General features: G+C 42.9%; 2 protein-coding genes across 5 annotated transcripts; both read left to right on the forward strand.

Annotated features, from left to right (window-relative positions):
• The first annotated feature begins 7,944 nt into the window (after positions 1–7,944).
• On the forward strand, positions 7,945–26,548 carry dnm3b (dynamin 3b). Its single transcript, XM_053437913.1, has 20 exons — positions 7,945–8,105; positions 10,116–10,189; positions 10,401–10,550; positions 11,975–12,178; positions 13,214–13,312; positions 13,514–13,674; positions 14,019–14,161; positions 14,338–14,473; positions 15,198–15,265; positions 15,987–16,125; positions 16,306–16,392; positions 17,918–17,988; positions 18,203–18,257; positions 19,829–19,942; positions 23,557–23,666; positions 24,585–24,699; positions 24,968–25,132; positions 25,297–25,532; positions 25,684–25,857; positions 26,506–26,548. Exons 1-20 carry the CDS (start codon positions 7,945–7,947, stop codon positions 26,546–26,548), a joined length of 2,505 nt encoding a protein of 834 aa, XP_053293888.1.
• Positions 26,549–34,770: 8,222 nt separating this feature from the next.
• LOC128454404 (SUN domain-containing ossification factor) lies at positions 34,771–49,436 on the forward strand. Of its 4 annotated transcripts, none has more exons than XM_053437805.1 (24): positions 34,771–35,062; positions 37,797–37,911; positions 38,069–38,191; positions 38,526–38,758; positions 38,924–39,025; positions 39,163–39,304; positions 39,400–39,517; positions 39,621–39,745; positions 39,849–39,916; positions 40,025–40,132; positions 40,320–40,425; positions 40,898–40,918; positions 41,398–41,453; positions 42,318–42,400; positions 42,592–42,657; positions 42,754–42,819; positions 43,001–43,091; positions 44,617–45,957; positions 46,044–46,131; positions 47,161–47,265; positions 47,916–48,073; positions 48,349–48,440; positions 48,547–48,596; positions 48,701–49,436. In XM_053437805.1, the coding sequence occupies exons 1-24, from the start codon at positions 34,998–35,000 to the stop codon at positions 49,166–49,168; spliced, it is 3,990 nt and encodes a 1,329-aa protein (XP_053293780.1). In that variant the 5' UTR covers positions 34,771–34,997; the 3' UTR covers positions 49,169–49,436. The 4 variants fall into 4 exon arrangements, with proteins under 4 accessions (XP_053293780.1, XP_053293783.1, XP_053293781.1 ...); XM_053437808.1 differs by having other exon boundaries at positions 39,163–39,292; XM_053437806.1 differs by having other exon boundaries at positions 39,166–39,304.
• Positions 49,437–72,089: the final 22,653 nt, after the last annotated feature.

A 72,089-nucleotide genomic window follows, 5' to 3' on the forward strand; every position in this document is an offset into this window, starting at 1 on the left:
AAGAAGCCTCAGTGCTCGGACTGAAAGTGCAAATCATGACCCTGAACTGTTTTCTCTGAAGGTCTCTGTGTATTCGCTCAGAGACACACAGTCAGTCTGGAATCTTTGTACAGGTTGTGATGTAAGATGCTGATGCTCAGATGAGTCACTGCAATTCGTTCACAGAGAGTAGCTGTATTTAGGAGATATTAAGCATTTATTAATACTAGTACAGTGGCCATTCTAAACCTGCCTACTTCAGAATTATTACTTCTCATTGGTGACAGACGGACAGAGGGACAGACAGACATACATACATACATACATATAGAAAGACAGACAGACGGACAGACGGACAGACAGACGGACAGACGGACAGATGGACAGATGTACAGACAGACAGACAGACAGACAGACAGTAAGACAGACAGACAGACACACACACACACACAGACAGACAGACAGACAGACAGACAGACAGACAGACAGACAGACAGACAGACAGACAGACAGACAGACAGACAGATGGACGTTTTTGGAATTAGGAGGAAGATAGTTCCATAGCTAAGTGATTACTGAATGGGCCCAGAGTGGATTAGCCCAAAGTGTTTTTGAGTAAAGCATTAAAAATGTCTGCTGAGACAGTGAGGCTATAATCACAGGATAACATGCCCACACAGACGCACACACACAAAACCTCAGCCTTGAAGCAGGGCCGTAGGTGTTGTGAGGTATTCAACAGGTCAGTACAGGTGCTAAACACCAGAGGTTCTCATTACTGATACAGACAGACTGACACGGCTCCACAGTGTCCCTTTGTGAAAAACACAAACAGAGATCAGGTCTGAAATAAACACTGACACAACATACTTAACAGTCTGTGTCTGGTACTGTACATATTTTCTAGAAGTCCTCAGCCTCGTATGAAGTGACGTAAATCTCCGATAACATGGAATCATTACAGACAGAGTCTGAAACAGAAATGAGCCAGGGGAAAAGTTGTGGAGGAAAACGTTTTGAAAATGCTGAGCATGTATATTTATACATATATATATATATATATATATATATATATATATATATTATACCTTTTGAACATGCCTAGCTCAATATTTTGGGATATATGCTTTTTCCCTTTCTTGTTGAAAGTGAGAAGAGAAGATCGATTCCACAATACTCATATATGGAGCAAAGCTTGTGAGCTAGCTCAGGCGGCCAACTCAAGCTGCTCTGCGCCAATCATGTGATATGTCTCATTCTTCATAATTCGGCTGTTTGTCTATTTAAGCTCCTGAAACGTCCCATCTCCTTTGCTCGCGCCCTTTGCCGCTGCCGCAGTATTGCTGCCCGTTGACTCAGGCCCTCCACCACCCCAGCATCCACCTGAAGGCTCCGACAGGGGGTTATAAATATTTGCCTCGGACTCCAGAGCCCAAACATTCATTTGTTCTGCTCCAATAAACATTTCAACCGTGAATTGTCTGACTGAAATGTTTTTTAGACTGCTTGCCTATAGCTAAGCTTAGCATAAGATTGGAAACAGGAGAATCAGTTGGTTGAACACAATCCACAGACATTATAGCAGCTATGTACCAAGTTCAGACATCTTCAGAATAAGTTTCTAGAGATAAAGGGGTTTGCAACAATGTTGTTGTTGCAGTTTCCTGTACATAGCTGATCATAGAATTTAATGTGGATTTAACATAATCAGCCATTCAAGGGGGGGGGGGGGGGGGGGGGGGGGCTCTCTCAGCTGGGGTGCCCCAGGTGATTACTGCCACCCTTTTGCAACGCCCCTGTCCATGTCTCAGATTGTTCTGACATTATGTCATCTAAACACAATGCGTCCTCCCGGATCATCACCCTGCAGGCACATTATTTTCTATAACTATGGGTTGTGCAATTCCAGCGCCTCTAATATGTACATTTAACAGTCTCAGTAAATTCCTCTTGTCATACCTGAGAAACTGCTATTTGTTGTTCATGATGTGTGCGTGTGCATGTGTGTGTTGTAGAGGCCCTGCCTATTGTGATCCCAAATCTCCACACCTCTCCTGGTGACCATTGTCCTAAAATTATTTAATACATTTTCATTCATTTGTTTTATTATCATTTTTCAAAGAACGCACATAATCATCATCCATGATAGTAAGTTGTCACGTCATGAATATTGCGTTTCAAAACTACAGGATGAAGAAAAAGATCGATGCACTTGGGGTTCACTCCTGGAGGTTTTCAGAGACTGTGAACTGTATTTCTGAATTCATCATGACTATTTTAGTAGTTTTTATTTTTGTCCATTGTAAATATTCTCTTTGTTATTATCTACATAAAATTTGATTGTATCATCCCACCAAATTCAAACTTCATCCATCTCTGGGATCCATTCCTACGCAGCCTTATTAGCAAGCCTCTCTCAACCCCCCTTAATGCTATATGTAATCAGTTGATATGAAAAGCATGTTGTGTTTCAAATTTTTTGTGGTTTTGCTAAAGGTTGGATCATGCATTGATGTGTGATTACGGTGAAGTATAGGTTCATAGGTTGTTGAGCTCACCCATTATAAGTCCAGTAAGGGTATTTCTCAAAACTCATATTAAGGTGCTGCCAACTCTCAAACACCTAAACTGTACACACACACTTTCTATTGACATCATCAGATGAACAAACAGGCCCTGAAAGAAGTGATGCAACACCGGCTTCAACTCATTAGGTTTCCATTAGCAGACTGCGGTGGTCAAACAGCCGCCACTTGTTACGATGAATGTGGAATAATAAATAGCGATAATGATAGAGACGCATTATGTTCTTTCTTGGTAATATTGTTTGTAACCGCATCAAGAGAGAGTATAGATCCTAACATCGCAGCACCTCTTACAGTGCGTGTTGTGAAGTATGCATGTTAGGTAATGGGGCCTCTGTTTTCCTTCCATTTATGAAAATTTAACGACAGGGCCTTTTCCCTGTTGGGCCAAACCAGGCAAAGATTTAACAACTACGCCATCATATCATGGCCCTCTCACATTCTATTGGAACTGCTAAGTCTATCCCTGTTGACATATGGGTTAAGAATTAAAATATGACTTTAACACAGCTTATTTTCCTGGTTTTAAACCTGTAGATGTCTTAAACAAGTTACCAGAGCCATAACGCAACACTTTGGAATGTCCCAAAAGAAGTAAGAAAGTGTGGGCTACTGAGGAAACTGAGCAGGTCGAGGAAAACAGGCTCAGTTGATGACAGAGAACTTGTGAGAGCTCTGAAGAAAAAAGCCAAAGAAACCCACAGTCAGTGACATCATCACTAACCTCCACAGAGCAGGAGTGGAGGTATCACAGTGCACTGACAGACCAAAAACGCACATGAAAGGACTTTTACAACACCAAAACAAAGGAATTGACCTTGCAGTATAATAAAATTCTGGAGGTGACCGCTGCTCAAATGGAGAAATATGCATCAATTCATTTTATTTTTCATCTCAAACACTGGAGCTCTGAATAGTGTGTACAACCTTGAAAATGTCACTGATCTGTTTTCCTCTTTAAATGGCAGGAGCTCATTTCTCACCGCCTCGTCTCAGTGGCCTTGTAATCTTGTTTAGAGAGAAAGGACAGGACAATAAGGTCAACTGAGCTCCTTCCCCGGAGACAGATTAACATCTCAAGCTGTATCAAATTCAGCAGATGCATCTGCAGTTCAGCGACTTGTTGTGGTATGCAGGAAAGAAAACAGTGCGTTCTGGTATACCACTCAACCTGGACACAGTATTGACGTTGTGTGAGCTCATGGTGAGCACGTAGCACCATCCTGTCCAATCACAGTGCTGCAAGGGATCATGGGTAACGGATGATTCATCGGGAGGATGGAGGGGTGCATGGAGACAGGCATGTTGATGAAGACTCTCCCTGGTCTCCCTTTGACCTGAAGCCAATAATCTGTTCTCCAGCAGCACAGCACCATCTGCCTTTTATTCAATATACAAAAAGAGATCGAACAGATATCGATAAGCGAAGAAGGAGAAAGCCCGGTTCTTGCGATTATATCCGAAATTACAGAGGCTAAAGAGAGGCCCAGAAGACACAGAGGAACTGATGCATGACTAGGAAACATGCAGGATGGAGAAAAAGTATATCACGGGTAAGTTAGAGGCCATGGAGGCCAAATATGACCTACAAGTTCAGAGAGACAGAGCTCACTCTCGGCAGAATGAAGAACTCCTGGCACAGAAAGACGATGTCCTCTTGAAGAATCAAGCCATTAAGCTCCAATATATAGTCGATGAGCTCAGGATACAATAGTCAGAGAGCAAGATGAAACAGGCCCAGCTCGAAGACACCCTACGTCAGGAGCAGATACAAAGGGCCGTCTTGGAGGAGAGAATTAGTAACAGTGCCTCTCTTGAAAAACAAAAGATGAAAACCGTTGATTTTGCCTATGCTCTTAAAACAAAAAGGGCCAAAAGTAAGAGATGCAGTTTGGAGCTCACGGAAGCCAAGATCAATCAAGTAAAATTGTAGGAGCGGCAGCATTTGAGTCCATCCCTCCACAACCTCTGACAACCTGCACAAGAAACATGGAGACTTTCATTCTACTTCCCGTGAGATGCTTCAAAATCTCGGGACCCAACCGCACAGCAGGCGCAGCCGGGGACGGCCAGAAGTCTGTTGATCTCATTGTCCCCATCCACATCAGAACACCAGAAAGTCTACACATCTTCTGCCGCAGGCTGTAAACACATCTCTTCCGACTACAATTTGGTTTGGCCTAATCTCAATTCAATCCTTGGCCCTGTGGTGGTTGGAATCTTCCCCTACGAATTGGGACTGCCCTTCAAGAAACCTGCCACGTCAGTAGTGGTCGTTGTAAACAGACGAGTCAAAACTTTTGCCGGGGATGTCATTGTAATAAAAATGTGTTAGATCTTATATAAACCAATGATATATGGTTTGATGTTACTAAAGTGACAAATTAAAAAAAATCCTAATAAAATCGTTGCAAATGCAGGTGAATCAACGACATTTGAAACTGAAAAGCTTGGCTGCTCTGCCTTATTTCACGTATGAATCAACAGCTCAGAGCTTCAGGCTGCTAACAGAGTTCTGTAAACATCATGCTTTGTTATTAGTGGAGCAGTTAGGTTCAGTTCCTTGACTCAATGTTTGATTCTAAAGCTTTTAAGTTCTTCATGGTTATGATGAAAGTGTTCAGTTACACATAAACTTTATTTTAAATAAATATTCATGAAATACAACTCACATACACGCAAAGACATTTAAGTTAAATCAACAATATAAATAAATACAAATTCAATTGATAAAAATATATAATTAAACAAGTTAATGATTACTTTTAAAATAACTCACTTGTTAAAATAGAAAACTTCTCACATCATTACGTCAAACATATCATCTTATATAAATCCTTTTGTTAAAACAACACATTAACAACGAGAATTATCATGTTTTAATGTGAAAAGTCTATGAAGTTTTTCACGTGGCAACAACATGCTATCGTACAGAAGAAAGCAAGAAAAAAAATACACCTGTGTATCGATTTTTGTGAAGATCGGTCAAAGTGAACACGTTCCAGGGGTCTCGGGGGGCACCATTGAGCCATTTTGCGACCCCCATTGAAAATACCTCCAAAATACGTACATTTTCACCACTTTCTAACTTTCTGCAAATTTTGGTAAGAATTTGAACGTGTTACAGCCTTCAAAAAGCCAATTCATTTGCCTGAATAATAATAATAATAATAATCATTACAATTTCAATAGGGCCTCCTATAGTCAGTGCTCGGGCCCTAATAATATATTTACAGTCAAAAATACTAAAAACATTTTTTATTTTTCTAGTTGAACTATATATATCTTCGAATAGTCTTTGTGTTTATTATCTGAATGAACAGATTTAGTTACAGAGGTAATGTCAAGACCACCATGACAAAGCAAGATTTAGATTTCAACACGTGGCCTTCCTTTCCCCACATTATTATTTATTTATTCCAACTAATTATTATTCATCGAATATTCCCCCTGATCTAATTGTACTTATATCACCTGAAACTTTTGATTATTTCATATTAAAACAATTCTGGTGTAATATTTGTTCTCAAATCCGTCCCCAACCAGGACATGCCTACTTGACCAAAACACACGGCTACGGTGTCCATGTCGCTACTGCCACCTAGTGACGTGTGAGCTCACTACAATATTAGGTTTATCCTTGAAGGCCTGGTCATAATGAAAAGGGCAAATACCGACTAAATCGATATGAGTTGACTGTCTTAAGCGAGAGGAGGAGGGTGCAAGGAGCCCTGGCTTTTATGTCGCCCTGTGTTGCATATCAGATTTATTTTCAGCCTCTCTGCAAAAGAACTGAGGAGAAGAAAATGAGATCTGTCCTCATACTATATCATGATATAAAGGTTATATAAATGGCATCCAGTGGAGGAGAGACACGTGTTACTACGTGGTACAGATGTTGTCCTACAGAGAGATTAAAACAGAATGACAGCGTCCTTTCCGCATGAAAGCTTCTACCAGCCCCGGCCTGCAAGGACCAAGACTTCAGTGTCCACATAGAGCCAATCATTCTCGGTTTAATGTTTAATGCTTAATCCGGTCAGTGTCATAAAGGATGCAGCCATTTTTTTAATATGCACGAAGCAGTGGCGACACATGATGACTTGGTATGTGCCATGTAGCAAATGGCATCGAAGGGAAATTTACGACAGCTGGTTTCTGCTCCTCTACTGCGGGGACCTGGAGGAGCGCATCCATCTATGAGCGCATCCATATCCTCCGTTGCAGCGATGCGCAGCCGTGCTGCATGACTCACAGCGGCGCAAATGGCACGGATGTAAACAGGGGGCGGGCGTAGGTAGGCCTAACCTGCACCTGTTCGTCCAATGGAAGGCAGCGTTCCTTCACTACCCCTCCCTTCCTCTCTCCAGCCCTCGGCATCCCATTGGTCCACCGTCGCGTCAGTAAAGGGCGAGGGGAGCCAGTAGGCGCAGCTTCGTGGAAAAGAAGAAGCTGAGGGGGGTGTAGGGGGAGATAAAAAAATGATTAATCTGTCAAAGGCGAATTTGTTTTGGAGATGAGAGCGCACTGACATCCAACCGAGCGAAACGTTAGACGCCCCCACCACCAGGCACAGCGTCAATTGATGCGCAGGGTTTTTCTGGGAGACGGGGGTCACGCCGATGCTCCGCCATAGCAGGTGGTTCTTGTGTAATCGTCCCGGTTCTCGTCGCTCGTCTCCGCTGCCTGATCCGTCGTTTCAGCACTGGACAGCGACCAGGACCGAGGGCCGCTGAGAACACCGAGGGAATCCTGAGGCGGGGTAAGAGCGACGGCCGCGACACAATGACACGACCTGCGTGGGATTATGGGCATTTACACCGGGCCACTGTACTTATGTGCGCTGTTAGCGTGTGTGCAGTGGAAGATGCTTTTGTGGATCATTTATTCTGCGTAATTCCGTGATAGGCGCAGCCTGGAGCGCACCGGTTTGACCGCTGCGTACACGGAGCCGATGGATGGAGCTGCACTCACCGAATGCCCTTGAAACTCTACGGGCTTCGTGTTGCTAGCTGCGTGCGTGTGCGTGCGTGTGTGTTTGTGTTCGAGACGGATAGAGAGAGATGGGTCATGGTGGTGCTGGTGGCAACTGCGCAATGGTGTGTTCATATCTCTCTTGTGTGCATCTCTTTCTCTCCGTCCCTCTCTCTCTGTTACTCCCTGTGCCTCTCGTCCTCTCCCTCTCCTCTGCCTCCACAGTCGGTGCGACCCTCGCTTGGCTCGGGGCAATGCGCGGCTAGATGACTTCACTACATCAACAAGCACCGCGGTATCCCGGACTAATATAGCAGAGGCGCACACCCCCACCCCTCTCTCTCTCCTCTGTCCTCTTCTCTCTCTCGCCATTCGCTGATTCCGAGTCCCTCCGTCCAGAGGCACCATGGGAAACCGTGGCATGGAGGACCTGATCCCGCTGGTCAACAAGCTGCAGGATGCCTTCAGCTCCATCGGCCAGGCCTGCAACCTGGACCTGCCGCAGATCGCGGTGGTCGGCGGCCAGAGCGCGGGGAAGAGCTCCGTGCTGGAGAACTTTGTCGGCAGGTAAAATTGACCACCAGAAATAGGATAATCCCTTCTCCTGTTAACCCTGAGCGTGACATAAGAGGCCTATGAGTTGCCAATCTGTGTGCAGAGTTCAGACCATCTCCCCTCACTGCTGCTGCTCCTTGATATGAGCAGAGACCTCCAGTTTTGTGTAGATTTTCAAATGCACAACACATTTTCTTGTGGCTACTAAGCGAGGAGATATGAGGTATTTGGGTTACATGCAGCACCTCAGGGATTTCAGTCCAATCATTGCCACCCAGGCTCCTTCACAGTCCTAGAAATATCTTCACAGCTTACAGGCATCCTTTCTACTTTGTGTTGTAAATGCAAACTGCAAAGACCCATCTCTGCATGGAGCCATTTTAAAAGCCACATCATGCATGCAGCAGCGTTACCTCCCACTCCTGAAAACACACATGAATATTCATCTCACCCTGGTTTTTGGACACTTAAGACAAATACATTATGAGCAGTTACATTTGAGGTGATCTTTTTTCTTTACAGATAAGGACCCATGCCAACTTTAAAACAGGATTTATATTGGCTGCATCAGTTCTAGTGTCTATAGATTTTTAGATTTATAGATTTATCCAGGTTCTACGGTAACTACGCAAGTGTTACTGTCTCTATGTCGTGCATTTTTCTGCAAATTAGTTTCCCGTCTGGACGATGACCTTTTTAAATGATGCATTACTATAATTATGACCTTCATTTCTCAGGATTCACTGAACAGGTGATTACTTTCCTGCAGCATTTTGTTTGGCCTGAACAGTAAAAGGGGTTATAGGGTTAAAAGGTACATGGACTGCATTTATATAGAACTTTTCTGGTTTTAATGACCATCAAAAGCACTTCATTTCACGTTTACCCTTTCAGACACACACACACACAAATGCACACACTCATCCTTCGTCTCTATTAAATGTGCAGCTCTGTCAGTCGCCCATTCACACACTGATGGGGCATTTTGGGGTTCAGTGTCTTGGCCAAGGACACTTTAATATGCAGACTGAGCCGGGGATCAAAGCACCGACCTTCTGATATAATAAAAAATTAAACAACTTGTTACAAATTGAAGCGCCACAACACTACATTATATTAAATATCAACTTTCTCCTCCTACAGACTACTGCTCACCAAGCAGCTGTACATTGTTTCTGTGGCACAGGAGGGATCTGTCTAACATCTGTGATAATAACCCTAGATGATGTCATCAGGGTTAGGTGGATTTAGGCTTAAATGATTGACAGAATTGTTGCTGTAGTTTAAAAGATGAGGCCATTTAATATTGAAGGTTTTCATTTGATTCTTGTTAGCTGCTTTGTGAGGACCAAATAGTGCATTTCTTGGGCACTTCTGACGTACACATGTCTGGTTCCAGATGGATGCATTGATTTTGGCCTGATCAGCCGTCACTGAGAGTCGTAATGCTGAGTAATGGTCCATCTGTCCAACACTGACTCTGCATACTAGTGTGCTGAATGGACAAATGGCAGACTTGTCTTTTACTCATCCCACTTGAGGGAGCAGTGAGGGTCGATATGTCTCAATAAGGCTTCTTTGAACAGACCTGTAGCAGAGGAGGCAATAGTGACGGCATGCTTGGTGTGCATGGACACACACACACACACACACTGAGTCTGTGTGTGTGTGCAAGCCCCAGGAAACAGTGAGGTCATCGTTTTTTAAATGAGAGAGCTCCCTGTCAAAGATGCCGCTCTTCATTTTGACCTGTTGTTTATCAGGTCACATTGTGCTGGGATGCAGCAGCAGCTGAACGCTACGGGAGAAGCTGTGTTTTAAAATGGCCCCTATTCCTCTCAGAGTGGATTGAACTGGCATACAGCAAAACAGATGAATGACACTGAGGACGTTGGCATGCCATTGATTAGAATATAATTATAAGACATTTGCTCTTCAAGAGGATCAGGATGTCAGGATTGATAAATGTTTATATTGGCTGGGGTTTGACGTAAAGCATTATGATGGGCTCTCTTTCCTCAGGGACTTTCTACCCCGTGGATCTGGTATTGTCACCCGTAGGCCACTGGTTCTGCAGCTTATCAGCGCCACTGCAGGTGGGTGCACGCATATTTACACACCCACACATGCAAGCATAGACACATACACACAAATGCAGCCTCCCCCTGCTACCATTTTTTTTAAATGGCATTGTTTTATTTCGCAGGCTCTTTTTGCCTTCTTGCAGTGCCAACATATTCCTCTCAGATTCACCGAGAACAGCCACCACTAATCTCTGTTATTCATTCGATGTGTTTGTCCTCTCAGAATGGGCTGAGTTCCTCCACTGCAAAGGGAAGAAGTTCACAGACTTCGATGAGGTTCGCCAGGAGATCGAGGCGGAGACGGACCGAGTCACTGGGGGCAACAAAGGCATATCTGCCGTCCCCATCAATCTGCGGGTTTACTCCCCACACGGTGCGAAAACAATAACTCTGCTGTGTATGAATGGCTGCCAGTGAGTGTCAAAAACAGGGTTGTGCTTGAGAGATATTTTAAAGCCTTTGTGTTAATATGGCTGAATATAACCCTTTCAAATACATTTTGGGCCTCGACTGATGGCCTTAGATTTTTAGCTCTTTCAAATGATCTTGCGTATGAGCTTGTTTTTATATTTTCTGGTGTACAACTCATTGCATGTACAGGAAAGGTCATTCAAATACAATGTTAATGCTGAGATACATGTGATCGTTTAGTTGACAGTTAATAAAAAGGCCTAAAATGCTTTGAGGGACATTTTCATATTTATTTGGTCAAGTCAGGGCTGTGGTGCTGAAAGTGGTATTTCTGCATCAGGGTTGAGATTCTACTGTGATTCACACACAAAGCAGATATTATATTATGAAAATCCAGCAGTAATCATTTGAGAATGTGACTGTTTCTTAGATTCTTTGACTGTTAACATTAAAAACCTTTTAATGTTAACAGTAAATTAGAAACAAAATTGTAAACTCATCCTTTCCACATTTTCTTCATGAACACAGTAAGTTCTTGAAATGGGTGTTCAAGGAGAGGGAATCCTTGTTGACATGTGACCATAGGTAATACGATGCAGCAGCTAAGAGTATATGCATTCAAAAGTGATTTGTCTAGTTCACCAGTGATTCCCAGTTCCAGTCCCTGGAGCCAGTTGCACCAGCTACAGAGATGTATCATTAAATTAAAGAATGATTAACAATGGTTTATATAGAGAAAACTTGAAATACCTCAAACTACAAAATGTTACCATATGTTGGTATGATTAGCATCATTTGATATTTTCCATTTATTCTAAATTACTTAAACATTTCTTAAACACAAGTAGAGTCATATTTTCCGATGATTATTAGCTTTTGTTTATCACATAAATGATCAACTCTTATCAGAAAACCTTTTTAGTGACTTCCCTTTGACATGGTTGATAGCTTTTGATTTTCACCACTATTTACGCATCAACATGTCTACATTAACTAAGATATGACTTAATTAACTTTACTTTGATCATGCAACCTGATAGTTAATGCTCATATGCAAACTTAATGGACAAATATCTGGTAAAAAACAATACTGGTCCAATGTTAACTGGTGCATGTTTGGATATTTATTTTTATTACATTTTTGACTTGTCTTTATATAACTACAGTTTTAATAGTTTGGGACATAAAGTCTCACTGAGAATTGTGGCAAATAGTTTTGTGATTGTCTTTTTTCAAGTTTGGGGTAAATGTTATAAACAACATTGGACTAGCCCCCGCTAAAAAAATGAAAAGGAAATGATGGAGATCCCCCATAACCAACAATAGGTCACCGAAACGTCACAGAGGTCAACTCAGTTTTTAAATTACATTTCTCTGATTGTGCAGTGCTGAACCTGACTCTCATCGATCTACCGGGGATCACGAAGGTGCCAGTGGGGGACCAGCCTGTAGACATCGAGCAGCAGATCAAGGAGATGATCATGCAGTTCATCACCAGAGAGAGCTGCCTGATCCTGGCCGTCACTCCGGCCAACACTGACCTGGCCAACTCTGATGCCCTGAAAATGTCGAAGGACGTTGACCCCCAGGGTAAGGAGTGGGTGTGGGTGTAAGGAAGGGGTATTCAGAGTAATCGGCCCCTAAGGGAGGGACATCTAAAGAGGAAGCAAAGTAAAAAAAAAAGGCAAAATGAAGGGTGGTCTTGTCATTATTGTGCTGCATTCAAGAAGACACCAAATCTCTATAAGCTGCAGGGATGGTGCATAGTGTTTGACCTTGTGCGATGACCTTTCTCAATGTGGAAACAGAATTTCCCCTCAGGGACTGATCAAGTGTTGCATTATTATTAGATACGAGGGGCTGAGAGAAGGGGAAAATGGAGGATGAGGGCAACATGCATCAAAAGATAAAATGTGAAATGGAAGATAAGAAGGACATTTGGAAAAGGTGAAAGAAAAGGGACAGACAGTGAGAGGTTAAGGAAAAATATATCTTTGTAGTGGAGTGATGACAGAGGGTGAAGAAGGAGGAAGGAAACAACTTAATTTAATAGCCAAGAGTTTTAACATGAGGCTGAAAAGAAGGACACAGGAGAGGAGACGAGGATGAATTAGCAGACGATGACTTGGGCAAAGTCACCTTGAGGGAGGGAAGAATTACATCAAGGAGAGTGAGGTCGTGGAATAGAGGAGAGAGAGAGAGAAAAGATGCTAAAGGCATGAGATTCTTGGCAAGGATGATGCAGCAGAAGCAGAATTATGTAGCTTAGGGTGAGAGGGAAAGAATTCAAAGATGAGCTGGATGCAAAGTTGGATAAGGACACAGATTCACAGTAACCCCGAAAAATACCCAACGGGACTGAAGTGAATCATGGTATGAGTCACTAGTGGATTCTTTAAGGCAATGCAAATTAGATAAAAATGTAATATCAGAGAATGGATAGAGAAGTGTAAGTGCTTCAGTCAGACTGTTTGGTTTGGTCCCTTTAATCTAACAGAAAATAAATACTTAATACTTGTTGTATTAAGTATTTTTCCATATGACATTTTCAAGTGTCTCATATCCAAAACCCAAACATATTCAATTACCAATGGTGTGCAAATACATTTTTGACCACTTTTCCAGGAACGAGAACCATTGGAGTTATCACCAAACTGGATTTGATGGATGAGGGCACAGACGCCCGCGATGTGCTGGAGAACAAGCTGCTGCCGCTGCGAAGAGGTGTGCGTTACACTATAGTGAGCCATGCCAGACACAGTCTTATACTTTACTCTCTCTTTCACAACATTTCATTCTCAATTACATCACGGTATCCAGTCAGCCTGCCCCTTTCTTTTTATTTTTATACCCTTTTTCTCCTCAACTCCTTTTTCTGTCATTCGTTGCTTCTCTCACCGCGTGCCCTGGTTAATTGATTCCCAGGTTACATTGGAGTGGTGAATCGCAGTCAGAAGGACATCGATGGCAAGAAAGACATCAAGGCAGCGATGGACGCGGAGAGGAAGTTCTTCCTGTCCCACGCGAGTTACAGGCACATGGCTGAAAAAATGGGCACCCCCCGCCTGCAGAGAGTACTCAATGAGGTGACCATAGATTTGTTTCACGTTGCTTTCCCGTGCACTTTACATAATTAATAGGGGGGGGCGGCCTACTTTTCTTTACTGCCTCCATTTCACCGCACGTCTGTGTGGGTGATACAAGTAGGTGGAAAACACGCTCGCTCTTTCTAGTTCAGCTCCAAATAATTTATAATTTCCCTCAGCCAGGCCACTCTGCGTTGTTTTTGTATGAATGAGGCTTCTTCTCAGATTACAGTGAAATTGATTCATTGTAAAAAAACAAAAACAGTTACATTATGTACATATCGGTGGCTCTGTATGTGGTTACAACTTGTTTTATCTTGCGGCGTTTGTGTCTCCATCCATAGCAACTGACCAACCACATTCGGGACACCCTGCCAGCTTTCCGCAGCAAGCTGCAGTCCCAGCTGTTGGCTCTGGACAAGGAGGCCGAGGAATACCGTGGATACCGACCTGATGACCCGTCTCGTAAAACCAAGCAGCTGTTGCAGTCAGTACCCCCCTTTTTCCCACAGCGAGATCATTTACATTAGATTCAGTTCGACCGGAAATGTGCATTTCTCCCCGGTCCTCATTTGCTTCCTGTTCATTTCATATTTTAGATGTGTGAAGAAGTGATCACCCACTTTGTCTGTTTGATTGTTTTCGTGTGTTGTTGTGTTTCAGGATGGTGCAGCAGTTCTCTGTGGACTTTGATAAGAGGATCGAGGGTTCAGGGGACCAGGTGGACACGGTGGAGCTGTCAGGCGGAGCAAAAATCAACCGCATCTTCCACGAGCGTTTCCCCTTTGAACTGGTCAAGGTGAAATATTGCACATGAAAGGAGATGGCACTGTAAACAAAGCAGAAAAATCGACTTAGGTGCAATTATTCGACGAGTTTCAAGTACAAATGGCTTTTTACCCCCTGTCGTCATGGGCCGGGTATCAAAACAAGGTCATGAATCCAATGCTGCACATTTCCTAACATGAGGATTTGTTTAGTTAAAGTAGCCAAATTTCAATTTACCAGTTATTGACTGCAATCCAACCATGTCTAAATTCATTTCTTGGATTTAAGTGTCCTCAATTCAGCTACAACTCTGTGTCATAAGTCTTTTGTCGAGATTGAGACAAAATCCTGAGTGGAGATTCAGACTCAGGGTAATGACACCTCCGTTTGGATGGTTTTTGTCTAGTTTATGAAAAATGCATCTTGAAAGCTGAATACTAGCCTAAATGAGCTGCCAAGACATGTTTTGAAGACTATTCCATGATTTCTTTCTCTGTTGTTTCTCCTAATCCCTTTCAAACTCCTCGTACATATAATTGTTTGATATTTTTCAGATTTTCACTTGAATGATCCTGAAATACCTTCACTGTTATCAAATACAGCTTTTCACACTATTTTCTTCTCCTTCATTATTTTATAATCATCATGTATGCCTTTCTCAGGCTTTCTGTCATACTATTGTTCAGATTTAAGGTAAATACCACTTCATCTTTTCTGTATTCACCAGTGAAAATGGTTCTCTCTGTTCCCCTCAGATGGAGTGTGACGAGAAAGAGATGCGACGCGAGATCAGCTACGCCATCAAGAACATCCATGGTATCAGGTAGGGATATGTAGGGCTGAATTATGTGATTTTGTTTTTCCCATATCTCCTTGTGCAGCCCTGCAGCCACATTCTCTTCTTGCCAAAAGTAGAACCTGTCTAGTCGTCGACCATTTTTCATACGTTTTTCTCGAATAGACTCAGATTTCCTGAAATTATTTTTATCAGTGATCACCACACTTCAATTTCTGTCTCTTGTCTTTAAACAAGTGTAAATCAAATTATTTTTAACCTATGGCCAGAAGAGATTTCCATATGGTGTGGTAAACATCATAACAGAAAAACAAAATAAAAATACAGATCTGCAAATTTGGTTCGCCAACAGCCCAAGAATACACAGTTTGGTTTGGAAGGGGATCAGCTTTCCTTCTTTCTTTTTTTACCCTCAGTTCAACCTCTCCGTGTGTTGCTATATTGATTCTGCAGCGGTTAGCCAGGGCGACCAAAAAAATTGCCACCCAAGCGAGAGAGGAGCTTAGTTTTAAAGAAACACCACATTTTAGCTTAACTTCACTCCAATAACAATAACACGTCTATAACAGCAATTTTATCACATGAATAAAAATGAAGCTTTTATATTGTGACCAGACAGAACTCAAAGACAGATCAAAAACAACTGATATTTTTGGAGCTAAAACCAGTACTGCTAGAACAGCAAATAACATGTCGATGCTTTTCATCACTGGTTGAACTTTGATCTGATCCTCTTGGTGTGATTCAGGACCGGACTCTTCACCCCCGACATGGCGTTCGAGGCCATAGTGAAGAAGCAGGTCATAAAGCTGAAGGAGCCCTGCGTCAAGTGTGTGGACATGGTCATACAGGAGCTGATTAACACTGTGCGCCAGTGCTCCAACAAGGTGAGTCATGGGATATATATGGGAATGTGTCAGTTTGATCTGGAAGGGAAGGAGGATGAAAAGAAGGAGATAACGGTTGATAATAGATGGATTTATGGAAAAAAGCTGCAATTAAAAGGGATTAAAAGAGGGGGAAAGAATGGTTTTGAGTATGATATGTGATATTTGATGTGTTTTCAGCTGGAATGTTTCCCGAGGCTGCGCGAGGAAACTGAGAGAATTGTGACCTCTCATATCCGAGACAGAGAGAGCCGCGCCAAGGACCAGGTAACGCTGCTGAGATTGTATTTACGATTGTTTATAAGACCATGTGATTTGTAGCCCACAGTTTAATCACATGAGAACACAACGCCAACTTCAGTGGCCAGTTCTTCGATCCATATCTGTACAATCAATATACAAATTATCGAAATAGATGATCTAATAATATAATTCCACCTCTGCCAATGCCTTTAACTTCGGTCAAGCCACTCATAAAGATCGCTGCTGTATTCACTAAAATGTTGAAAATAAAACCCAATCTTGCAATGTAAAGAAAATTATTTTATAAATCCTGGATTTTCCCCATTAATCAAATCTGTTCTCAAAGTGATTGGGTTCCTTCTTGTTCCGTAAACCCATCCTTCCATCAAGTTTCAATAGAAGTAAAAATAAATGAATGATTTGACCTGGTATCCACCTTCAACCAATACTTACAACCCTACTCTTCATAACGGATTTTAATGTGGGATTAATGATGTTCAATCAAGTTATATGGTCTCTCTCTCTCTCTCTCTATATATATATATATATATATATATAAATATATAATGTATCTTTGAGCATTAAGGACATTTATTATTCAGACATAAAATACAATTGCATAGAATGAAATAAATACAAAAGCAGAAAAAATACATTTTGACATACCATAACTATAGCAATGCCTCCACAGGTGGGGCTAGTAGCATTTAGTTGCAAATCTAGTATTTGATAACAACATACATAAGTAACATTGATGAAATAAAATAAATATGAATAATAATGATAATAATAAACTAATATATGCGGCACTTTCTCAAAAAAAAGTGCTTAACATGAATAAACAAGGACTAAGGGAAATAAATTCAGGCAATTTAAATAATACAGAAAATAAGATTGAAAAAAAAACATTCAACAGTAAAAGCATTAACAATAGATAAGAAACAGGACTAAAAGGAATACAATTAAGAAAGCCCCTAACATTAAAAAACTAAATGAAATACTTTAATAATAAAAAAAAATCTATGCCACTGAGGAGAATACCATAATTGGTGAGTTGTGTGAAGTGCCAGCGACACACACAGCAGGAGCTGAACGTGTCTCCACACGGCCTCCACCAACAAAAACCTCAAATGCCCTGTCAAATTGTAATAAGTAGAAGACTGTGAGGATCTAAGATGGAGCGATGGAGCGACATCTAAAGGTCACCAAAAGAAAATAAGATTATAAAAGCGCTTTATAAATAACCCTAATACAGTTTATCTCTCAGTGCATCCGAAGGTCACCAATTAACATTAACAGTTTATACCTTGTTTGTTTAACACATATTAAAAATCCAACTTTTATGGACTTTTATATACTGGACTGGGATAAGCTAACTGTTCAACCTGCTTCTTTATACTAATAAGCTAATTGGCTGCTGGCTGTAGCTACCGTACAGAGATGATAGTGGTGTCCATCTCGTCATCCAAGTCTCGGCATGAAAACTAAAAAGTGCACTTCCCCCGGATGTCGGACTCTTCCTCACGATACATTTTGCGTGTTGTTGCAGGTTCTGCTGTTAATCGACATCCAGCTCTCTTACATCAACACTAACCACGAGGACTTCATTGGCTTTGCTAAGTAAATACTCCTCTCTGTAGCTGTGCACCACGGATGATGAATGATTTATTATTGAACACGCCCGGCTAAAGGAGAGAAATGCTCAGTAGTTTCTCCTGTACCCCTGTCATGTCCCCCCCCCCCCCCCCCCCCCCCCCCCATCCTTCGTCTGCATTAACCTTGTTCTCCCTCTCGTCCTCTCTCTCCTAACCTCTCGGCTTCGCTGCTCCTCCAGTGCGCAGCAGAGGAGCAGTCAGGCCAACAAGAGCCAGAGTTCAGCAGGAAATCAGGTGAGCTTTTATTTTTTCACGTCTTCTGTGTCACACACAAAAAGCAGAGCACGAGGTCAAGGGACACACACACACACACACACACACACACATGACAGGACGGCTGCTGCAGACAGAATTCAAAGAAGGAGACGCTGAGAGGAAAGAGAGCTCATATACTCTCTTTCTTCTCAGTTTATCTTTTGCATTGCACAAGCTGTGTTTATATATATATATGTATATTTTAGCCCCATTTTTTTTTAATTTGGTGTCATTAATTTCAGTTGTAGTCATGCATGCCGTATTACGTCCAGTGGTGGCACCAGTCGTGTACAGTTCCTTCTTTGGTTTGTATCGTTTGTATTTCAGTAAAATAATCACTTTGGGTTCTGTTACTTTATGCCACCATCATCACCGGTGTTATTGTTGAGACATTTCCCTTTGTTTGAACCCCCACCCCCCCCTCCCCCTGTGTCATCAAGGTGCAACTTTGCATTTCATCCCTTCCCCATCCCTTAGTGAGAATCTCAGCTGCCCTCTTATGGGTGTCTGCTGGTGAGTATCGCTCATTGTGTGGGTTGTGGTTTTGCAATATGTCGTTTTGTGCCTGCAGTAACACTTCTGCCCATTGTGTGGTGCTCTCCGGCACCGCCGCGTAAAAAAAAAAAAAAATGAAGAACTTGTCATTTCCTCGCATTTTCACTCTGACAGGTGAAGAATGGCACATTGGCTGCGTCTGGTCAGAGGCGTCATTTTCTTTAGCAGAAGTTGCACTAGAAACAAAACCATTGTCAGTGCTGCAGGGTGTCTTAAACCCCCACATTCCTTCCCGTTGCAGGCCTCCTCTCCTCCTGCATCAGGCCTGATTGTAAGAGTTTACTCTCTAACCATTTGCTCTCTTAACACCCCCTCCACCCACCAAGGCCTGCTGACTACAAGGGGTTGCCAACTAGACAAATACAAATGGAAAATTTGCTTGTTTTAAGTTTAAAAGTATGAATTCCTCTATTACGCTGTCAGGGATCCAGCCCCACAGTTCTCTCCTCTGTGTCCGTGACAGAGAGGCTTTGTAATGATTTGGGTAACCTCCTGTGTGAGTCTGAGGCGGTGCAAGACTGACAGTTATCTAACCTAATAATCACCTGGCACTGGGCCCACAGGCCTGTTTATGTTGGGCTTGTGGGGTTAATACACCTAACACAGAAGGCACACTCACACACAGGCTTCATTGTGTGCTCGAAGCACTTAACACAATGGTCACTTAACAAGCTAACACAGCTTTTTGCATGTGGCATTGTGAACACAGCTCCTTGAATGCACTCGACTCACATGCTGGCTATAGGCCGTGAGCGGGTCACAGAGACACAACGACACACCTAACCTGACCTCCGCACACATGTTTACTGCAATCCCCTGCATTGATGAGTTGCACAGATTATCTGAAATGTGTTTGAGAGATGGGTGAGTTTGTTTTATGTTTTTTTTTTTTTTTTTAAATCAGAATCTCTCCAGGTAAAGAGCTTCTGTCAGTCCTTTGTTTTCTTTTGAATGTAATGTTTTGTTCTGACTGTCTGACCCTCCCGCACCTTCAGGTCATCCGTAAAGGCTGGTTGACCATCAACAACATCAGCATCATGAAGGGAGGAGCCAAGGAGTACTGGTTTGTGCTGACTGCAGAGAGCCTCTCCTGGTTCAAGGATGATGAGGTGAGTGAAGTCACTAGGATCAAGATTTTGAATATGAACAATGAATGGATCAAATTATCAAGTGTAAATGTGAAGTTGGGGTTCTTAGTTGAATTAATATTTGAGACTTCAACAACACACATTAACACAGCAGTGTTGAGTAAATGACACAGATCTCACAGTTATTTTTTTATTGATTCATTTGCATCATTTTATTTCCATATATCATTGTTACTTTAGAATACAGAGAAACAACGGTGGTTTTGTAAGAGATCCCCTCCTCTGCGCCCACGACTCTGCAGTGACAGCATGTGAGCGTTTGGTTCCGTCCTGCTGGCTGCCTTGGTGGGCTGCTGTCTATCTGCCTGTCTGTGCCTGCTGTACAGGTTGGAGGATATTCTGCACAGCAAGTGTAGATAGGCAGACACACTGCAGCTCCGTCAGCCACACGGCGCTGCTCGGCTGTTTGTCCAAAGCTCTCTCTCTCTCTTGATTATCAAATACATTTTTACTCGTGGTTGGACTGGCCCGACAGTCTGCTGAAGAATGCATCGTGTCCAAGCCGGAGCGATTTACTTAGATTGCTAACGTGTAGAGCGCTGCCACATTTCTACCATGCACCCCTTCTTACCACTCATCTTTCCTTTTGTCTCACAGTTTCCCGTCTTTTCCGCACTTTCTTCTCTACCCACCTCTTTCCACTGGGAGATGGAGCATTTGCTTCCTCTTAGCAAATTTGGAACAGTCCCAGTCACGACCCAAATGTTCACTCAGACACCCAAAATATACGAAAGCACACTCAGCCCTCAGACGGCACACGGGCCGCACAGCTCCGAGGCTACACGTTGTCATTTGATACGTTAGTGTGGTAATGTAGGAAATTATAGACTCCGCTGGCTTCGCCTTGTATATTTCTGTTTTACACTCCGTGAACTTTTCTAGTCACACATGCGCGTGGACGAACACACACACACACACACACACACACACACACACACACACACGGTTGCGCGCCCCCCTCCCTCTCTTGGTGTGGTTGGCAGTTACTTTGGAACTGCTCGCATTCTTGGCAGGAAAACCAGAAGTTTTTAATCCAAACGTCGGCCGCCAATGTTTCGGTGCAGAGAAACCCCTCCATTAAATATCTATATGCCCCCAACCCCCATCCTTCAACCCCCCCCCCCCCCCCCCCCCCCCCCACACACTCTCTTTTCCAACCTTCAAACCCATAACCAGATTACACTCCATGACATGAAGTCACTGTTAGACCTGGAATATTCCACATGCAACAGAGAAAAGCGTTGCATTTCCATTTTCGTACGTTCTCAACAAACCTACAGCACAATAACATAACTCTGCAAATTAAACTAACCTTTCAAATGTAAAGCATCAGATGTCAAACATATATACACACTTTTTTTTTTTTTTTTCCTAATTCTTGCACCATCTGCAAAACACGTTTCCTTCCAGCTTTATGCAGTTATCTGACACCACAGCAATCTAGTAAACATAGTGTCCTCCTCCCTCCAAGTCCTTCTTGGCCACCCACTGAAATCACTTCACTAGAGGTGTCTGACTGTATTTTCAAACAGCACTTGATTGATTGGCCCTTGGTTCTTTTGGCCTGTGTTTGATGCTTTGCAGCCACATTCGCTCCTCCCCCTTCCCGTGGACCACATCTTCATCAGAGCACCGGGCTAGCAGCCTGCACACTCACTCATTCATGCTATAAATTATGTGAGCCCGCTATTTTTCTGGGTTTTGGCTTCAGATCGTTTACCACTCTGGATCAAAAGTCAGATTTTGACGCCTTGGTTTTTCACAGCATTTTTGTCAAATCTGCAGTTATTGTTGAACATTTGTGACACAAGTTTATTCCAAATAGGAGCTTAAAGAACGTAGTGATTGTTAGAATGCACAATACAGATGAATACAGATAAAATACAGATTATAAATAGATAAAAAATAGCAGAGGGTGAAGAGGAAGCAACGGATGCAAAAAAAACACAAAAAAAACATCTTGGAGACCTGAAGTGTCAACAGAGAGACAGAGAGAGTGACAGACTGACAGAAGAGGGTCCATGCCCAGTCTAACCAATGTGCAGACTACTGTACACCAGTATGACAATGAACAGGTAGTCTGAACACTGGGTGGACGGAGCCGGAGTTAAGGGTCAGGCCTTGTGTGCTGTTCTGCCATTCCAGATGCTCGCGTCTCTGTCGTCGGTGCCCTCCCTTCGCGCCTCTCCATTTTGGCAGCAAGGGTCCCGTCGCTCCAAAAAACCCTGGAAATCTGGAAATCGCCTCATCCGCGTGTTTGCTGCTCTCCCCCATCTTTTTTGGTACACGTCTCTTGGCTTGTTTGTTTGTTTTGCTAGATGCCTGGGCTCGGGGTCCCCTCGCGGTCCGTTTCGGTCACGCCGGCCATGAAGAGTATCCAGCCTTGACGTGGCATATTCGCTCAGACGACTGGGACAGACTGGCTGCACGTTCAGGGAGGGGATATTACAAAAAAGAGGGAAAGAGGGAGACGGAGGGGGGAGTGAGTAAGGGAGTAAGGCAGAGGAAGAGAGAGGAAGAGGGAGGGGACCTGTGTGACCATATATGGACTCTAGTGACCCCTTTGGGAATACAACACTCAAGGGTGTGCAGAGTTTTCCTGTCTTGTCTTCTTCTTCAATCCTCATCTGCTGTATTTCTTACCTGCGACCATCCACCACCGCTTTTCCACACCGTCAAACCAGATGTGGTCTTTCTCCTGCAAATCTTTTGGAAATCCACTTTCGCATTTTCTCCACTCCGCGGTCTCGCCTCCTCCTTCGCCCGCCGTCTCTTTAACTTCTCCCTCCTTCCCTGCTTCTCCCTGTGCTGCTAAGCACTACCAGATGTTGAGTTTTAACGCCAGGCTGTCATTTAATCTCTCTCTCTCACTCTCTCTCCCCCCGTCTTCAAAAAAAAAAAGAAAAATCAGGCAGGAAGTGGGCCCCTCTGGAATGGAAAGAAAAAATATTGAAAAAATATAGAGGGGGAGGGATAAAAGAAAAAAGAAAGAGAGTTAAGAAAGATGGAGGCTTGGATAGACTATGAAAACGAGGAGAAGAGTTTCTTGGGCCTAAGCATCGCAGAACGCTCTTCGAGTCTGTCCGAGCCTGAACCCCAAGATGATAAATGTTTTATTAGAGGGGTGCATTATCTTGACCCTCAATGCTTTTCATTAATCTGCATTTCCCCTGTCTTTACAACAGCCAGAGAGTTTCCTAAGCCCCTTAGCTTCCAGCTCGGCAAAAAAACGCACCATCAGGAACGAGTGTGTCTTGACCCGCACTGTAATGACTTCCACATGTGCGCTCCTTCTCCCTTTTTCCTTCTCTGGTTCTGCTTAAACCCCCCCTCCTCTCCACCCACTCCCCCAACCTCCCACTCTTATTTCTCCCCCATTCCTCCTCACTCCTGTCGCCCCCCCCCCCCCTACTCCTCTTACCCTCTTTCTCCCTCTTCACAAACCCAATTTCACCTTGGTCTCGTCGATATCCTACGCTGCAGTTGTTTCCACATCAACATGATTAACGGAGAGACTTGCATGAGTCATAAAAAGGGCGAATGATCTATATCTTCTGTTTTTTCCTCATTCACAGGAGAAGGAGAAGAAGTACATGCTCCCCCTGGACAACCTGAAGGTCCGCGATGTGGAGAAGAGTTTCATGTCCAGCAAGCACATATTCTGCATTTTCAATACGGAGTCCAGGTCAGCTGCGAGGCCCTAACAGTTTTTTCAAACCTGTGTTGTAGTTAAAGGTGCAACTCATTTGGCTGCCAATGAAACTAGAAGGTCACTCAGTAGAGCGCATTCCTCCGCCAAGACCCAATAGTAATTCACTAGATCTGGATTTTCATTTGGATTTGCACCAGATTGCACGTTGTCCTAAATATCACTTCCCTAAAAAAAATGTTATCAGGGTCCATGAATTATTATATTTGTATTATTAGAGAAATTAATGAAAATGTTGAAAAACGTCTAACAATATCTGTCCCCTGATCCGGATTTGCACCAAACATATATGAGTTCTTCCCTGACACATACTGCTTCCTTCCACCACACATTGTGGAAATAAACCAAACACAGATGAAAACATATCCTCATTCGCACTCGTAATAAAACTTTTGATAGCGGTGGAGTTAGAGATTTAGTCTGTGAGCACACATGAACAAACTGGAAGCATTTTCCAAAAAACCTACAGCGCAGTTCGTGGGGTTAACTGTGAAATATCATTTTAAAATACTAGACATTTTACAAGGGAATACTGCATGGAGAAATAGTGACTTCCAGGTCTCAATGGTGTAATAATGGATTAATGATAGTGAAAATAAACAGCCGATTTTCTCGACAGCACTTTAAATCAGTGTTTTGCCAGAATTTTCGGTAATTGGCGCAGAACGTCTTGTAAAAAGTTTTATTGTAATTCAGTTTCTTCATCCTATTAGGTAACTCCTGGCTCAAAACCTAAAATAGGTCAAATAACAACATGTCTCACTCGGAGGGAGGCACATAACCTTATAGACTGTTAATACTTACATATATGTCAGAGTTTATCTTGAGAATTCTTGTACAGATTGAGTTCGATGGCTTCCACTTACATATTCTCCCCCGTGTCACGGTGTTCAGGAATGTGTACAAAGACAATCGCACCTTGGAGTTGGCCTGTGACTCTCAGGATGATGTGGAGAGCTGGAAATCGTCTCTGCTTCGCGCTGGAGTCTATCCTGAGAAGACGATCACGGTGAGCAGACTCATTCATTCTCCATTCACTCTGTTTCTCCAGGGCCTTTACCACAGTGTCTTACCTTTGGTTCCCTTATTCTGTGTGATCCTGACCTTACCACTTTTAATATCTTACTCAGACCTGTAAAAAGCAACATGTTATTTTAAAATCTTACGACCTTTATGGGAAATTTGCAGGTTTTTAACAAGGCAAGCGTGGCATTTATTTTTCATAGTGTATTCAAATGTCCATGTAAGTAAACTAATAAAACTGTCTCCCTCTACAGGTCGAGAGTGAGACCACCACCACCGCAGATAACTTCTCTATGGACCCTCAACTGGAGCGTAAAGTCGAAACTATTCGTAACCTGGTGGACTCCTACATGGCTATTGTCAACAAGTGCATCCGGGACCTCATGCCCAAGGCCATTATGCATCTCATGATCGGCAATGTGAGAAAAAAAAATTACTGAAATGTTTATTTCAGTGTATTCAAGTAAAGATACTACAACCAAATTGATGAAATGATCATAATGGCGTTTAATCCTCTTTTCAAAATACCCTTTTCTTTCGCATTTATGATTTCTTATCCCGCGCTTCCCCTCGATGCCACTAGGTCAAGGACTTCATCAATGCAGAGCTACTGGCCCAGCTGTACTCTGCAGGGGACCAAAATGCCCTGATGGACGAGTCTCAAGAGCAGGCCCAGAGGAGGGACGAGGTGCTGAGGACCCACCAGGCCCTGAAGGAGGCGCTGGCCATCATTGGTGATATCTCCACCTCCACCATCACTGTTCCGGTGCCTCCGCCTGTTGACACATCCTGGATGGGAGACCAAAGTGGTGCACGCAGGTAAAGAGAAATTTGAATGATAATGCACATGCATGCTGTGACCATTTTAAATAAAAACCAAATGGTGCTTTTTTTAAATGTTTAAATACCTGAAAATATTTAACCTTCCTCCCTCAACATTTTTCTGAATTACATCCTTTCTCCTCCCCAGGTCTCCTCCATCCAGTCCCACTGCCTCCAGGAGGATGTCTTCAGGCCAGCGCCCGGCTCCCCGAGGGGCCCCGCCACCGCCAAATCGCCCAGGACCCCTGGGGCCTTTCAATAACACTGCTGACAGCCCGCAGGCTCCCAGCCGCCCAAACAGGGCTCCTCCTAGTATCCCCAGGTAAAGGCAGCCCAACACACAGCATGCTCTTTTGATATTTACATGAAAGTAGGGGTATTTTACCCAAGGTAGATGTTTACAATGATACGTTGTGTGCTCAAGCGAAGGAAAATAAATGCTTCAATATTTTGTTGAGGTTGAATGGTGTGACATGTTACAAGTAGAGAGCAGGCATTTTCTTTTTCAGCTCCAATTTAACAAGGTGGTTATCTATACCCACTTACAGCATCAAATTCCACCCAAGACTCAATCACAGGAATAAAGTAGAAAAAAATAATATCAATGAAGGAAACAATTTAAATTGGTGTTGGTGATAATTCATGTTGCCCATGAATTACCATAAATGGAAAAACACAGAGAAAACAACCGTCCAGGCCTAAACACAACACCATGCATGCACAGAACAAGGGATCCAATGTGGGGTCTGGCCTTGAGTGTTAGGGTCAGCCAGGCGCGGCGTGCAGGCTCGAGGTGAAATGTTACGGGGAGACATCGTTTGGAGGACAGCTAACCACAAAGTCAGTCAAGAGAAATAGAGTGTCGTGTAGCCTTCTTTCCGATTTATAATATGAATACACAACCTTGAAATTAAAAAACATGTAAACACTGAAAATTAACCTTTTCTCTCTTTTTTTTTTACTTCCAAAGCCGGCGGCCCCCTCCGTCGCCTACACGACAAGCCCCACCATAATCATGCGGTGAGGGTTCCTCTCCTCTCTTCTCCCTCCGTCATCCTCATCCCTCCTCTCTTAGCCGTGGCCCGGCTGTCCTGTCCTCTCCTTAGTGCAGACACTGTCCTTGACCCCCTATTGACCCTCGATTTCCTGCCAGGTGACGGTGTCCATATATCTATGTACAGTATGGTACTTGTCTTGTGGTGTATGTATATGTGCGCTTGTTGCTCGCCTGTGGTCCAGGTTTGCTTAGCAGATCCACTACCCACCAGTCGCTGGGACCTCTACACCCCCCACCCCCACCACCCCTCCCCCGAGTACCCCTCGACAAGTCAGCCATCAACCCCACTAGCTGCTTTCTACACGAAAATACGCTCAGCAGTCGTACTGCCCTACTCATTCCAAAATGCAGCATGGCACATAAGCTGCTTTTATTGCATGGGAGTGTGTGTGCTAGTGTGTATGTAAACAGGGGAGGGACTAATTTGCCTATATGTAGGCTGAGTATAATTTAGTATTGTATTAATTTATTGTATATTACCCCCCCCCCCCCTCCCCCACAGTAAGTGTTAATTATCAGCTTAATGTTCTCATAGGAACAGAAGTTGTATCTTAGTATATGTGTGTGTGTGTGTGTATTTGTGTGTGGGTCATTTTGTGTATGTGGGTATAAGAGTGCGTGAGGACACGTGTGCATGTGCTGTCTGTCTGCACGTTCGTTGGCGTTTCAGTTGTATTTGTTTTCATGGTCAAAGCTGTTAATGACAAATCATAAAACCCTTGCAGTTAAATTTAATGTTGGACTTTTGTGAGTTGTTCCTGTGTTGTAGTAGCAGCCATACACACTTAGCAAGGTTGAGGAGCACCTTCAGTATTCTCTTATATGGAAACCGCCTCAATAATGCATCTACCCTCGTCATAGGTATCCACCTGTGCTGTATCAATGGTCAACTTGTGACCCATGCAGCCTTACGCTCTGATCCAGACGCTGACTGCTGAGATCAAACTTGCCACTTGAAAAAATAAAGGAATTAAGAAAAACAGTAGCGAATTAATGTGGCAAAACACAAGATGAACAAAGAGCATGCATTGCGTGTTTCCATTTAGCCTATTTCTCAGGTCTGACCCATGCAGCTCCATGCACATCACACACTACCAATCTCTTCTCTCTACTCTTCTCATTCCCCCTATTCAAAAACCATGGAAGCCCCGTCAGTCAGTCAGCAAGTGCATCAGAGCTTAAGGTGCTGTTGTCAATGTTCAAGTGCTTCTCTGTCAGGTTGTTGTTGTGTATGTGGGCCCAAACTGTGTTCTGATGTATATAGGTAATGATAAGGAGATACTGTACCTGTGGACTATAAAGACCTCATCCAGGATCCCAGCGCTTTAATCGTTCTCTGTCTCTATTCACTTAAATGCTCTCTTCTCTCTTTAGACTGCCTTACCGGCATGAATTACAATTCTGTATTGCCAAAGCTAAATGGAGAGTGGGGAAAAAAATGAAGAAAAAACAATTATGCTAAGACAGACAATGAAGTGGTTCCAGGTGTAGTGGGATGGCGTTGTTTAGCAGAAGGCATAATGTTAAACTGGGCATCAGGTGTTATTTTCTGTGTCACTGTATCGCTCCTCAATAAACTTCTTCCTCATAATGTGATTTTTGTCTGCAGAGTCTTTTTTGGTTTAGCAACTGGGTGTTACAGAGAGTATATGAATTTGTGTAGACCCCTCAGTGGAGTTCGGGAAACATTATACACTGTTGAGAAATAATAAACTCTGAATTATTTGCCTATTTGCTAATTTACACAAAAAACTTCATCCATTCATGCTGGGTACATTGTCTAACATTGTCTATTCCCAATAGTGGCTGCAGCCACGAATAACTTATAATTGCACAGGAACTTTTGTGTTTGCCTATTGTACGACAATACAAATAAGTGGTAGTATTTGTTCACGATCACAGCAAACTGATATTGAATCCAAACGCTCATGCATTAGGTTTGGTTAAAGCCAATACCAGCGGACATTGGCTAAGAAGTGGCGTTAACCATGGAGGGATGGCCACCGTATCACAACCATTCACACTCACATTCACACCAGTATTCAATTTAGAATCTCCACTTTACCTAACTTAACCTAACCCCAGTCTGCATGTCTTTGGACTCTGGGAGGCAGTGGCAGTATCAAGAATAAAACATTAAACTCCACATAGAAAGGCCCCATGTAGCTGAGCTGGGATTCGAACTGAGAACCCTCTTGCAATGAGGACATTATGATCATGTCTTTCTTTTTTCTGTTGGATTTTATTTTAGCCAGAAGATGGCACTATTAATTCATTAACATTTTTCTGTTTCTAAATCGTTGTTTTCTTGGGCCCACCACCTAAATTTCCCTTGGGAAATCTATCTATCTATCTATCTATCTATCTATTTATCTGTCCATCAAACTAAGGTTTTGTATTTGACACTAATCTTAGCACAGTATGTTTTTTTTATCCTGTTCTATTGACTTACTATTGATTATACTCTTAAAAATGTTTGTTTTGTTATTTTAGCTTTTAAAACATATTTCGTGATAATTCACTATCATCGTTTATATTTATTCTTTGGATAATTATCGGCTCATGGCCTTTAGTTAGTTTACAAAGAAAGGTGTTATACAAATAAGTTGGTTTCATTGAAATGTTGTAGAATTGATTAAAGAGCGCCCTCTGGTGGCATTATATGGAAAGTGAACCCAACTTTACCATGACTCACTCGTTTACCACTCTGTGCAATGGAGAAAGCAAACACGCGTAACACAGACTTTGATTCGAACCATTCTGATTGATATCTTATAGATCAATGCGTTTAGGTGATATCGCCCCTTCATTCTCTTATAGCTTGTAAATGACGTCATTTGATGTCCTTGCCTAGTCCTCTACACGTGACTGTAACCACAAGATTCCACCTCCACTCACAGATCCGCTGCCACAGGGCTGACGTTACATGGATCCGGTTTATCAGCTGTTGACAGGATTTAAGGCCTTTTGCTTCAGCCCTGTTGAGAGCTGGAGGTCGTCTGTGTGAATCTGACAGAACACACACACACGCTCACACACGCGCACATGGAAGGAGAGATTATGCAGGATGATTATGTGCTGTAGCCATCATGTTAGAGGACAAGTCACTAAACATAACACGCACCGGCCACTGCTCTTCAGACAGAAGAGGGGAGGGAGGGAGAAATGATGTAATATGATACTAAGATCTGCGTGGCCTACTTTCACCAGCTTTGCTTTAGCTGTCATTTTACACTCAACCACTGAGTGATACTATTTCAATGTCTGTTATCTGTGTTGTTGGCACAGAGCGGTCGGGTTAATATAGAGATGCTGCAGTACAGTGGTCGCCAACCCGTCGATCGCGATCTACAGGTCGATCTCCCAGTCTTCACTGTCGATCCCCCAACTCTCTGGACTCACTGGCTGTCTTCTCGCTGCAGATCAGCTGTGTGTCGGTTGTCTGGATTCAGAAGGTGAAATGCTGTAGTGCTTCTACTTTGAAACGTGTTCGGGAAGTACATTTGTGTCATAAACAGATAAACATTGTGGTTCACAGCAGAATAAACAGAGTGACAAACTGACTTGGCACTAGAGTATCTGTAGAAATCGGTGTTGCAGTGACTAATCAGAAAGTATGAATGCGATTTCTTGAGGTCGCCCACCGTGGATGGCATCCAAGAAGAAAACGATTACTCAAGAAACAGCATGAAACGGCAAGATTGAACTTTGAAAGATCAGGAAAAGAGCCCTGATAAATCTTGGTAACACATTCTTTGGGTCAGATGAAACCAAAATAAATAAGTTTGGATCATTTGGGGTCAGAACTGGCCAAAAGTGTCCCCCTGACTTGTATCCAGTAGAATATCTTTGATTCTATTTTAAAGCGGAAGGTGAATCAACAAATCTCAGCAAAGAGCAGCAGAAGACAATCTTCTGTGAACATCTCTATAGATTTGTGCAAGACGAGTAACATCCATGCCCTGGAGGAGCAAATCTACATCAAATATTAAAGCAGACATGGAAAATATTTAAAATATATAATTAACTGATGAGGCATGAACTGACTACGACTCTGAAGAAGCAGTTGTTTTACCACATCCTGGTATCTCTGAAACTGGAGCCCCTGAGTCAGAGACATTTGATACTGAAACTAGCAAACAAGAGCTTCTGGAAAAGGAGGAAGAGGAGTTTGATAGAGGAAAAGCAAAATGGACAATCACTAGCGACAAGATAATCAGATTTACTGCGTATTACTTCCTCCATTTTCTTCTTCATGCTCTTGCACAAGTTCCTTACAGGAATACCTCCTTTGGCAGAGTTCAGCTCTGCTGTCCAAAAAGAGGAAATGACAAACAACGGATAGAAAGCAAAGGATTCCTTCTACAACACCCACCTGGCACCTACCCCTGTCCCCTACTGCCTGCCCTGAGCCTCAGCTGCACCACACAGAGGTACATCAGCTCCATAAAAAGGAACATGCTTCAGTGCAGGAGCCAGAAAGCAGAGCCAGCCCATCAGCAACCCCTCAGCCTCAGGGGGACACAATAGAATCTCATAAAGAGCCTGTGTCTGAATCTCCTTTGCTGGCACCCAGTCCAACGTCGAGCCTCCCCAAACCCAGTGCCACCGATTCATCTGCCAACAAACCGACTCCTATTGTGGAGACGCCACAGCCGCCTCCTGAGGAAACGGTGATGGAGCAAAGGCCAGAAAAGAGCCTGGATGTGTTCGCTGCAGACTACACTGAGCCATCAGTCCCTCTCAGTAGCGCTATCTATGTGAAGCCCAGTGCCCAGAGGACACTCCCTACCCCACTGTCTAAGTGCCCCTGAGCAAGGCACCATATTTCCCCAACATCTGCTCTCCGGGCGCCGTGCATGGCTGCCCACTGCTCTGTGTGTCCTGCTGTGTTCACCAGATGGGTCAAAAGCAGAGGACAAATTTCCCCCATTTTTCATGTAGTGTGTCTGTGCATGTGTGTGGGATTAATAAATGTATCTTGTATCTTGTGGCTGTGCGACAGAGGACAATGTCTCAGTGTAGCCAACTAGGGAAAAGCCTGATGTTGATGTTTCTCAGTTAGAATGAAATACCCCTGTCCAAATCCCAGCTGCTACCTCCTACCACCTCCGTTCATTTAGAACATCAGCCTGACCCACCAACTGTACCTCAAATTACCACCACATCCACAGAGCCGTCCCACCCTGCTCCAGACCCTGTCACAGAACTTGAGCCCTCTGGTGGCCCTGCAGTCATCACTGAGAAGAAAATGGAGGATCTCACAGAAGACATCTCTACATCATCAGGTGGTTACCTGCCTCATCCCTCACCTGCCTCACCATCCCTCTCTGACATCTCTCCAGAGACCCCCAATTGCTGAGAGCACAACAGCAACATGATGCACGGCTCCAGCCAGAAAGAGTCTTTGTTCATGAGACTCAACAACCGCATCAAGGCCCTGGAGAATATAACAACACCATAGGAGCTTGGGCCTCTTTGGAGGGTCGCTAAAAACATAAAACGTTCTCTTTGTGAAGTCTCTACCGGACCGTACCTTATAAAATAAAAGCATGTAACACAAAAACTGAAATGAGATTGTCCAACTTTAAAGCGAGCAAATATTTCACAATAAAATAACAGAAAGACACTTCACCAATATTAACAATAACAAATTTTGGGTTATTTACAAATATTGTGACCAATAACCTAAAATCTAACACTATGGACTCAGCAGAGGCTTGTTTTGCTGCACACATTTAGGACCCACATTCAATCACTTTGTTACTTTGTTTATCTCTAAAACCTCTATCACACTTTTTTTTCTCTTCTTTTCATCTCATTTTGAATCTTCTTCCTATAAGTTGCCTCTGACCTTAAAGCTATTGCTTATTATACTTTCACTTTTGTCAGTTTCATCTTCAGAGTAAAAGCAGAGTACCACTTGGGAAACTATAGGCTGTTATAGAGCATTCACTTGACTGCTGTTCTTTCAGCAGGTTGATGATCTGCTCCTCTCAGTCTCAGGAGTGTTGTTCTGTTACTGACCCTGAGTCCTGGGGGAGAGTAATGTTCTCCTCATCCGTCAGAGAGCACAGCATTATGTAACACCTTTTTATTGTTGACTTGTATTAGTCTGCTTGTATTGCGACGCTGCTCCCAGAGGCGACGCCGCAACGCTGCTCCCAGAGGCGAAGCGGCTCCAAGAAGCGACGCTGCTCCAATAAGAACAGACGACTGAACCTCCTGTGGTTAAACCTGTAGAACCAAGAGAAAATGACTTGCAGCCAAGGATAAAAAGGCGAAGGATAAAAAAGATGAAGCCGCCCGTGCAAAGGTTACGGAGGAGGTCGCATTGCACCAGGAGAACTCAGATAAGAAAAATGTAGAAAAGGAAAACGACGCAGCAACGGAAAAGAAAAAGAACCACACGAGTATCGTCCTCCACCAAAAGGAGAATCACCATTTCTACCTAGAGATGTAACAAATGCAGCGGAGGAGTTGTCTAATCACAAAGAGTGTGAGAAGACGAAAGAGAGCCCGGCCGGTCTCTTTCGTCTGGGAGGACGGTAGAGGTCGAAGATCACCAGCTTGTCCGTGTGAGCCGCCAGCTGGAGGAAGGCCTGCAGGCTGCAGACCGACTGTTTTCCTGCCAGCTGACGCTCGTCTGCTCTCAGAGAGCCGGCCGTACCGAACGGATCGAGCTAGAAGGGACGACCGTGGATACCCAATTAACACGCTGACACAAGCTGGACGATATGTTCTTCACCTGCTCACTGGTGACTGTGTGGTGCTCCTGTAATTGCTAATGTGTGATGCACACCAAGATATTTAGTATCTTAATTTAACAGCTTTATATTTTAAAATTCTTTATAATAAAAACACTCCTCTATATTGTCTACTGTGCGTTTTGTGAGACTCACAGAAAGAAACCTATTCACACAGACATTCACGCTATTTTGCATATAAAATAAAATAAAATATATTTTGCCACAAAGTACAGATGTATTGAGCTTTCTGCACAACAGCGCCAGCTGGATCTGGTGGGGCAGTGCCCCAAGTGCCACTAATGTAGAAACGCCACTGGCTGTAGTTACAGAATGGTTCTAAAACTAGAATGGTACTCAGTGAAGTGCAAACCTCAGCCAATGGCGTCTCGAGAGTCTTCATCCCAACATATCTTCCCAGGCGCCATCCTTCCATCACGTTTGAAAGATAACAAAACAGAGAGATAGGTGAAAACATAACGTCTAAGGAGGTCAAATATCTACAGACAGACACTACAAGGTCGGCCATCCTGGAAAGAAACAGCAATATAACAGAAATCCGGTCCGAGTTGGATGGGTCACAGACTATATGATGTGGTGTCTTTTATGAAGCCATGGCATTCATTTGCTTTCTCCTGATTGGCTGAGGGACATTTTGCATTGATTTATTTCGGAAATGGTTCATTTAGCAATTTCCTTCAACCTTTAAAAAGGTTGAATGTGTTCCAGTTGCGGCTGTACGCACACGCACACGCAGGTAGACGTGAATGAGGCAGTAGTTGGAGTAAATTTACAGCAATTTCTCCTGGTCTGCAGGAAATTGTAATAGCCTGTCTTATGTAAGTGTTGTTTTGTGCAGCAGGGGGCAGTGTAATCTTTATACAACCCCAATGGTTTGAACATCAACATCAGTTTCGATGCGATGAGTCATTACTCAGGATGAAAGTAAATTACTTCAAGGGCTAACGTTGCTCTTCCACCCTCGCCAGCTCATTTGCTTGTATTACTTTGTCTTAGACGTTGCAGACAGAGTGCTATGTCTTCATAGAATTATTTTGAATAAATACTGTTAATTTTAATGTGTGATTCCTTAATATTTGGCCATTCAAATTAATATTAATTAATTAATATTTGAGCCATTGAAAGTCTTTTTACATTTATTTTTTCCTACATTAATATATTATTATTCCTACATAGATATGTTATTTCTAATTAGCTTTCACCACGATTGACTCCAGTAGCACTCGAATTATTCATCATGAGTCGTAATTCCACCTAAAGTGACGTGACATGAAGGCTGGGTCGGTTTATATTCACCATTGCCAAGAGAAGCTCCGCTGACTCGGGATGTCAGACGTTGTGAATCGAGCGCTCCCAACCCACACACACGCTCAGTTTGAGCTGCGCAACCTCTTCTCTGGCCTCTGATTGGCCAGCGGGGCAGCGACAGCAGTTTATGTGTGTGTGAGTGTGTGTGTGGGTGTGTGACAGCAGCAGCTAGCATCACACCAACTGACAGCGTTAGAGAAGTTCACGAGAAGCAGCGTTTTTATTTTATTTTATATTCGACACAGCAGCAGCGGAGAGGACCTCGGAGAGAAAAGAAGACGTTACTCCATTAGTGAGCAGGGTGAGGATGACTGTCCCGGCGGGAGAGGGATGAAGATGAGACCTCTGTTGTGGCGAGTGCTGTCAGTGTGGCTCTGTGTCGCTGTGCTCTCCCGGTGAGTTTGGGTCAACGCGTCTCGTTTCAACACGTCGCGGTTTGTTCACTTGTCCCGGAAGCTGCTGAACCGTCCTGAGTGACGCTGCTCCAGGTCCAAACATGTAGCTCGTTAGCTAGCTGGCGTCAACTTGGGATGTGATGTGGCGCCTGGCGGACTCCTGACTTGTTGTCACTGAGTTATCTTCAGTCACCTACCACGAGCAAGGTGTAGCATAGCCGAATTAGCTAATGACCAAGTTGTTCTTAAACGTTAGCATAGTCCTCTGCCTCATTGGGTTCCCACGGCTAATTGGCTGAAAATAATATGATTATGATGAATTTCACTGTACTCGTATCACCTCTTTGTGAATCCCATCTGATCAGTAAGTGTGCGGGTGAAAGTTTAAACTCGCTGGAAGACACGTGACTGTAACGACCACAAGATTCCACCTCCGCTCACAGATCCGCTGCCACAGGACTGACGTTACATGGATCCGGTTTATCAGCTGTTGACAGGATTTAAGGCCCATTGCGTCAGCCGTGTTGAGAGCTGGAGGTCGTCTGTGTGAATCTGACAGAACACACACACACACGCTCACACACGCGCACATGGAAGGAGAGATTATGCAGGATGATTATGTGCTGTAGCCATCATGTTAGAGGACAAGTCACTAAACATAACACGCACCGGCCACTGCTCTTCAGACAGAAGAGGGGAGGGAGGGAGAAATGATGTAATATGATATTAAGTTCTGCGTGGCCTACTTTCACCAGCTTTGCTTTAGCTGTCATTTTACACTCAACCACTGAGTGATAATATTTTATCTGTTATCTGTGTTGTTGGCACAGAGCGGTCGGGTTAAATATAGAGATGCTGCAGTCAGTGGAAGTTGGTCAGTTAATTGAAATCTACTGACTTTGCCTCAGCACTCATGTCTGAGCAGCTCAGGTCACAGTGAGTGTATAAATAGCAGCTGATTTACATTTGGTGTAGTATCCCTGGTATCATCTGGATTAGCAACAAGCAGACAATCCTGACCTCCAGGGTTTCTACAGGACCTTTAAAAGTAAAAGGCTGCAAAATGTCTTAAATATATCTAATTATTATGTACTACCTAATACCGTTCGATAAATCTTAATATGTTAATTTAATTCTACTAATGTCATGCTACACTTCTTTTTTTCAAGAGAATTGATAAAACCACAAGCAACACCAAAGTGGAACGGATAGCTGATAGTATTGAAACACCCCGCTTAGAATCTTTTGCATTAGAATCAGTTCTCTTTACGAAAGAATATGAATAACAATCTCTGCCCGTATCTCTGAGATGTTGTCACATTTCAAGGGTAAATCTCGGAGGCTTCTTCACCCTATATTCAGTTATTTTCAGAAGTGAAAGTAATTCTAGGACTCGGATAATCCACCATATCTGTCATACTTTACATGCGTCTTACACTTAATTAATTTGTTCAAAGAGATTTTTTATGATACAGTTTAATGTATGAATCATAATTACCACATGGGTGGTGCCATGTCGATGTTGTCATATAGTCCATTATCTGATCATCGCTCTGGTTCAAAGCTTGAGTAATCAATGATACATTCATGTCACATAATATTTATGTGACTGTCATAAATTTTGGGTATGGCAGGAATGGAAAATCTTTTTCCTGTAAAGGGCTACTTGATTTTTTTTTTAATGTTATATTGCTTTTTTTTATCTATTGTCTTGTGGGCTGAATACAGCTAAGAGAAGCCCTAGTATAGGGTATGTAATCCCTTGTACTTCTTGTCTTCCTAATTCATTACACACACACAGAGAATAGTCATTTCTTCATGAGGAAGTCCACCTAAACTCTCCGGTACTTATTAAGTTGTTGTACAAACATATCATGTACCCATCATACCACTCTATCTGTGACCACATAGTTCATTATTTAGCAACTCATTCTGTAGACATGACTCTTGCTCCTTTGGGACTAACATTATGGCAACTGCCTTTTAATTAGAAAACAGATGTTCACCGAAGTGTTTGAGGCCAGTCTCGTCTCTCAAGGCAGATCAACAGAGCAGTTGAGTCAGCCAGAACTTACAGAACTTGACCTGGAATCCTGAATAAAGTCCAGATAATAGCCTGGATCATTGACAACTTACAGTCACTGTTGGAGTTTGGCCTTTGAGACAGGACGACCTTTTCCCCTACAGGAATCTTACATTATTGCAATATTTAGAGTCTTGTTACTCTTAATTATTGTTGGTTTCCTGGCAGGAGTGACCCAGACCTATTTCCTGGCAAAGTCTCAACCAACAGAAGTGTGGGGTTTAATACAAAGGGAAAAAAAGACAGAAGAGAAACTTAAAACTGGCTAGAAAAATAATACAGAAGCTAAAAAGGTAAAGAATATTATTGTCTTCAAAAGAGACTTTGCTCACTCTAGAGGCAACAGATGTCGCATGTTTCAAACATGAGTCAAAACAGGGCGAGCAATATGTAACTGGTTTTAGGCGTGTGTATGTATTTCCCTGACTCTGCATACAGATAAGATAAATTGTTTACACTCTGGTACAGGCCACCTGGGATTTTCTCAGGCCGCTGCTTCTGCGTGTGACTCGCTCTAATAAAATGTTTAGCTTGTCTGATTCTAGAGTTTATGAATATTTCTATAATCTGAGCTTCTTTCCTAAAGGTATAATGAAGTGACCCGTATCAGGACAAAATGACTCAATGATTATGATTCCCTTCATCATGTAGGTACCCTAGTTGCTATGTTGGTTGCACAGAGTCGCCCCAAGAGGCCCAGAGGACCATGTCCCCACAGGACGTCAGTTCGGAGGAAGAGCTGGAGGAGAACACTCCTCATGAAAAGGTAGCGTCTGTTGAACAGCACTATACTACAACAAAAGTCATTACCAGGAAGGTCCACCGGCTGCTATTTGAGATCACTCATGGAACCATACACATTATACATGTTTTATAGACACATTATACATTGAGTGTGTGTTTGCGTGTGTGTTTTTCTCCAGGTTGAGGCGAGTTGGGTCTTGCCTGCCCAGTCCTTGTCTGACAATGAGCTGCTGTTAGAAGATAATCATAAAAACGAGGAGCAGACAACACAGAACATGGACAAAAAAGAACAAGATACAGAGGTATAGTTATAAAAATTTATATAAATTTAAAATTAGGTGTCGAACATTCAGATCCCAGCTTAACACAACAGGTGATTTCCTTGTAAGGGACCTGTTTATTCTTGCACCTGATTTTTGTTTTTTGTTGGGGGGATTTGGTTGCTGCCTTAGCATCACAAAATATTCAGACCTGTACAAGGGATCAGATGCTTTATTCCATCCAGTTCTTTTTATTGATCCTTCCTGGAACATTTCACGATTGAGGTGTTTGTTAGATCGGTCCATCTCTGGCTAATGGACTAATCGTTAAAACTTTTCACTCGACAGCTTAAGTATTTCTCTGTTTTTCCATCAGGCCTTGGAATTGCAAGTGCCCAGTGTTGAGGCAGAAACGGAGGCAGTCAAGGAAATGTCGCAATCAGAGCAAGAACCTGAGCCAAACTCAGAAAATCCAAATCATGACACCTCTGTCGTTCAAGAGCATGATTCACCTGCTCTGCTTCCATCATCTGACCCTGTCTCTGGTTTTTCTGCTGAGCTTAATGACAATCCCAGCATCATCAACCTTCAAGACATTGTCACAGAAAGGTATAGATTATCTAATAAATTCATTTAAATCTGTCAGCTCTCTGTAAAAATGTATGATTGGATTTCCAGTGAGAAGAACAAGTTACTTTTAAAATGTTACTTTGTCATGGATGGCTTCCCTGTAAGTGCGATGATTTCAAAAGGTTGCACATTTGTTCATTTCAGTGTTTCAGAGGATGAATCTGATGAAGCTGCACCTGATGTTGTTGAATCTGAGCTGCCTCCTGCTGACTGTGAAGAAGAAAAAAATCCGTTTGAGAATGACAGGTGGGTACTTTCATCTAGAAAAATGTCAACATAATGTTTCTTGCATTACTGTCAAGTTGGTTTGAGTGTTATTCTGTTTCAAAGAGCAGTATAACTCTTTGTATCAAGGCTACAATGTTTTTTTTCCATTTCCACAGCAGTCCGCCGATTGTTCTGGAGAACACTTCCAATGTTCACACTGCAGGTACTAAAACCCACACTGACCCTCCTCTGACTCCTTCAGTCGGAGACAGCACGCAGCCTCTGGAAGTCAACACATCACATGTGGTGAGCGAGCAGGTAATAAAGACACAGACACAGTGGTAGCTATTTCCAGAAGAAGATGTCCCAGCTCTCGTTGTCTCATTATCTCATTACCTCATTATCTTTGACAGGACCTGAGCTCCCCTGTCACCACAGAAACGGATCCCAGTGTGAGCAGCAAGGACCCCGAGGACATCCCCACTTTTGATGAGTGGAAGAGAAAGATGATGGAGGTGGAGAAAGAGAAGAGTAGGTTTACATATGAAAACGTATTTTTAATGAAACTGAATGTAAAGATTTAATTTTATTTAAACTTTTATTAAAACTCTTGTTGTGTTTTTTTTCTCCTTAGCCCTGTCTACTCACCCCTCTAACAATGTTGGTTCTCAGACACTGAAGAAGGCCCAGAAGAACTTTAATAACTATGCCTCAGTGGAATGTGGAGCCAAGCTCCTTGGTGCTAACCCAGAAGCTAAGGTACTGTGTATGTGTAAAACTATATCCTGCTAATGAATATGCTTGCTCTGTTGGATGTTGATCGAATGACACACACAAACTGATATTGCTTTGTTTCATACAGAGTACTTCAGCGATATTGAAGGAAAACATGGACTTGTACATGTTAAACCCCTGTAGTAACAAGATCTGGTATGTAGAATTTGTACATTTCCTCTTTACTGTCCACATTTGTAACCTGATATTATTAATTTTTCCATCTGATTTGTCATTGTGTGCTTCATGTTCCCTCTCGCTCAGGTTCATCATTGAGCTCTGTGAGCCCATCCAGGTGAAGCAGCTGGACATCGCAAACTTTGAACTCTTTTCCTCTACTCCCAAAGACTTCCTGGTCTCCATTAGTGATAGGTAGGCATTGCAGATATTTAATGGGACACAGTATGGAACTATTTATCATATTCATTCAGTAGTTTTTAAAGATTCTTTTAGTTACTTACTTCTTCAACTGGCATATATCAAATTTAAATTATAAAAACCAGGGCTTTTTCTGTGTCTGCAATCCAGATCACTCAATTGTTTACACTTGCTCCTCCAGATACCCAACAAATAAGTGGTTAAAACTGGGAACCTTTCACGCCAGGGATGAGCGCACAGTCCAGAGCTTCCCATTAGATGAGCATCTCTATGCTAAATATGTGAAGGTGAACACAAATATTTTTTTCTTTGTCATCTCCTAATCCAATTGAATAATTTAAGAAGGTACTTTAAGCAGGGGTTTCTCTCTAAATCTCTTTTGAATTGAAGTTTTGCCTCCTTTTCTTTTATTTTCTTCCTTTGCTATGAAGTGGTCTGGTCAGTTTTTGGTGGGGTGAGAGACCATTATGAGACAGTCTTGCAGAAAGACTTGAAATCTTCATGTAATTAGAAGTGGTTGGTTGAAGTCAGTTACATTGGTTCACGGAGTTAATTTTGGGATTGTTCATATTATACCTCCTTCGTGATTAAGGCCAATTTTAAGAGTGAAGATTTAAATGATCAAATTGCAGAGTCAATGACTTAATATTAATCTGAACTTACTTTAGTAAAACCAATACACACTATTTGTTCCTGTTATAAATGGATGCATGAATGTCTTTAATTACTTCTCCCTTTTTCCCATGTCTCTTGCTTCAGATGTTCACCAAGTACATAAAGGTTAGCCTGCATTTTTTGTGTGAGCTGGATAGTAAACATGGAGGGAGTTGTGTTTTGTCTTTCTTTCATCTTACTGATGTGGTTATCTTTAAACAGAATCTGATCTTAAACTTGCTGTGCTACTTGCTAACCCCAAATGCCCAAAACATTCTACATGTTACATTAGGAGCATTTGATAACCCATGAATTGAATCAAACTTTTGTAAATCAAATAATCAATAATATTCCATCAGGTGATCCAACAGGTCATATACTGAGATGTTTCTTTTTTTTCCTCATGCAGTACCTTGTTGCCATTCAGTCCGTTGGAGCTTTAACCCTTTCTCTTAAATTCACCAAAAAACAAAAAACAGCTTTGCTTTGCTTTGCTGTTTGTTCGTAACATGCCCCTCCAATGCTGAGTGCCAATTTGTGTGGGGTGTAATGCAGCACATTTCACATGATCATAATATCTGAATCGTTTTTGCATTTTGTTTTAGGTAGAGTTGGTCTCTCACTTTGGCTCTGAACATTTCTGTCCCCTCAGTCTCATAAGGTATGTAACAAAGAAGGAATTAGAAATATAAAATGACCCATTTTTGACTTTTACTTTAGAAAGCCGGCAAAAAATGTTTTTACCCTAAAGCAACCATGACAATAAAAACAAAATGTAGCTTGTACCAAGTCAAGTATGTGTTATACTGTTATGGTCCTACCTTTCTTTTGTGCCTGCGTGTATGTGTTTGTTGTTGATTGAGTTGTCTTATATTTTTTATTTAGTTACCATTTTAATCTATTATTTAAATCTCAAATAACTAATTAAATCATTCAGCTTGGAGTCTGTTCTCCAAATGATATCTTGTTGCATACTGCATGAGCTGTAGATGGTGTCAAGTAATATTATGTAATATTTGGCATGTGGCCTTGAGGGATTCAGTTCAAACTTATCATTACACCATAAAGCCAGAGGTGGCTAGAAATGGAAATAGTACATGTTAACTTTAGTTCACTTCTGCATAATGTAAAGACAAATGTTGTTGAAGTTTGCACACAAGGAAGGGAGAGTTATCATTGTAACCAACACATGTATAACAACTGTTCATTATAATAGTCATTTAGAAAGAAGGAAATGTTCCCGTTGCCTGCTCTGGGGAAATTTCTCATCAACAGAAATCAAACACTAATTTGCTGCTTGGCATTAACACTGTTTTGTATGTTGAAACCACTTCTTGGAGGTCTTTCCTGTATTTAATAACCTGTTTGTGTGTTGGGGGCTTTTAATATAACCCTCTACCCCATTGAGACAGTAGACGATTGAAATTTCACTCTAGTTAAGGTGCTGCATCAGATTAGATTTCACTTCGACATGTGAATGGTTGTAGAATTTTAACATTATTTTTTAATTTACTTTTGTTGCCAGGGTGTTTGGGACGAGCATGGTAGAAGAATACGAGGAGATAGCTGATCCCACAGAAAGACCAGACGATCAGGATGATGACCTCGGTAAGTACTGAAAATAATACAGCTGGAAATGTTTTACATATGTGATCACATCAATCGTGTGAACAACACAGGTTTTACTGCTGAACAAGATACACAGAGTACAACCTGTCTGGTAGAGTTTTTTTAAGTAGTCTTTACACAGTGTAGTTTAAGAGATCAATGTGTTTTTATAAGGGAACTACCTCCTACAGATTACCCATCTGGATACGCATCCGGTGAAGTTAAGTTATCCAAGAATCTGATTGGATCAGCAAAAGGTAAGTTTAGCTCAAAGGGATTTCTACTGCATATAGACCTGTAGATCTGTATCACTCTATTTACTTGTTACTCTGCTGTTTAAATTTTCTCTTCAGATGTCATTCTGAACATGGTCAATAACATTGCTGTCAATGTTCTCGGTGGAGGACCAGAGATGCAAGGTAAGAGCCCCACAGTCAGCTGGACATCTGTGCTCACTGGCAGCTCAAATGTTTGATAAAGGAATTACAGTCACTACTTTATGTTTCCAAAAAATTGAAAATCTTTGCTCATCACTTAACAGTTTGTGAATAGTAATAATTGGTGCAGCAAGTCTTAATGTTTTATTTCTTATTTGTATAGTCAATATATCATCCCAGGACGGGAACATGACTGAGCCGTCAGCCCAGATTGAAACCACTTCTGAAACTGCCTCTACAGATCCTACTTCAGTGTGAGTACCTTTCAAGAGTTTATAACATTACCTATAGCTTCCGCTTCAACATATAATTAACAGTTTAACTGTTTTTTCATTAATTGAACATTCAGCTTTGAAATATAAATGTCAATTTAGAGGTTTGCAGTGAGTGATTGTGATTAATATGGCCTTGAGTAGCAAATGTTTTTTGACTAATATAAAGTCTGCATAGAAGGCTACTGTAAAGCTATATAACTACATTTAAAATTATTCAAAACTGTCTGATAACACTTTTTTTTTTATTTGAAGTGTATTTGATCCTATAATTTAAAAACAAACTGCTTAGATAGACTACAACCAATCAAAAGTCAGTTTTACCCGCGATCAATGCAATCAAACATGCAATTCCAGTTAAGGCTAAATGCGCGAACAAGGATATAAAATGACCTGTGAACCCCACAGTTTTTTCTTTTTGTGGCTCGGGTTATATATAATACAGTGCTGGTTACCATGTAGTAATAAAATGCCTGAGCACTTACAAAACCAGACTGTGAGACTCCATAAAGATGGGAGAGGGTACAAGAGCATCAGAAGGCTCCTGAACATAAGCCGAAACTCAAATCTCAGCTGTGGTGGGGAGGTATATAAAGAGCCTCACTGCCAGCAACATAAGCTGCAGTGGCTGTGCAGTTGGCTACTTACACAGCCTTACATAGAAAAACAGATGGGTAAGTGCTTCTGACTTGGCACTAGAGTTATCTGTAGAAATTGGTGTTGCAGTGACTAATCAGAAAGTGCGAATGTCATTGCCCGAAGTCGCCCTCTGTGGATGGCATCCAAGAAGAAAATGATTACTCAAGAAACAGCATGAAACTGCAAGATTCAACTTTGAAAGATCAGGAAAAGAGCCCTGACAAATCTTGGCAACATTTTCTTTGGGTCAGATGAAACCAAAATCAATTAGTTTGGATCATTTGGGGTCAGAACTGGCCAAACGTGTCCCCCTGACTTGTATCCAGTAGAATATCTTTGATTCTATTTTAAAGCGAAAGGTGAATCAACACATCTCAGCAAAGAGCAGCAGAAGACAATCTTCTGTGAACATCTCTATAGATTTGTGCAAGACGAGTAACATCCATGCCCTGGAGGAACAAATCTACATAAAATATTAAAGAAGACTTGCAAAATATTTAAAATATATATAGTTAACTGATGAAGAGTGAACTGACTTTTATTGCTGATTTTTTTTTTATATTGATCTATCTATCTATCTTCCATCTACTAATTCCAGAAATCTCTGTGTTGCTCTCTTATATCCAAAACAGTTCATCTTATGGGCTTCACAATTGGCGTGTGTATTGTTAAAAGCCCAAAGAGATGCAGCATTCATATCTCGTGATTTTGACATGTGATACGTTCATTATGAATGAACCTTGAATAAAGAGGTGACCAGTCCTCTGCAGCTGCAGTAGCCGGTTTAATAAATTAATAGTACTAGTATAACGTTGCTTTACATATCTTTGAGTCTAATTTATACTATACTTTTCTTCTGTCTCCATAGTCCAGACTCTAAAGAGGCAGTTATTTTACCAGACCCCGGTATCTCTGAAACTGGAGCCCCTTCGTCAGAGACCCCTGAGCCAGAGACATCTGATACTGAAACCGGCCAACAAGAGCCCCCACTAGTGGAGGAAACAATTATTATACCTTTAGAGAAAGATGAAGAAGAACATATCAGCTCTTCAATCATCCTTCTGGAAAAGGAGGAAGAGGACTTGGATGGAGGAAAAGAAAAACACATGGACAATCACAAGCGACAAGATAATCAGATTTACTGCGCACTACTTCCTCCATTTTCTTCTTCATGCTCTTGCACAAGTTCCTTACAGGAATACCTCCTTTGGCAGTGTTCAGCTCTGCTGTCCAAAAAGAGGAAATGCCAAACAACGGATAGAAAGCAAAGGATTCCTTCTACAACACCCTCCTGGCACCTACCCCTGTCCCCTACTGCCTGCCCTGAGCCTCAGCTGCACCACACAGAGGTACATCAGCTCCATAAAAAGGAACATGCTTCAGTGCAGGAGCCAGAGAGCAGAGCCAGCCCATCAGCAGCCCCTCAGCCTCAGGGGGACACAATAGAATCTCATAAAGAGCCTGTGTCTGAACCTCCTTTGCTGGAACCCAGTCAAACGTCGAGCCTCCCCAAACCCAGTGCCACCGATTCATCTGCCACCAAACCGACTCCTATTGTGGAGACACCACAGCCGCCTCCTGAGGAAACGGTGGTGGAGCAAAGGCCAGAAAAGAGCCTGGATGTATTCGCTGCAGACTACACTGAGCCATCAGTCCCTCTCAGTAGCGCCATCTATGTGAAGCCCAGTGTCAGTGCAACAGTGGACAATGTCTCAGTGGAGCCAACTGAGGAAAAGCCTGATGTTGATGTTTCTGAGTTGGAATTAAATACCCCTGTCCAAATCCCAGACAAAACAGATCATCCTCAGTTGATACCTCCTACCACCTCCGTTCATTTAGAACATCAGCCTGACCCACCAACTGTACCTCAAATTACCACCACATCCACAGAGCCGCCCCACCCTGCTCCAGACCCTGTCACAGAACTTGAGCCCTCTGGTGGCCCTGCAGTCATCACTGAGAATAAAATGGAGGATCTCACAGACGACATCTCTACATCATCAGGTGGTAACCTGCCTCATCCCTCACCTGCCTCACCATCCCTCTCGGACATCTATGCAGAGACGTCAAATGACCCAGAGCAGAACAGCAACCTGATGCACGGCTCCAGCCAGAAGGAGTCTGTGTTCATGAGACTCAACAACCGCATCAAGGCCCTGGAGATGAATATGTCGCTCAGCGGACGCTACCTGGAGCAGCTAAGTCAGAGGTGAGGGATGAGGACACTCCCTGCTGCTCCTTGTGTATGAACTGAAGGTGATATTAAAGATGTCTTCTTTCATGTTTTGATTAAAGGTATCGTAAGCAGATGGAGGAGATGCAGAAAGCTTTCAACAAAACCATCATAAAACTCCAGAACACCTCAAGAATAGCAGAAGAACAGGTGAGCAATGAAAGGGCATGAATGTTGGTCCAGACAAGATACTTGGTTTCAGACTGAGATAGCTGTCCCAAAATTATTTAATCATATTCATTCCGCATTTTACTGGGCTGAATTCAAAAGAGATTGGAGATATTTTCGTCGGCATGGGGATTAAAGCTGCTTTAAACAGTTATTTTATAAAAGGAATGGATCAAATGTTACAATTGAAAAGGGGAACCCATAGTGACAAACCCACAGGTAATTGTCACTTGATGTTCCTCAGCTCTGTAGAGCATTTTATCTTCTTTTAGCTCATTGTTTTGTCCCCACTTCTCTTTTTACCAGCCTCTTTCCAGCAGCAGCAAGGAGCTGTAAAGGAAGTAAAGGTTCAACAATAAATTCACTGTTTGTCATCTTGCCAGTGCTTAATGGGAAACAAAGTTAGAGACTATAGGTAAATCAAGACGGCATTGGGGAAGTAATCAGATCCCTTTTATGTTTTCACATTTTGTTCTGTCGAAGCCTTATGCTAAAATATTCTCCATCAATCTATACTCAAGAACAGACATCAGACATCTTTTGACCTTTTATTATTTGCTTTGACATCTGAAAGTTTAGCTCAGGTGCCTTCTTTTACTAATCATCTTTTATACATATATTATTTATTAATATATCCTACCTGTCTACATCTTGATATGAGGGTACCCATTCATTTGTTTGTTGGACAGGATTTTGAAAGTCATAAACTATCTCACAGCTGACAATGCTTATCCGAGGAAAAACGAAGCCATAAGGTCAAGAAACTGGCTGCAGAGCTCAGAGACAGGAAGGTTATAAAAACCTGTGAGTGCACTGTAGTGAAGCCTCAAACTGCTTAACAGGCAGATCATTCCCTCAGGAGTTTTTGGAGGGCTTAAAATCAGCGGGTGTATAGACACACGACTGCGTATGAGAGCCAACATCTGCTGGCTCTGTCAATAAGTTTCTAACATTCTGTGTGTGTGTGGGTGTACGCTTGCATTATGACATTGTCCCTTTTCCCCCCCATAGGACCTGCGTCAGACTGAGTCCATTCAGTTGCTGCAGGGCCAGCTGGAGAATGTGACTCAGCTGGTTCTCAACCTGTCCGACAGAGTGAGCCAGCTGCACAATGAGGTAAATACAACACTCCAGGCATAAAGCCTTCATGTGTGATCAGGAGTTTTTCATCTGGGGGATAAACAGAGTAAATTTGGTCCATTTTTATGGGACCACGTCATTCGGATGTACCAGAACTTTTGCCCACCAGGTGGTGATGCATAGTTTCCTTTTATTTAACCATGAAGGGCCCACTGTGATAGAATATCTGCTCTGCCAGGGAGTCGCGTTCAAGATGGGCAGCAAAATGTTTTTTAAAGTGTGAGGAGGGGGAAAGGATTTGATGCTTGCAGTTCATTCCAAGCTTGTGGAGCCTTAAAGGAGAGGGCAGATTTATCCAGCACTATTTGGGTGGATAGCGACTTCAGTCGAACGTTATCTTATGATTTAGTGCTAAAGTTACTGGAGCAGACTCGATACTATGATAATTTACACAGGGAAGCTTTTGCCTAGAAAATAAATATATGGATCCTCTCCATAGAGTGAATTCCATTGAACCCTTTCATATAAGTACAGCGATATACAGATACCTCAAGCAAATCAAGTTAGTTTTTCGGTTCAACTTCCAATTGATTTATAATCTGGATTTTTGCTGAGTGTTTCTTTCAACCAATTTTGTAACATCACATATTTCCTCTGTGTTGCTAATGGTGTAATCTGTTACCTAGGTGTCTGACAGGCAGAACTACCTGCTGCTGTCTCTGGCGCTGTGTGTGTGTCTCGGCCTGTTGCTGTGTGCAAACATCTGCCGCATCTCTACGATTCCACCATTCACAGAACCAGAGCCTCCCATACCCAAGAGCTACACCTACTGCTGCCCTGAAAGGTAGGTAAACAACTGTACAATATACTTCAGTCCGTCAGGGGACATTCGTTTTTTACACAACATGGCAAAGACAGCGGATGTGAATAAGCAGAGAGGCATCTCAAAATGGGCTATTACAGCAAATGGGAAGAGGTTACAGTGCCTTGAATAGCTCCCACCCATTAATCCACTTAATCGATACAAGTATTCATCAGAAATGGCGCAGATGAATAACACAGCTGTGACTCACGTCTTTAGAAAGGAGCTACATGCTGTTTTTTCTCTTTTCATAACAGACAGTTCTCCTCCTGTGATGAGACGGGCTTGAAGAGGAGAGCATCCTATCCATTGATACACTCTGAGTCATTCCAGTTAGACTCTACTGAAGGTACAGTTGTACTTAAGTTCTATACGGGTAATAATACAAATTATATAGTCATATATCTTGAATAATAGCCAATGTTGCTAAAATTAAACCCATCTTTGACTCACAGGCCCTGAGATGCTAAACGCCGAGGAGACACTTTGTCAAGCTAACAGAAAGGTGTGTAAAAATAAACGTATCGCAGTGCAGAATAATAATGTAAAATGAAATAGTTTGAAATACTGGCTGTAAGATATTAACATCCTCAACCTCTCCCCTCAAAGAGGAGACGTCGTAAGATGAAGCCCGTTGAAGAAGTGGAGACTCTGAAACCCTCCATCCATGCTGCTTCAGAACTGAGTAATGGAGCTGTTTTGTGTAACGGTGTGCCGATCACAACAAACCCCAAACCGTTTACAAAAAGATTCCTCCAGCCTCTCTTTAGAGACTCATTGTCAGAGGGGAGCTCAGAGGGATCCTCACATTCAGACGACCCTTCCTTCTGTGGCATCACCACAGCCTGCTCTCGAATCTGCGACGGCCTCCCTCAGCCCAAGACCCGAGCAGAGAAACGGGCATTGAGACGCCGGCGTCCCAAGCCCGGCTGCAAGGTGGTGGACTTGCTTCAAGTCCCACAGAGAGACAGGAGGGAACCGTTGCCCATCTCTACCATAGAGGACCTCATGAACAGGAAAACAGAGCAAAGCTCTGGGACGTTTGGAGTGAACGTTGCCCTCTCAGGTCCTGTCTGACAGAAGAGAAGAGATGACCTTCCAAAGGCTCCACTTCTCCTCACCCACTGCAAAACTCTTTCTAAAAGAGCATGAATGTTCATTTCTGTAGCCACGGGGCAGCTTTAAGCTCCACGATGAGACTCTCCCTTCACTCTCACTGTTCACTTTTGTTCTCTGTTCATGTTCTCTGTTCCGTTCCTATCTTACCTTTTTGTATTTGTTATACTTCAAGTCAAAGAAATGTCTTCCTAGCTTACGATTAAAGCTTTTCTCTTGTGTTTGGAAATATTGTAGCATTTCCTGATGTTTCAGGTTCATTTGAAGCTTCCCTAAACAACAGCTTAAGAGCGTGTGCCACATTTAACACACATTCACTCACTTTGTTGAAGACATTTCTGTCTCTAAAACCTCTATCTTACTGTTTTGTCTCTTCTTTTTATCTCATTTTGAATCTTCTGCCAATAAGTTGCTTCTGACCTTCAAGCAATAGCTTGAAGATCAAAAGAAACTTATTATACTTTCACTTTTGTCAGTTTCATCTTCAGAGTAAAAGCAGAGTACCACTGGGGAAACTATAGGCTGTTATAGAGCATTCACTTGACTGCTGTTCTTTCAGCAGGTCGATGATCCGCTCCTCTCAGCCTCAGGAGTGTTGTTCTGTTACTGACCCTGAGTCCTGGGGGAGAGTAATGTTCTCCTCATCCATCAGAGAGCACAGCATTATGTAACACCTTTTTATTGTTGACTTGTATTAGTCTGCTTGTATTGTTATACCAGTGCAGTTCCCGCTCAGAACATAGCTGTGGAACAGGCTGTTTGTTTGACCTGTGGTGATGTAATTTGGAGCTCTCTCACTGAAACTGTAACAGTGACCTGTGGTAATTGATCCGTGTCCAGTTAAGACCTGCTACAGGACTCAGCCCATAGAACCGTGAAGCTGCACAAATAGATGATCACCTGTAGTTCAGTGAAGTGGGACTCGGTAAGCAGAATCCAGTTTGCCATTGTTTTGGATTCACTGTTGTCATGATAGAGAACGTCACGTACGTGGATGAGTCCCAGCCGTCGCATTATGGCAAATCGTGCCAAATTCAAAACTGCACTTCCGTCAGCCATCAACAAAGACACATGGCAAGTGTGAAGCCAATTGAGTGAATGGCGTTTTGAGATCCTTCTGGATTTCTTGGAATATTGATGTAGTTCAGCAACAGATACAATGCATTTAATATGTTAGAGTTTGACAGCTGTAGTTACAGAATGGTACTAAAACTAGAATGGTACTCAGTGGAGTGCAAACCTCAGCCAATGGCGTCGCAGAGTATTCATCCTAACATATCCTCCCAGGCCTCATCCAAATCAATTTAGTAATTTTATGCAAAATAACAACGAGACATGGGTGAAAACATAACGTCTGAGGAGGTCAAACATCTACAGACACTCCAAGGTCAGCCATCACGTAAAGAAACAGCAACATAATGGAAATCCGGTCAGAGTTGGATTGGACACAGAATATATGATGTAGTGTCTTTTCAGAAGCAATGGCATTCATTTGCTTTCTACTGATTGGCTGAGTGATATTTTGCATTGATTTATTTGGGAAATGATTCATTTAGCAATTTCCTTCAACCTATAAAAAGGTTAAATGTATTCCAGTTGCAGCTGTACGCCCACACACACACACACACACACACACACACACGCGCAAACACACACACATGCAGGTGGATGTTCATGTATTCATGAGGCAGTAGTTTGAGTAAATCTACAAGAATTTCTCCTGGTCTGCAGGAAACTGTAGTAACCTGTCTTATGTAAGTGTTGTTTTGTGCAGCAGGGGGCAGTGTAATCTTTATTCAACCTCAGTGGTTTGTGATCTAACATCACCCTCAGTTTCCATGCGATGAGTCATTACTCAGGATGGAGGTAAATTACTTCAAGGGCTAACGCTGCTTTTCCACCCTCGCCAGCTCATTTGCTTTTGTCTCAGCCTTTGCCGGCGCAGAGGCTGCTCGTCCTTATTATCCTTGTTTGTGCTCTGTTATTAAATGTACTTGTTCGACTGAAACAAGGAGGAGAGACACAGTTGAACCTACCTGCTGTTGTGTGGTGCACATTTGAAGTGTTTTTAATCGTCGAAAGAAAAGAACACTGACTGAAACCAGCCTTTTGAAGAGCGGGATCTTCTGATGTGCTGCCTCAACCGGAAGCATTTATCCAACGGCTCCAGCTGCTTCTCAAACAGAATCGCTGGGTGCATTTCTATTTACTTCCTCACACGCTGTCTCTTGCTGTGGCCAGGCTCGGTCAGAGTGCTGGCTGATGTGAGAAAATTGGGTTAAAACCTCTTTATTCATCTGACCCGGTTGGGCAGCGGGAGCCTTTCAGAGATAAGCGTGCCTGATGCCCCCCCCCCCCTTCATTTTGTTAACAGAATTCCTGGGTTTCTCTTTGCCACGCCTCGTCCCAAAGATTATCTGTAAATGCAGAGCTGCAATCCTCTTTACTCGGGCACTCTGCTTTTATCTGAGCTCTGTTGTGGCCGGAATATTCTCAGTGTGCTGTTGAATATGTTTTTTTATTTCGGTGTACAGGTGTCTGCTTTGTACTTTGTCGGCTTGTTCACTCTTTCACGTGACTCCTTCTGAAGAATATCGAAATGAACTCCAGCCTCTTTGCAGAATTTACTTTCCGATGTGTCCACTTTATTAAGGAACAGGCACCTGTTTTTACACATAAAAGGTTGGCTTACTCGTCACTGACCTGAAGCACCAATCAACCTGTGAAGACAGTTGCTCTAAAAAGCCACGGACCTTGTGAGCTATGAGTTCATCCTCTGATTGATCTCATGTCTCGTCTGAAATCTTTAAATTACATCTCTTGCTCGTTTCTTTTTCTCTCGCCTGTGTTTATGATGTAATGCTCGCTTCAGCCAAGAATCTTTCCTTTTTTCTTTCCTTTCTTCCACGTTGAAACATTTTAAACTGGCACAGAAACATCTTCGGCTGTGTTTGCACCACCCAGGGGCGTTGAAACAGGGAAGGCAAAGTAGAACGGCCCCCAAGTGAGAGCCCTGTGTATGTAATATCTCAGGGTCAAAGGTCAAACTCACAGTGGCCTTCTCAAGTCTTTGTTGAGTGAAATTCTTCAAATGTTGACCAGTTGTCATTTGGACTTAAAGATGAACTGATGTCGGAGATTGTTGAGGGATAGATTGCAAAGGTCACAGTGACCTCGTACCAGTCTCGGAAAAAAAAAAAGTGTGTGTGTGTGTGTGGGGGGGGTGTGTGTGTGTGGGGGTGTGTGGCTTTACTAGTGCCTGCTCTCAAAGGCTCTGAATGCGTACCTGTCCTTTTAAAGGGCAAACACTCTAACCTTAATTTTCTCCTTCTTTCAGTCCATTACCTTGTTTCTACTTTAATTCACTTTTTTCCACACTTTATTGATTGACTCACACATCCAGCTATATCTATATATTTTTTTTCCTCACCCTCCTCTCCCTTCTCCTCCTCCGGCCTCCCTATAGCTCTCTCCTCTCTTTCTCTCTCACAATGCGTACTCCTCTCTGTCGGTGAGGGAGGGTGGAGTCGGCGAGGAGTGGAGGATCCCGTCGGTGTGAGCGGACGCGATTGGAGGAGAATAATCCTCTGAGTGCTTTGCTTTCTTAGTTTTTTTGCGAGAGGGGAGCAGGGGGGGGGCTTTCTTTGATGTTCTGCGGATACCATTGGAAGCCGCGATATTAAACGCGGATTTACAATTTCTGTCACAGATTTCCCCCATCCCCTCCCTCCGCCTTCATCTTCACCATGCGTTATTGCTCATTTCCTTCCTCTTTTCTTCAAATTGCACCACTCATCTTTCTATGACCCAATTTGCCGCACTTGCTTCCAGTCGCCGGACATCACACCGAACACACTGGTGGTCGTGATTTAGGAGCAGTTAAATCTCGTTCGTGGTCGGACTACAGTGGCGTTCTGACAGGGGCGTTTAGCAGGGTGCTTAGCGAGAGGCCGATAAGACGTTGGCAGCCACTTGAAATCAATTCGGCCATGCCTTACCCTCAGTAAACCCACCGCCGCAGAAGTCCCAGTCCCCCGTGCTTGTGATTAAACTGGGTGCACAGGGCTGGAGTAGCCGTTGAAAAAGCTGCCGCGGACCTGCCACATTTGATAAGTCTCCGGTTGGAGATGTGCGTATATGAATAACAGTCACCTCCAGGGAAGCTTCTGCTTAATGTTTCATGGACTTTTCTTCCTCTGCGCCTCTCTGTCATCCGAGATTCGCTTCCTGTCTGAATTGCGACGCACAGAAACATGAGGTGTTCCCTGAGATCGCGGCTCGGCCGACACACGGGCCCGAGGTGCCTGAGGTGCAGTGATGGATATGCTTTCACAAACACACTCGTGCCTTCTGCCTTCGCGGGGGACGAGGTGCAGACGTGGACACACAATATTGAGTCCACGTTCACTGGGTCGCGCTGTGTTCTCACGCAAAGCACACGCGGGCGAGACGCAGCTGAGACACACACACACGCAGATAAGATGTGACATGTTGACTAAATACAGGATGGGATGCACACCATTCAGCCTGGAGTAAAGAATGATCATGCATGACGTGCACTTTCACAGAAGCATGTAGCCTAACCTTTCCCTTCGCTGATGAATGAGTCACGACCCAGATGCCAAAGGTGACCTCACACGGTTTGTGCCTCCGACCGGAGCCGAACTCTTCCTCTGTGTCGTGTCTCCAGATTGTTGAAACCACATCTCACCGTCAGCTCGATTGTTTATTAATCCCACATGTCATCCCGCATTTTCTTTATATCTGTGATTTCATCTGAATTATTTGTCCGCTTTCCATTAAAGATTGAGCAGCATTGTACATATTGTAGTAGACACACATGATCCTGACACAATTTGACCGCTTGACACTCGTGTCAGTGTGTGAATTTAAAATATACATTCTGGAAGTGATTATGTATATTGTAGATCGATGCTTAAATGTAAGACTCTGCTCCACTTACATGAGAGAGCCCCGAAATGTGAGGAAAACCTAAGTAATCAATCAGCAAAGATAAATCCAGACTGAGCCGAACAGTGCCAGCTACATTTAAAAATCTAAACCGCTTAATGCATGAGCAAACATATCAGTGAGAATCTGTTGAATGCCGCTGACTTCACAATTTAGCAGTTCCATGCAAAGTCAAATGAAGTAAAATGCTGCTTAATGACAACAGATATGTAGTGATTGTAAATATTTGATTGGATATGTTGACACTCAGGGGTGATGGAAAGTTGTCACTATGGTTTTTAGTGCCACGATCAACGTTTTCCAAAAATCACTCCCTTTCAGCCAAATGTGCAGATGGTGCCAACTGCCAGCTCCAGATAGTTTATGTGATTTGCCAGTGTGTAGGTAGAAATAGTTTAGAGTTTTAATATTAACTGCTGGATTATTGGGATAACAGTGTTTTAATAGCAATTATCAAAACGATGAACACTTGAACAAACATCGGTGTGATACCTAAAATGACAAAAAACATATTTTTCAGAAATATGTCTTTTTGGCTTTTTAGTTTGGTCTGTTGTCCCATCCACTAACATAGAGGAGGCAGGGTTTATAACTGCAACCTGCCACTAGGGGGTTTGATCGAGACACTTATGGCTTCACTTTTGAGGGCTGTCATGTCTTCCTTTTACAGTCTTACTATATGTCAGGTGAAACTGGTCTAAATCCAGGCTCTTGAAGTACTATTTTAGACAGACCTCTAAGATGATGGTATCAGACGATTATAATATAAAATACACATGTGGAAACCTAGGGGCTGCGTTCTAGGTGGCGTTGTTGAGCCATTTTGCCACGTCCATTCTTGGCCTGAATAATAATAATAAGGATAATAATAATCATTTCAATTTCAATAGGGCCTCCCATCGATTTTGGCGCTCGGGCCCTAATTACAACTGATTTAAACCAAATTAACTTGCTCCAACTGATCCTCACCTGAGCCGTGCATGGCTTCCAAGGACAGTTGCTCCTCCATCATGTCAAACAGTGATCTCACAGACAGACGAGTAGATGGGAGGTATTTGACATGTCTCTTGTTTCATCGCAGTTCAGAGAGTAAAACGGGAAGTTTCCTGCAGTGTCACTCTGTGTTTTTTTAATATTTTTTTAAATCATAAATAAATAATCCGCTCTCCAACAGTTCTTTGACACAAAGTGACAATTTGGACTAATTTCACTGTGGCTGCGTCCTGCAGCTTCACAGCGGCAACACGGCTCCTTCGCAAACTTTCTTTCTGAATGAAGTTGCAGCTTCTTGGCTTTAAGCTCACTTACCAAACAACCTGCCTGTGCAGCAGTGTCTCCGTCAGATGAGCTCCAGCTGTGTGGAGCCGAAGAGCAGCCGCTTTATCCAAACACCGTTTTCCCTCCATCTCATCCAGTTCAGTATCCAGCTCAATGAAAGTGAAAACTATATATGTTTGGTCCTTTGACAATATCAATACAATTTGTATTATACCTAGAAAGGAGTGCCATAACAATATTTACTCCAACTTTCTCCCCTGTAAGTTTAGTTTTAGATTCACTGTGGTTAATGATGAATCCTCTGACAGCAGCCATGAGGGAAATCAGACTGTGGAAACTGCTCATAATGCAGCCGACCGAAAATTCTGACAGGCCACAAATCCATACAGTCAGATTGTTGATCGCTCAGGCAATTAACCAGGAGTCCTGACCCCCCCGTCCCTTAACCTGTACATCAAATAACAACACATAACCATAACCCTGAAGTCCAGACTACTTCTGAAATTAGTCAGAGGCAGTAACGAACATATAAATCATTTCCAAATAGCTGACTCAAAGCTCACTACGGGAAAGAGAGATTTATTCTTAACTTACTGGTTTATTAATTAAATTAATATTTTCAGTCGTCTGTTCTGAGTTATTTTGTTTAAAGGAGCATTAGGGTCACTTTCAAGAGAAAACAACAGTAGATTTTCTGAATTAAGTTGGCGACAGGCTGATCATTTGATTTCTCCCCCATAGCATTAAATTCCCTCTTTTTCCTCATCTCTCTATATATATACATACAAATGATATGATTATATTTTGACTTTATTCTTGTGATATTAAGATTTTGTCCTTGGCTTCATTCTAGTAATTGCATTACCTCATCATATTACAAGTACACTTAAAGAACAAAAATTGGCAAAACCTTATTAAACAAGAGCCCTGCTGAAAACATGCTTTTATTGAATCTCACACCTCGTGTGTTGAAGCAGATCCATTTAATGATCCAATGTTCATGTCTGTGGCTGCACTGTTGATATACTCAAACCATTCTCATTCAGCAGCAGAACAGGCAGCGACTGCTCGGTCTCATGTGCCTCTCTAATGTGCTAATCATATTTAAATGAATATGACTCTCTTGTGTACCTGCCTTCGTAATTGTGAATTATAGTGCTTGGAACAAACAGTGTAAAAATTATGTAACGTGATAGGGAAACACATTAGGAAAAATGACAAGCAAGAAAAAATCGTTTGTTGTTTCTGTTACTTTGTTCAGCTCCGTAGATCTTTGATCATCAGTTTGTTCTAAGTTCTGGAGAAGATGACGTTGTCTCATGAATTGCTGGTTAGAAGGAAGTCCTTCTCACACAGAGGTGTGGAGAGGCAGCTTGAAGGCCACTGCACTGACGCTGACATTGTGCACCGGCATCGAGGGGGACGGTGGCCCTCTCCCTCCGCCTGTTGCCATGGTTACATACATTGTGGGTGGTTGGGGGGGGTCTGTAGATGAAGATTTGGTGATTATGATGATGATGATGATGATGATGGTGTTTGTAGTCATAGTTGGTGCCCAGGGGCCTCTGTTTTCCCATCAGGCCCTCCACCCAGCGCCCGTGCCCTCTGTCACCTCCCCTGGGGAGACACTCGCCAGGTGAGAAAAGCACGCAACAGGAATTCGAAGGACCAGGTCGACTGCACGTGCGCTCCCCCGAGCAAGGTTGTGTTTGCCTGGTATGTCTGACCTTTTTGCTCGTTTTTATATAAATACAGAGCGGCTTATTTTCCTTCCAACCAAACGGGGGAACAGAGATGCACCTGCTGATATGTAACAGGAGGAATGTAGTTGCTGCTGAAGGGGACCTATTAGGGTTCTCTTCATTTTCTATCATATATAATGTTCCACTGTCGGGTGATCATAGTAGCGTGGCCAGAGATTGAGATAATGAGGTCAAGGTATGTTCAAGTTATCCCTCTGAGACCGAAGCTCCGGCATCCGACTCCTCTGAACACTATTCCAACAGCCCTTCTTTCTTCTGTGTCACAGATTTCTCTGTACTGGTGACCTGCTACAAGCTACAGTCTACCTAATATACCTGTAGTATACAATGTTTTTATATTTTGTTGACTTGTGTACTTACATCATCCAAAATGTTTCCAACAATGTTCAAACTCAGAGAAATACAACATTTTATTCAAGGTAACTGGACGTTTCATTTTGGTCGACGTCTATTTGCGTCATATCTGCTTTACCCGTGACTTTTCCCAGCTCTGCTAGCAAGTTAGCCAGTTGGCAGTTTTTTCCTTTCACTATTTGTATGGTTCATTCATAATGGGTCACAAGTTTTCATTGCATTAGGTGAATAAAAGTTAAAGGACTCATCGAATACCCATTTTACCACAGTTGATATGGTTCCTTGGGGTCTTAATGAAATGTCTGTAACAAAATACCCCAAGGATCATTTAAAACAGCACCTTTTTACCCTGTCTAAAACAGCCCTCCTCAGATTGACCTGTTTTGAGTGCCCCGCCCCCCCTCTCACTGATACCATGTCAGCCCTCAGCTCACACATAGGAGAATACGCCCCTGCAGGTTAAGATCTTCTGTTCAAGTCGATTTACTTACAGCTTTTCATAAAAAACACAGGATACATATCGCAAAGTCAGCAGCATATGGATGGCAGTGTCCGCCTGTCGGTCCATCCACCACTGGTCTTGATGTAGAACACTCAACAGCTACACAGGGCATTACCATTACGTAACTAGAATGGTACACAGTAGAGCACATTCCTCCACCAAGACCATAAGCAATAACCTCTTACAAATGAAAGAGACGTCTGTGCATGGCCTGCAAACGTTAATGAAATCTGCCGTAGCTAACGTTCCTCTGAGAAATGTCAGAATTTAATCTGCCTGACTTCAACTTGTTGCTCTATCTATTAAGACTTGAATTAGTTTAAAACCTGGATGAAAGTGTTTGCAGGAGCCCTTGATGGGAAACTGACGTAAAAAATGATGAACTGACATCACGAATAAAACCACTGAGGACGAGAGAAGAGACAGAGAGCGACCGCCGGGGTTTCATCGGATATGAATTCCAAACATTTTGAATTTCAACATTAAATCAAACTACTGAGGAAAAACTGATTGTATCAACTTGACTTGTTACGAGTTGTCAACATAAAACCAATGTCTTCATAATTATAGTAACATCACACTGAACTAAAACTAAAAAGAAAATGCTAATTCAATATTTAATGTGTTGTTTATTAAGTACATGGTAATTGAATGAAGTGAAAAAGCTTATTACCCTGTATTTAAGTTGCAAAAGTGACTGGGAAATAGATTTTTCTCCTTAAACCTCAAATTTATCCCCTTGTCTAGAAATCACTAGACGCCTTAAAGCTCGAAATCCACAGTCCAGTGGGGTTTAATTGACACGCTGTTAAATCATCAAAGCAATCCCCATATGACCAATGATGCAATCACACCATCAGCCCTGTCTGCTCACATGGTGTTAACACGGGAATCTTTCTCCTTCTTATCATCCATCCCATATGATGTTGATGTCTAACATGTCTCTACCCTGTCAGCTCTACTGCCAATGAAATGCTCTCAGCCGGAGTCCAAATCCCGGCCTTTTGTTTGACCTTCACTGAGTCTCTGGAGTCACTTTTCCCCACAAAACACATGGTCTCATATTAGTGCATGTCATTCTATGTAGATGTGGAGTTCAGTTTGGGGGTGTGAGTGTATTTTCTCCCACAGAGACCTTTAGTCTTTGGCGCGAGCAGTCGGACACTATTGCGTCCAACACTTGGGTTTTACATAACAGCTTCCCCCAAGAGCCTTTATGCTAAAGTTGACATATTAACTGTGTTAGCAGACAGCAGCTTTCCAACAAACCTTTTCCCGCCAAAAGGATTAATTCAGAGTTTAGTTCCAGGTTCATTAAAATACTGACCTGCAGGGGGGCCAATCAGAAATAGGCCTAAGAATTTGACTAATCACTGCTGACTGATCAGTGACGTCGCAGGTGTTGGTTTCCAAACATGATACAGTGTCACTGAGCGGGCATTTAGAAAACAATAAACCATGTCCAATCGGAAGGAAAGCTTGTTTCACTGACTCATACGACCATTCAAGGACCCTTCATGGGAGGGAAAACAAGGCAGTAGGAATAAAAGACACACAACAATAACTCTGATGCATCATGGGTAGTTTACACTGCACAGCCACCAGCATAAGTCGGTTGCTCAGTTGCCCTGGCCGGCTCTTCGGGCTTCCTTTCCGACGTTCCCCCTGAAGCATTCTAATTCCTCCAGAGTTATACTTTGTACTACTGTCCTATCCACTCGAGAGCTTTGACATCATTAATCCATTAAACTCTAAATTCCAGAGGATTTTTTAGCCCTCCTTCTCCCAGATTAGCTGTTCAGTGCGTTTCTGTGTCAGTTCACTGGACTGAAATTAATTTTGCGACTAATTTAGTAATTGCACGCCAAAGCTTTTTCATCTGCGTGGCGGATGAGCTGTATCACTCAGCCGCTGTACTGCAGGCAGGTTAGATGTGGTTATATCCACTTACTACAGCACAGGATTGTTATTACACTTTCAGTATGAATACTACATTGTGTGCTCATGACAAATAATCAACTTACCCAGTGAGAGCCGGCAGAAAACTGGCCTTTTTCCTATTGTATCTGAGAAATCCAGATCGTAGACTGGTGCATGCTGGGACCTGTCAGCGGCAGAAAGCCTGCACCAGGATGTAGACACTGAAACATGACAATTTGCATAAGCTTTTAACCACTTTCTCTGAATGTCTGCTCGAACTGTGAGTACTGTATTAGAGAGGACGGCTGCTCCGGATAAGTGCTTGATTCACTGCTTTCGCCCATTACGGACAAGCTCCTCTGACACACTGCAGGGGCTACTCCTTTCATGTCGTGTGTGTGTGTGTGTGTGTGTGTGTGTGTTCCGAACGTGCTCTTAGTTGTGTGGGTGGTGTTGGTTGTAATGGAGGAGGGGGATGATGTGGGCACATGTGGGATGATGAGTGACTCTCAATCTTCTTCCCATCTACCGGGTCTCCCTTGGCGTCCCTGCCCCCACCCCCACCCCCTCCCCCTGTCTAGACCCACAGGGATGACAGTGTTGCGCTGCCGTGGGACGGGTGATCACCTTCACCCCCCCCCGACCACCCGACCACGTCTTACGTCCCTGCCTCTCCGCGTGACTCGAGTTCCCAGGGGTCCAGCATATCACCCAAAAAGCCTGGCGTCTGCTCGGCCTCGTCCACGCGCTCGCCCGCCCTCCGAAAAAACACAACAGCTTTTCAAATGCACACCGGCATTGTCGTGACACTGACTAGAATCACACTAAATTACCAGTTTGTAGTGAGGTGTAATAACAGCGGTGCCAGACGCCGTTCCCATGACGCCGGCTGCTCTGCTCCACTCGTACCAGGCCCATCTGCCGGCAGGGATGTGCAGCTCTGTCGTACAAGATGGATGTGAATGCTAGGTGCACCCTGTTATCATGGCTCTCCCTCTCTCTCTCTCTCTCTCTCTCACACACACACACACACACGTGCTTGCCAGAGGTGTGAGAACCATCATAATGGTGTGTCTTGCAAACCCAGTCATCACGTGTCACTTCTGACAGTCAGCTGCTTACCTCCTCTGCTGGCGCACACAGGCGTACATGCACCCGCAGTCATTGTGTGCGATTGTTGTCACGAAGGATGTGAGGAGAAGCCTGACAGGTGGTGATGCCAAAACATGACGTGTTCTCACGCAAGCTGCAAAACACAAAGGCACGTGTGACTCCGACATTTAGGATATACCTGGAACATGATACAGCCACACTGAGAAATTGTTTGTTATAATCTCCCTCTCCTTGTATTTAGAACACGTACCACGTCCTTCGCAGAAACACACATAATATTTTCACATCTGTGGTTAACACTCAGCGTATCTCAGGTGCTTGGAGCAGCTTTCCATGCTGGCATCTGCCGAGCCCGTGTCTGGCATTGTGCGTTTGGTTAGAATGGCGTTTTCTCTGCCATCATCCCCAGTCATCCCTAATCCTGTGACTGCAGCTGTACACACAATGGCTAATCCCATCATGACTCAATTGTGTGAGGAAATAAAGACACACGTTGGCTAAGTAGGGGAAAGTTATTCGTTGGAGCTCAAAGGGGATGGGGTCCGTTGTTGTGTTCTCCCCGGGGAGGAGTGAATGGCATTAAACGTTCACCTGCCAGTGCGTCTTCTGTTTGGACGGGCTCCAACATGGCTCCTGCTGCTGCTACAGGCGGAGGGAAGGTTTTTTTATTTTCTCGCCATGAATAAAAGGTGATACGCTTTTCAAAGAATTCCAGTTGCTGGATTATACGGACTAATGCGTGCGATGTAATGCTAACAATACGCCTCACATTGCAAACATTGGCTTTCCTCTGTGTGAGAGGGCTTTTTCATCCGGGCCTTTTGCAGAATGCATCATTTTCAGGCGTCGGGCAAAAGTGAAACAGAATGTTGTCGCTAGCAGGTTATGTACTCTGGAAAGAGAACTCCAAACCGTAGCCAGTAATTGCAGCAATTTCACAGAGGGGACTTCTTGTTTACGGAGGGAAACCACGCACAGCTTGGAAGTTCGGTACAACCACAGGCTGTCTGCGCTGATGCCTGTTTGTGCTTTACAGAGCCACTGACCATGCTTGTATGTGTCAGCCTGCCGTGGCCTCTATTTCTGCTCCTGCTTCACTGACTCCTGTGCACTGGCTCAGATAATGAACAGTCCGACCCAAGGGGGACAATTAGCGTCTTAATGTGTCTGATCTGATCGACGTTTGCTCTGGTGAGTGGAAATCCTGCTGAGGAGCGAGCGCCGCCGTGCTAAGGCCATCGCAGCCGGTGTCATGACACAGAGAGGATCAGACTTAAAACACGAGCCCCTTGTCGGACGCTGCTGCTCCTCTCAGCTCGACATGGATCATGAACCCCGCTTTGCCTTTTGGGATTTGCCATCTGAAGTTTTATTTGTTTTTTTTTGCTCACTTCACCTCCTAAAAGATTCTTGCTGCAGTGAACACTCGAAGCTGGCATTTGCCTCAAGGAGCTGAATCCAGTGCGCTACCTTTTGTCTAAAGACACCCTCGACACACCAGCCGGGCGAAGAGGCCGGGCAGACGCTCTGAATTTTAATCAAAAGGAGAATATTGAATTTGTAGAATTTAAAAATGTGCCTCTCACACAAAATGCTCCCAATCCTCTTTGATATGGAAAGCTACTACTCCTCCCCACACTCATGAATTAAATTATTTCCCCTGTCTGTGCAGTGGAGTAGCCCGGGGCACTATGACCCTCATTACATGAGTTGCACATATAAGAGAAAAGACACCACTTCTCTTTATTTGCCATTCATTTTGATTCTATTTATTTTCTCCTCAGTCTCGACTGCACAATGAGTCCCCAGCGGGGCAGTGACAAGTGGTGCTCACTGCTGACAGCATGTTAAATAGGTTGTGAGGAGGTCCTGACATATTGAAAAGTACATAATATATTCACATAATTAAATGTTAGAATGGAGCTGCTTGAAAATCAAACCAGCCACATTTTGTTTTGGAATCTGAGATATTATTATACTACTATTATACTACTATAACTCCATTTGTCTTTTAGATTGGTTTCCTATAAGCCTTACTTTCATTTTTCATTTCTCTCTGCCAGCAGGTGAAGAGCCGGCCAAAATTAAGACATGATTTACAGCACAAGCAAAGTTTGTCTGCCACTGCGTATGAAAAACAGAAAGAGGACAAAGAATTGGATTTTTGTAGCTTTCTCCAGGTAGTGGAAATGGTGGATGGTGCTTTAGTCAGAGAAAACAGGGAATCTCAACTCACAGCAGAGGAGCCCAGTCTTTGAGTAGACTGGGACGGCGAAGAGGGAGAGAGATAGAAGCTGAGGTCAAATGAGTGAGAAGCATGGACGGACATTCACTTGGAAGATTGATCCAAGAATGCAGAGGGTTCAGCTCATCATCATTGTTATTACATCGGCAAGTATCAAAAACTTGTCGACTTATCGATGTAACCCGGTGACATATCTCTGCCTCTATCATAGCATTGAACACAGAAAGACAGAATGTGACGGTGCAGCCAGGTCTGTAGAGCTGAAGTGATCTTTCCTGTGGGGTTGTTACCACAAGTGGACCATTTTATGCAAAAGTAGTATTTGATCTACAGTTCTTATAAACTATTGATAGAGCAGCTTTACATGAATTAATGCAGTAGGTTCTCAAATGGGGGTCTGAGGACGCCCAGGGATCCACGAAAGGTTTCCTGTTTCATCTGTTGAAATCATCTGGGATAAGGGTTATCTGTGTCGATGTGGTGAAAATATTGTAAATACGTGTGTAATATAATTCTAAGACACTTCTCTTGTGCTGTTTGTTTACATAACAAAGTATAAAGACAAATTGTCTTTATCAAGGTATTCCAGGAGACATAAGTAAATATATATATTTGGATATATATTTTTTATTTTCTATTTTAAATTTTTGATATTCTATTTTATTCTATTTTATACTATTTCTATTTGATTTTTTTGGCTGTAATTACTTGAGCATTGCTAGAAGAGAGCCTGTGACTCAAGCATTTAATTGCCAGCGACTGCTTAATGTTATTGTTGTGCATTTGACAATAAAAATCTTGAATCTTGAATCGTTAATCTTGAGGGGTCCCCAGAATATGTTCCATCTTGTAGGAGGTCCTTGGCAGAGGAAAAAATAGAGAACCTCTGTATTAATGTCAATATTAGCTGTAAAAGAGAGAAACAGGGCTTTCTACAGCAACTCCTTCCGTCTGTAAGTGAATAACACGTTAATTAGTGGATAGATAGTAACTGATTACACATAATCTATAAGTCAACATAATCATGCCTTTAAAATCTGGATTTTAAACCAGTAAGAAATTCTAAAATCACAAACATAGAAGAAACACAATTTCATTTTTCACAGTGAAGACACATCACAGCATTTGAATGTTTCTCATTCTATGCACCATGGCACCATCTTGGCCACATTTGAAAGATTTAGCGATTCTGTCTGTTACTGTGGGGCTCGGCGTGACCTGGTTTCTATTGCTCAGGCTTTTTTTCCCGGTCTCTTATGAGCCTGTGAGCTCTCTCCAAGGCTCGGCTCAGCGTCTCCTTGCTCGTCCTTAATCAGGACTAAAAATGAAAGGTGACCGGTGCTGTTGCCGTCAGCGCCCCTGTGGGCTGCTTTGCCTCGGGAGCTCAGTCTGCCAGAGTCAGGATCATGTTCCGAATCACTTCTTGTACCGCTGGATGGCTTTTGGTAATCTTTAATTTCCTATTGCTCACATTTGCGTCCTTGCCTGTAAGTCTTATTTAAATATTCTTTTTTTTCATTTTTTTAACCTCAAATTCTATATTTGATAGTTTTTTTTTTCTTTTGCTCTGTCATGTGCTATTCCATGAAATATCACCACTCATAATGATGGTGTCTAAAGTGGGATGCAGAGCAGTATAGCTATTTTAACGCTTTATAAAATCCCAATGTGATGAACATTACATTGTTATCGTTAGAGGAGACTGAAGGGATTTAATGACATTGGACGAGGTGAGCAGAAGGCAGTTATGGGTTTTTTCAGTCCAGTCTGATCCTCCAGGTTGTGACACTGGAGTTTCTGTTGGCGAGAGCATATGGCGGCTCTTACGCCGGTTTGTGGACCCTTTAATTAACCCAGTGGTCCAAATGAGGCTACTGCTGTGAAGGAGAGAAAAATAAAATGAAAATAGCTGCAGAGAGCGATATAGTGTGTGTCGTGTGTGTGCGTGTGTGTGTGTGTGTGAGTGTAAGTGGGGGAAAATAGGGCAGTAGTGGGGGTGGGGTATCCTGCGTGAAAACAATGTTATGTAATCCAGGGGTTTATTATGTAAGGGATCAATAGTGTAATAGTAAGAGGACTGGGGTCCCCCCCCCCCCCATATCCGAGCAACACATGCTTATCATTGTTCTCCTCTGAAGTTCACGGCTAATTGTTTCTCAGGAGAGGTGCCCAGCATCCTCCGCTGCTCCTGCTGTGGGAACAGAGATGGTGTTGCAGGCTGTGTTGTCAGACAGGCACAGGAAGGACTGCACGGCTCCATGCGACAGGTCCCCCCCCCCCCTGTGCTTTTTAACATTAATCAGATGGGTCACAGTGAACGTTCTAATGTCACTGAGATGAAATAGCAATCTTTTTTCTTCACCTCTGCTCATTAAATCATGGCCTGTGCTCTACAATTTATAAGCTTAATGATTGCAGCCCTTAGCCAGCTCGAGAAAGATGTCACGTGGGTGCGGGCAGATTTTCCAGCTCACAGACAGAAGCCGACATGTCGCAACATCGGATTTCAATATACGGCAACTTTGCGTTGGTTCTAAGGTGGCAGGATGATAACTCTTTTGTAATTCAAGATTCAAGATTCAAGATTTTTTATTATCAAATGCTGAACAATAACATTAAGCAGTCGCTGGCAGTGAAATGCTTGAGTCACAGGCTCTCTTTTAGCAATTACAACCTAAAAAATAAAAATTAAATAGAATAAAATTGAATATCAAAATTTAAAATAGAAAATAAAGTATATATATCTAAATATATATAAAAACAGCTGAAGAGAAAATAAAACAACAATAGTGCAATTTGTGCAATGGTGCTAACCCTAACCCTTATGGCCTGGGGGATGAAACTGTCTCTGAGCCTGGTGGTGCGGGCCCGGATGCTGCGGTACCGTCGGCCAGACGGCAGCAGGCAAACATTTTTATGGCTGGGGTGAAAGGGGTCTTTAATAATCTCTTCTTGGATGGCCCTTTATTTTAGAAGACACACTTGTTTTTATACAGCCAATCAAATTGATATTGATTGATTCAGCCTCGGGAGGCTGGTTTGAAACAAACACGAAAACAAGTGTAAGTGTACGTAATGCCTAGTTCAGAAAATTCAATCTTTACAAACGAGGACACACATCCTCCTTTGCCAATGTTTATCCGGGTAAGCCCTTTACAAATATCAGTTTGTAGGCCAGTTATTATTATAATTATGACAGAGCATAAAAACATGTGTTTACTGAGGTTATAGATCAAGTGAGAAGTTGTCATTTTCTCATAGACTTCTACAGAAACAACTTGAAACGACCAGTGGAGTCTCCCCCTGCTGGTCATTTACAGTTTACACATTGGCTTCATGTCTCTGGACCTGGAGTGGAAGGTGAGTTCCTCCTGTTTCCTGTGCTCAGGATTTTTCCTTATCTCAACAATGAAAAAGAAATACACTTCGCATAAAAGATCATGTGGACATTATTTGTACACCCCTTATCTGCTGTCATAGTCATGATTAGGGATGACTAATCATCACCTTGAGCTTAAACAGGATAAAAATAAACAGTCTATACTTTCCAATGTCAATAACTACCCCACATACTGGGCACAATGCAGCGAAGCATTGGCATTTGACTGCAGCTGAATGTCTATATAAGTGTGTCAGGAAGCCGACATGGTGCACTGTGGAACTCAACATGACACCTGTCAAGACGGGGAAATGGCGGTTCCATGTTTTCCAATTCCCCTGCTCCATCAGAACGGCCTTGTTCCTCTTCTCACTGCGGAGACACCATCACAGGCTTTCCCTCTTCTTCTGTTGCTCTTTCATTCTCACCCTCTCTTGTCTTATTTTCACTCCTTTGCTCTCTCTTTTTTAACATCTGTATTTCATTCCCATTCTCTCTTTTCGATTTCCTGGCTTTTGCTCTGTCTTGCACTTTGTCTTGTTGCACTGTTTCTCTCCTTCTCTCTGTCTTTCTACATCTCCCTCCCTCTCCCCCTCTCTCTCTTTTGCCCTCGTTCACCTCCTCCATCTCTGCTCGGCTGCTCCGGGATCGTGCCTGATCATTCAACATCCAAAATATGGTCCCCTCACTGTTGCCCTGTGTTCCTCTCATCCCGACCATGTAATATTAAAGTCAGGGGGGACGGCGCTGCTGTTTTCAATGAGCGCCCGTTCGCGGTGAGAGGAAAAGAGACCGGGAGCAGGGGAGGGGGAAGCCGTGTCACCCACAGCAGAGCCAGCGAGATGAATGCACTTTGACTAAATCTTCCCTTTAGCCACTTATTATTATTCACAAACTCCAAATCCGGCTCTACCACAGAGCTGCATATGAGCTGCATATAAAGTGTGAGGGACGCATTCAGAGGGTTGACAAACACAGCTTTTTAAAGGAGAGTGAGAACCAGCCCCGGCCTCTCTGATTGATTATGCACATGATTAATGCTGAACATCTGCCATACATGCAACAGATTGCCAAAATGTGAATGACAATTGTATTTTTTTTTTCTTCTCCTGCTTCAATTTTGGAATCGCTCATTGAATTTCATGCTCCTGCTTGACGGCTGACCAACTGGTTTTGGGACTAAATGAACCTGGTACATTCAAGCATTAGAGAGAAAAGCATAGGGGACCGCCTGCTGGGAGAACAAACACAGACTTTTATTATGGCTCCCTCTGTAGTGCAGCCCAGCGAGGCCACATAGCAGCACATGTGCAATTAACGCAGGACAGATGGTCCAAGTTCACATCGAATCAATGCTGAGGACGAAAGTGATGGGGGGGAGAGGAGCCTGGGTTGCCCCACGGCAGCGCCAAGGCTCCACTGTCACTGGTGCACGGTTCAATTTGACATGTTTGATCAGGTGACTCCATGCAAGTGTATCCAATTTGAAATTGAAATGAACGCTGGAGAGTATTTACAGCTCCTCCTCGGTTTTATCACGCAGGTGGATCTGCATTACAAAATCTATAATGCCATGCATTATACATGTGACAAGTCATTAGTGAAGACAGGTAGGGGTACAGCCGGGGGGGGGTTTAATGAATTTTTCAGATGATGTTGATAGGAGGATTTGCATCCGTGGGCGGTGACATTGTGTTTGTTCTAGAAAATTGGTTGAGATTAAGGTTCATGGTCATGGTGCGCCTGTGCCAGCTAATACTGTTATAAAGAAGAAAAACAATCTAGTTATTCTGTATGTGTTGGGATCCTTGTTTGAAGTGGAATAAATTGTCTCCGAAGTAATCCTGAGCTTGTTAATTTCCATGCTAAAGAAAAACATAATACTGATTAAATACACATATGACAAGGTGAGTCCCACAGCACGGCTTCACAGCAGTGAGATTGTACTGGATTGTTTTATTATAAGACCTTACCTGAGCACACAATAGAGGGAAATGAGCATGCAATGAGCAGGAGAGGGAAGATGCAGCTTTAGGTCTTTGGTCCTTTAAGAGGCAGCGAGACCTCGAGAATTGCATCCTTTGAATCTGACAACTTTATGACCTCTTCATATGACTTATGTCACTTATCATATAAAGTCAGATGATAGGGAATCATTTTCTGATCAATATAAGTTGTAGATTGTCTCTTTAACTCTATTATTTTCGTATATAAACATGTTTTATTGATCATATATTTACTGACCTTGACCCTTGGCTGATCCACTCCAAATATAAACACGCACACACACACACACACACACACACACACACACACACATAGATATAAAAACAAAACACACAGTAGATATATGTATCTTATACAAATGTACAAAATACAAGAAACTGTACTCTCCTCTGCAGTATCAACCATTTACATGAATGATATATGGCCTCGTCCTCTCACACAAAACTAAATTATCAATCTAACTCTGATCAGAAACACATATTTAGCATCTAGTGCATGTGAAGCTTTGCCAGCTTGCTGTTATTCTCAGCACAGCCCTTGTCAGACATGGGACACGTAACAGTGTTGGCTTCATACATTTATTTAAGTCAGGGCTTCTTGTCACTCAGACATAGGTGACTTTTACAAATCAGGGCGCAAACTTGCACGATGAGGCGCCATCAGGACATTATTTAGAGTTCTTGTGCATACAGCCAAAGTGAAAAGCTTTTACATGCACAACGGCAACACACACACAAATGAGTAGAAAGCTGTAGCAGTGAAACGTTTTACACGCACGACTGAAAAGGTTTCACACATGCCAGAAAAATGTCAATGTCCTCTCACACACATGAGACCAAACTCGTTCACAAGCTTTACTGACAACTTCATATTTACAAGTGAAAAAACTTTCACTTTATACTATTAATAAACTTTCACAGTCTTGGTGGATCTAAAAATATTCATAAATTGTTCTAGTTGTAATCTACAGACAGCTCTGTCTTTGGGCTACTAATATTCAAGAAGACATGATAAACTTGTAGCTCTGGACACTGGAAAAATCATCCCACAAGATAATGTGCTTCAGAGAATCATTTCTGTCAGACGAAGGTATATATCAACCCCTCTTTTGTTGGTTTAAATATTTTGTCCTAATAAATAAAAAATATCATCCGTCAAAGCCTTTTCTGTCGATGAAAATAATAAATCACTTAGTGGTATTCAAAATCCACAGTGACTGAATATGTCTCCTATATGTGCATTAGTTTTTCTTGCTGAGCACAGCAGCGGCGTCCTGAACATAAACAAAAGGTAAGTGATCAATGCCAACTTTTCTTTTTACTGCAATAATGTATATTCTTAATGACGTCATGTTCTGTCATATGATGATGAGTTATTGGTTAATTCAAAGCTGTAAATCAGCCCGTTAGTGTCATTGGTTGTAAAAGTAGATTCAGATTGTGGCTGCACTACATGAGGTAATCTGTGGCTGTGTAAAATTATTTAAATACTTAAAAAGTGTCCTATGTGTGCGCATGTTTCTAATTTGCTGGATCTTGCTGAGCACAGCATCACAGTCCTGAACTCAAAGAGAAATCGAGGGATACAAAAATAAAGGAGTTTTAACCTCAGGGTTTCACTGGATTGAATGTAATTGGGGGACAATTATTGACTCTTTTGATTTATTAAAAAATATATGCAAATTTATTGCAAAAGGAACTTTACTCTATTAATATTTGATACTGACCTGCCACTGACGGCTGAACCAAAAAACTTAATTCCAGACTCTGTCAGCGTTGGATTTGATGACGAGTCGTTTCCTTCCTCCGACAATGGGAAAAGACATCGGAGGTCATAAACTGGTTTCTCCATTTGCCGCAGACTGTTAATTTTCTCCCGGAGGCTGTAGTTTAAAATCAAACAGCCTTCACCGGGAAGAACAGAATATTTATATCTCGCCCTCTGCCTGCGCCGCGTCAATGCTGAGCAGCTGTGATTAGAACTGAAGTGTTGCGATAATGACCTTGCTTGGGGTACTCAACAAAATATTAATTAGAGGCTGCCATGTTTATGAGTCAGCTGTGGTCGTTATGCAACTCCGGCGAGCAAACACAGCCGACTGTTTTGGACGTGAATTCACCAAAACCACAAACCTGTGATTTTTTTTTCTTCATTTCATTGCACACAGAATGGAGCCGCTGCCACAGGAGCCAGATCACTATCAGCCGGTACAATGTTCCCTCGACACATATTCATCAACCGTGTAAAGGCTTTGTGATGAAAAATCAATACTGTTAAAAAGAAAAAGAAAATGTCTATTCACTGCCATAGGTTTAATAGCAAGCTCTCTCCCTGACTCCATCATCCGTGATTTTCCTCAGAGGAAGGGGTTTGCAGGGGGGAGGAGGGGATAACGAATAGGAACATCCTCGCTAATTAACTGTTTCTGTTTCCCTAACCGAAGCCTGCAGTCTCTCGCTCTTGCTCTCTCTCTCTTTTTTTCTCCATCATCCCTGCCCCTCCTTGCCTGCACGGCAGCCCGGTCTGATTTGTATTCCGGTGGCCTCCTCTCCTCCCTGTGTGTGACTCTGCAGAGCAGGTGTCCGTGGCTCGGGCTCAGACAATGATAGCCCACTGATAAGCTGCCTTGCACGGACTGGTAGATCGGCACAGACCTTGGGTTTACCGCTGATGAGAGTGACGTGTTTTCAGTCGTGCAGGGTCATATGGATGCAGGGAAATAAACATGCAAACCCCCATGGACGTGGATAGTACAAACACACACACGTTCATACTTATAAAGAAGAATTGTGTCAGTCAGCTGCCCATTAAGAGAAATGTCCCAAATCCCTTTAATGCCCTGCTGTAAAGGAAATAGTTACCACTATTTAGATGATGCTGTTTCATTCTTATGTCTTTATGACATGAAGCTGCATTAGCCAGTTACCTTAACTTAGCTTAGCATCAGGACAGGAAACAGATCCCATCAGCACCAGAGGCATGGAGGCGCCGCACTGAGGGGCTGTGTAATCAATTCCAACCCTGTCTCCGAGCAAGAGCCGGTGTTGTTTACTGCAGTCGAGGGATTTGTGTTTTCATGGGCGATTGTTTTTTTTGTTAGCAGCATTACACAGAGACTACTGGACGATCATTGGTGAAGGATGTGAGTCAGGAAAGACACCGGTAAAGTTTAGTGCCGATTTTTCATCAGGAACTGGCACATTTGGGGAACTGATGTCTAGGAGTGTGTGCGGATTTGGCGCAGCTTGATTGGATCTAAGGAAACCGTTGGGCCTAATCGGAGCTGTACACTCCTCTGCCTTCTTTCTCTTTTACCTGTCCCCTGTAGAATGGTCTTAGCTCGTCCCTTT

Source organism: Pleuronectes platessa, chromosome 13 (genome assembly GCF_947347685.1).
Source record: "Pleuronectes platessa chromosome 13, fPlePla1.1, whole genome shotgun sequence".
In the NCBI taxonomy this organism is placed as follows: domain Eukaryota; kingdom Metazoa; phylum Chordata; class Actinopteri; order Pleuronectiformes; family Pleuronectidae; genus Pleuronectes; species Pleuronectes platessa.

What these genes read in the sequence shown, in the direction of transcription:
- dnm3b (XM_053437913.1), top strand. Translation starts at nt 7,945, where the DNA reads ATGGGAAACCGTGGCATGGAGGACCTGATCCCGCTGGTCAACAAGCTG. An exon ending in GCGGGTTTACTCCCCACACG is followed by an intron (nt 10,551 to 11,974) that starts GTGCGAAAACAA and finishes CTGATTGTGCAG; the next exon opens with TGCTGAACCTGACTCTCATC. An exon ending in GACTTCATTGGCTTTGCTAA is followed by an intron (nt 17,989 to 18,202) that starts GTAAATACTCCT and finishes CTGCTCCTCCAG; the next exon opens with TGCGCAGCAGAGGAGCAGTC.
- LOC128454404 (XM_053437805.1), top strand. Translation starts at nt 34,998, where the DNA reads ATGAAGATGAGACCTCTGTTGTGGCGAGTGCTGTCAGTGTGGCTCTGT. An exon ending in GGAGGTGGAGAAAGAGAAGA is followed by an intron (nt 39,518 to 39,620) that starts GTAGGTTTACAT and finishes TTTTCTCCTTAG; the next exon opens with CCCTGTCTACTCACCCCTCT. An exon ending in TTTGTCAAGCTAACAGAAAG is followed by an intron (nt 48,597 to 48,700) that starts GTGTGTAAAAAT and finishes CTCCCCTCAAAG; the next exon opens with AGGAGACGTCGTAAGATGAA.